Source organism: Lepidochelys kempii, chromosome 3 (assembly GCF_965140285.1).
Source record: "Lepidochelys kempii isolate rLepKem1 chromosome 3, rLepKem1.hap1, whole genome shotgun sequence".
NCBI lineage: Eukaryota > Metazoa > Chordata > Testudines > Cheloniidae > Lepidochelys > Lepidochelys kempii.
This window is the reverse complement of record NC_136382.1, coordinates 134,909,673-134,981,761: the sequence shown is the minus strand read 5'-3', so window position 1 is coordinate 134,981,761 and position 72,089 is coordinate 134,909,673. Positions and strand designations below refer to the sequence as shown.

Sequence of the window (72,089 nt, the reverse complement as noted above, 5' to 3'; positions counted from 1 at the left end):
GCTGCTATTTTCAATGCACTAGCTTGAGCAGAGCTAGCTTGAGTCTGGCTACTGGGAGGCTCACTCCCAGCTGCAGCACCCTACTCACTAGACCAGTGGTCTCCAACCTTTTTACACCCAATATCACTTTTTTAATCTAAAGGCAACCAGGATCTACCCCACCCCTTCCCCGAGGCCCTTCCACAAAGCCCCGCCCTGCTCACTCCACCCCACCCTCTCCCTTGCTTGCTCTTCCCCGACCCTCACTCACTTTCACCGGGCAGGGGGTTGGGGTTCAGGAGGGGGTGCAGGCTCTGGGCTGGAGCTGAGGGGTTCGCAGTGTGGGAGGGAGCTCTGGGCTGAGCCTGGGGCAGAGGGTTGGGGTGCAAGAGGGGGTACAGGGTGCAGAAGGAGGTATGGGGTGCTGGCTCTGGGAGGGGGCTCAGGGATGGGAGTTGGGGGTGTAGCCTCCCACTGGGCAGCACTTATCTCCGGTGGATCCTGGTCAGCAGAGGGCACAGCAAGGCTAGGGCAGGCTCCCTGCCTACCCTGGCCCCACATCACTCCTGGAACTGGCCAACACACCCCTGCAGCCACTGGAGGGAAAGGTGGGGAGCACGTGCTGCCCCTCTATGAAAGCACTACCCCCGCAGCTCTCCCGGCCAATGGGAGCTGTGGGGGCGGGGCTTGCAGGCAGGAGCAGTGTGCGGAGGGAGACCCCTGCTCCCCGGCTCTCCGGGGCTGCAGGGCTGTGCTGTTTGCTTCTGGGTGCGGCATGGGGCTGGGATAGGCAGGGAGTCTGCCTTAGTGGCAGCCACTCTGCGCTGTCAGAGATCGCGATCGACTGGGAGAACCTGTAGGATTGACCAGTCGATTGCGATCGACCAGTTGGTGACCACTGCACTCGACTCTGTTGCCCCTCTGCTTTTATTAATATTCCATCTACTAGTTCTACTTTCTCTAGGAATGGAAAACATGTCTCGACTGAGCTACGAGGCTACTCCATGCCACATATTTGCGATTGCTTTCAAACGCTGGGTCTCTAGTTCTCTCTACCGTAGTTCTCTCCCAGCTGTCTTACAAATTCAGGCAGTGTTCCAAACCCTTGGAAAATACTTTAAAGGGTATTTTTTCTAGCTGTAGTGATGCAAATAGTGTATTCCCTGACACACTTTGTGTCTTTGATATATTATGCTCCTTGAACTAGCCCAAGAGTTTCACATGCTTGATTGCCTAAGAGAACCTCTTCCGTCTGGTGTTACAATGAACAGCAAAAAATGCTTTTTACCTTCTTTGGTCATGTTCAAACACCCTCTCTGCCACTTCAGTTGCTGGGGCATAATGGGTCTAAGTGCAACTTTCTTGTTTGTATAATTTGGCCTATACTTCAGGCTTCATGGTTATCAAAATTGTTTTTATGCCACTGCTTAATTTCAAGATGGCCTGTTACTGCAACATGCATCTGGGCTCAGCTGCAGAAATAGCTACTGAATGGCCTCACTAAGCAAGCAGTGGGGAACATTTTAGAACAGAAATAAGGATAAGCTAGAGATGTTGCCAAGCTAGTACTGAATCTAAATCCTTCCTGCACCATCGCACATCACTTAAGGTCTGAACGAGGCTCTGCCATCCCTGGCTGTCATGCTGCTTGCCAGAATGGCTCCCTTCTTGTGGTTCTAGAACTTGACGTTTTTTTACTAGTATAGGTTGCTGGCCTATTGCTGAACCCCCAACCCAAAGGGCCAGTGGGCTGCTATTTATCTGCTCCCTTTGACTTATCTGGCTTGAGTAGTCCTACCAGGAGCTATATTCCTGCCAGCAGAGCTCTCAGGGTCATTGGAACACACATATCACCATGTCAAGGTGCTGTCCTCAGGGAAGGTAATATTAAGTAAATAATCTCTATAAATGAATAGGTCCCAGTGTGTCCTCTGGCTGGCTCCAGATTCATTGTTAAACTTATTCCTGTGCTGAATGCCTCCCCCACTCCAACTGGTTAACTGGAGCACTCAGCACCTTTTTTTGTGGTTGGCTCACTTTCTGTTTCCTTTATACCTCATCTTTAAAGGATATGATTGATCCATTAATTAACCTCTGGTGGGGCTACCCAGTGGTCAAAGATTGCCATGCAAATACCATCACAGGAATGGCTCTGTGCAGTTTCAAGTGCTTCTTCAAAAAGAACAGTTTCAATATAAGTTGCCTCACAGATGTCTATCCTAGTTACAGTGTGCAAATGTCTATGCCTTTTAGCAGAGGTGGATTAAAGTCAACTGAAGCTCATTTCCACATACACTTCCTCCTCACTAACAGACTCTCCTTCTCTTCCTCCCCCCACCTCCTAGGGCTGGTCAGGCAAGAAGATGAAGCCTAGCCAACATTTTTTATGTCCCACAAAAATCCACAATAACTCCCCTCAGTTTACCATACTACAAGGTGCATGTGCATAATATACCCTCTCTCTCTCTCTCTCTCTCTCTCTCTCTCTCTCTGTATACAGAGATATATAAACACAGTTTTTGAGGGCCACTCAAATACAGTATTTTCAAAATTAAAAAATTGGGACAAAATAAATAGTTTTGTGGCAACATTTTTTTTTAGAGACATGAAATACTCATAAGAAACCTTTAATTTTTTTTCTCAGTGTGTGCTAGCATCACTACTGTCAGCTAGCCCACCCAAGCTAGCTTCAATCCAGCTAGCATGGGTAATAATAGCACTCAAGACAGTGCAGTCTTCAGAGTGGGCTCATGAGCTAAGTACGTACAAAGGGTCTGTGTCGGACTGCTGAAACCTGTGCTGCATTGTCTTCATGGCTATTGTTATCAGCACGAGCTGGATTCAAGCTAGCTCTGTTAGGCCATGCACAGCTTTTGTTGTGTAGACGTACACTGAGTCAAAAGCAATGACAGCATATTTCTTGAAGAGGAGGATTTCTCCAGTAATTTAGCATCCTGAATAAGTTTATCGTGAACCACTGAACAAGTATTATTAACATTTAGTTTGAGCACAAGAAGAGCTTTGATATTATCTACGCTCTTCTGGCTTTTCTCTTCACTCCAAACACTGTTCAGAACCTGGAACACCCCTTCCACTGGGCTGTTCGCTGCGGGTAAACAAAGAGAAATTGTTCTCAGTGCACCAATGTATCTTCAACAAACATTTTGTGGTTATTAAAAATAGTTTTGATTGGTGCAATGAAACACCCCCGGGACATTTCAGGTGTCCTGAAAGAAGTTCTTGGGACACCACATGAAAAACTGGGACTGTCGTGGTAAAGCCAGAGAGATAAGATGGATGAGGTAATATCTTTTATTTGACTAACTTCTGTTGGTGAGAGAGACAAACTTTCAAGCCACACACAGCTCTTTCTCTCTCTCACCAACAGAAGGTGGTCCAACAAAAGCCATTACGTCACCTACCTTGTCATCCTGGGACCGACATGGCTACAACTACACTGCCCACAACACTGGTAAAGCCAGGTCACTTAATGCTCCAATGATATTGCCTTTCTCTGTGTGTGTCCCAGAATGTACAAACTCTTCAGATACTCTCACATAGTTTATAGTTTATACAAGACTTTGCACAGAATCAAACATTTGTGTCTTTTTATTTTTGGTATTTGTAGCATTAAACTTTTTTAAATGTTAAAAAGACAATTAAATAAACTGGCTGCAATATGTCCCCTCCTGCAGCTTGTGTTCTCTTTATCACTTCCCTCCAATTTTTCTTCATTCTGTATATTGTATATTTTTTTATCCATACTCATCTTCACTATTGTTTAATTATATTGCAGTTGTACCTAGACACCTTTATCAAAGACCAAAAGGGCCCCATTATGCTATGCACTGTATGCACACATAAAATAAACCTGGTCCCTACCCCAAAGAGATTACAATCTAAGGAATGCTTTTTCAGTGTCTCTTTTCCCTTCCTCCCTTTTCCTGTGTAATCATCTTTCTCCATCCCTCAGGTCCTCTTATTCTCCTATTTCCTCTTCCACACACATCTTCCCAAGCCCTTCAACATTTTGCTCCTTCATTTCATCTCCAACTCCTCAGTCTTCCCTTTTTGCCTCCATTTCCTTCTTTCCACTTTCTGTCTCCCTACTGACCCTTAAACCCATCTCTCACCCCTTGGCTTCTGCCTCTACCATCAACATTCACACTCAATTCACTGTCTGCCACTGCTGTGCCTTCTCCCCACTGAAGCATGGTTGTGGGAGAAGGATTGAGTAGTTATTTCATCTCCCTCATTCCCATTGAAGAGAGAGGATGCATTTTCCCTTCTGCTTCCAAATCAAGGGAGGCACTTGTAGGGTTTCCTGTTTCCACTTGCCTGAAGAAGGAGGGGGAGTGGGAATTCTTCTCTCCTCTTCCCATAGGACTGCTGGGGTTTCTTCTCTCTTTGATAGAGGTGAGAATGAGGAACTCAGGGGGCAGAGTTATTTAAGGTATCTCTTTCTTCACCATTTTCCCATCACTTGAGGGCACAGAGAGTCAGGAGATTCAGTCCTGGAAGGGTTTCAACCTAGCAACAAGTAATCCGAATGGCCGACTGAGCTGATCTGGGCCTTGGCTCAGTTGCTGTCAGGTGTTAGATTCCAGACCAGTTGGATAAGAAGAGCGAGGTGAGCCCTGATTAATTCACTCAGTTGCTCTCTGCCCTTTCCCAGCAGCAACCACCACCAGCAAATCTGAATGGTTTCTTCCCCTGACTATGGGCGGATGGGGACCCAACACAGTGTGAAAGGGGACCTCAGTGGGAGTTCTCAAGGCATAAGGCTTCCTATAAGCTGCTCCTTCCCCCAGTGTGGCTGAGCTGTCCCCTGCCAGATCAGCTGTAAGGGCAGATACACAAACAGCTATATTGTGATTCTCCGCCCTGTTTTGCCCCTGAGCGCTAGCCACTTCCTATGCCAAGTCAGTGGGCAAAGATCCAACATTTGTCCTTAGGAGCCTTTCCAGCCTGGATTCATGGATTCTGCCTTAATCCATGCCTGTCTTTTAGTTTTGCCCTTGGTAAAGCATACTTTAGCAAAATGATTATTTTCATTGCAGCTGGCACACAGTTTTCCAAACACTGGGTACTGTTTGGGTTTATGCTTCAAACCACACTACTTACAGTCAACTGTCATTCTGCTTTGTGTAATTGTCTTTTGTTATGGTTTTATTTCCTTGGGCTGATACTCCTTTGTCATTATTTCCACAGTGGCACTTCCACCAACTGTTGCCGCAATGCCTGTCCTGGCACTGAAGGATTTCATATACATACTGTTCCATTTTGCTGACTGTAACTAGGATCTGACACACAGGAGAGCTGGCAAGGAGCAGAACCATTATTTCTTGACCCCAGTCACGTGACATAGGTCAGATTCCAAAGGTTTCTTCTCCTACTGTTAGTTATTGTCAGGGGCAGGGTGGGTGCTTGTTACTTCTGTCTGCACTGGAGAGCAGTCTTCAAGAAAGAGAGCCAGGGTTCTGCATAGATATCTTCAGTTTCTCCTGCAGGACTAGTCCTTTAGTGGCTCTAACATACAACCTTGGGGCAGATAGTATAGCTATTGCTTTGGCAGGTTGCCAGCCACTTTTTTTTTAAAATGTAACTTTCTGTCGCCCTTGCAATGGGGAGAACTGTTTGGCACTTTGTCCTAGCATTTCTTGTGTTCTAGTTTCCTGACTTCTGAATTGCAGGCATTAGCTGTTATTAACTCATCTAGGATTTTGAAAGCAATTGTGTGTGTGATGCCTTTATGGGATCCAATCCTGAAGATATACATTAAAAACAACATTTAATTGGCATCACTGTAGTCAAAATCTCTTGCAGACAATTACATTCCATGCATGGTTTTAGATGCCGAATTAAAGATGAACAATAGATACTGGTACAAATACATAGCCCAGTCATGCTCCCCTTGAAGTCCATGGAAGTTTTGTCATTGCCTTCAATGAGTGCAAAGTTGGTTACGACTGGTGGGAAATGTGCCCCTTTCTGGTATAGTACCCAAGTCTCCCAGAAGGAAACACTGGGCGGGCTTTCTGATTTTATGGAACTTTTCAGAGTACTGGAAAAAGCTGTTTGAACATCCACCTCATAGAGTCTCGTAGACTTTAAGGTCAGAAGGGACCATTATGATCATCTAGTCTGCCCTCCTACACATTGCAGGACACAGAATTTCACCCACCCACTCCTATACCTGTAGTGTTCTTGTGCTAATTAGTGTAATCTTTAACTAGCTGTCATTTATGCTGGCTGCCCAGCCATTTCCCTGCTTTGTCATTTACATCATAATATTTACAGAATTAGGCATTGTGTATTTTCCTTGCAAGGTCATAAAGGGCAGTTCTGGTCTGAAGTATTTATATTAAATTCAATTATTTTTCTGTAACTTTCCCGAAACATTTTATGGTTTTTATTGGCTCCTCTTTTTGTTTTATATGTCTGGGGGAGCTGGAAGGGAAGGTGAAAGATCAGATGGTTTCTAAGTGTCTGTCCCAAGTCATATGTGGATGGGAAGATTTTCTACTTTCTTTTCTGAAAAGGATTCATATGCTACTGAGGTGCAACAAGGTGGGGGGTGTCAAAGGGGCATAGGTATGGGGACAGGGAGACACCCCTCCTGCACCCCTTTCTGGAGACCCTGGTGCCAGTAGCCCATGAGGGTAGCTGGTCCTGGGCCAAGTGGCCCCTTTTCCTCCCTGGCTGCAGAGCATCCTCCAAGCTGGCAGGTGCCAGTGTCAGGCCTGGGCAGGGGGTGTTTGGCAGGGGGGTCAGTGTGGTGGGAGCTGGAATGTCGCAGCCAGGATCAGGCAGAGGAGTGGGGAGGCTGGAGCCATGAGGAGAGTGAGCCAGAGCTAGATAAATATTTCTCTCGCGTGTGTGCACGTGCGCACACACACACAGAGCTGGAACTAGATCCCTAATCTTTATCTCCAAAACCACAAGCTTCTTTCACTTGAGCATAAAGAGGACTCTCGTAGCTGCCCGTACTGGTGGACTTTTTATCCCCTCTGTGGAGCAGCCTCTAGGCCAGTGTTTCCCAAACTTGGGATGCTGCTTGTTCAGGGAAAGCCCCTGGCACGCTGGGCCAGTTTGTTTACCTGCCGCGTCCGCAGGTTCGGCCAATCATGGCTCCCACTGGCCTCAGTTCGCTGCTGCAGGCCAATGGGGGCTGCGGGAAGTGGCGCAGGCCAAGGGACGTACCAGCCGCTGTTTCCCGCAGCCCCCATTGGCCAGGCACAGTGAACTGCGGCCAGTGGGAGCCGCGATCGGCCGAACCTGCGGACGCGGCAGGTAAACAAACTGGCCCAGCCCACCAGGGGCTTTCCCTGCACAAGCAGCATCCCAAGTTTGGGAAACACTGCTCTAGGCCATGACACTGGTTCCATGCACTGTTCACAAACAGATCAAATTTACCAGTGACATAAGCAAGCACAGCTCCAGTAAGTCAGTGAAATACCTGCTTGTGTTAGCAACAAATATGTTGCTAAATCTCCATCATTCCCTTTACACTCATCCTGAACAACCATAGCTCCCAGGGAATTTGGATAGGAAGGAAATATTGTGAATCCTTATAACAATGACGTGACTAGATAGCGGTCTAAATATCCAACTTATATAAATACATCAAATAGCTATAAGTAATCTAGTGACACAACAGTACACGCATCAAACAAAAAATAGACAAATGTAAAGCAAACCATATAAAAGCACTGAAGCCTACACTTCTCATACAGTATGTAATCAACAGCTACATCAAGGATGTGAGTATCGGGGGATGAACACTGAAGCACTTGGTTAAGAATACAATTTACTTTATTTTTGATAGCACCTTTTATATCTGTTGCAAACCTAAACGCTTTCTTGGTCTTAGACAATTTTTAGATTTTTAAGGCCAGAAGGGACTATTATGATGATTTAGTCTGACCTATAAGTACAGAGCTAAATCATTCAAAAAATATGAGGAGAGAGAAAGTAAGTAGTACAAGCAAGGGAGAAAATATATGTCTTCAGAGCATAGCCAGAGTCAGTCTCTGTCCCAAAGAGATTACAGTCTAAATCAGAGAGTCCATGAGGTGAGCTACAGGAAGGTTCTAGAATTGATATCTCCTGTGAAGGGACAGGGAGGAGACCAATGCTAGATGAGAAAAGGGAGCAGGGAGGGGATTAGCAAAAGAAAAGAGCCCTGAGCCTGTGTAAATCAAGTGCATGAAGGCTTTTAAAAATGAAGACCATTTTGAACTGGATCTTTATCTGAGAGAAAAGCCAGTGGAGTTTGGGGAGAATAGGGCCAAGGGATGATTTAGTTGTAGTTCTTTGTACCTGTGAAAAGGCAGGACATGGGGCACATTCAGGAGTCTGGATATCTAAGATTTGTGAGGGGACTTTGGGGCACCGATGAGGATTTCCCCAAAGGGCAGTTGATGCAGCAGTGAACACAAGCAGCATTTCATAAGAGAAGTAAAGCAGATTTGCAGAGACACTCCAAGAGATGTGGGAGGAGGTGAGCCGGTCTGGGTCAAGGTAGGAGATAAAGATGACAGAGTTGAGTTTTAGGACACTTCTTGTGATGTAGGGAGCTTTAAGAACCATGGTGACACTCTGTACAATCTGGAACAAAAAGTCCTATCACTTAGAAATCAGTTGGTTGGAGACTGACTACATGAATGGAGAAGACTGGACGCAAATTATAAAAAACACCCCTCATAACGTGCTGACTCAATTCAGATTGTTTTTATTTCTTGTTGTTTTGTTAAATTAAAGTTCTTTAGTTAACTGAAGACATGATTAGTCTACCATGTGGTCAGGAGACTTAACACTCGTCTTCTCTGAGAGAAGCTCTTCAGTCTTTGAGACATGTAAAGGTCGGCAGTTGAGAAAAATCCACAAGTTTATTTGGTAGGAACAGGGAGGTTAGAGAGGAGTTTGATAATGATTGTGTTATTCAATTCAATGAGAAATGTAACTGCACAAAAAAGTAATAGAATGCAGCAAAACAGATAACCCTCTGTCTAGTTAGTATTTCACTCATGTCTGGAAAATTAGTACCAGGTTTCATGCTTATCTGCACCTATCTGTGAACATGTCATGAAACTGAACTTAGCACAGAAGCCATTACTCTTCTGCACTTTAAAGAACATTATTGGTTTCATTACTTTATCACTTTTTCTGCAGTATATTAAATCTTTGTATTAAGGTGAAGAACTAGCAGCTTTATTTATTTAGTGTGGTTTGATAGGCTAGAACCAATTAAAACTCCCAAAATGTCCCCTGATTCTTGTCCAAAACTTGGGATGGATTCTGTGGGTGTTGTGAACTTTGCTCCATCTCAGTCCGGCACCCAGGAGGGCTTATTCTAAGCACATTACAGCCACATGTGCAATTTAAACATGCCCATATATTTGATCCCTATAAATATGCAATTGCTACAGTAGCACAAAAGGAAAGCAGGCCCCAAACTGCCCCAGAACAGAAAAGCTATTATGGAAGATTCCCAATTAGCTTCAGATGCTGGAGCAAATCTGACTACGTCTTCATTTTATCTAGCAACTGTTGGGTCTACCACATCCTCTGCTGCTCTCTCTGCCTTGGAATCCTGGGAGGCTCCAGGACAAGTGCAGTGGTTACTGAACCTCAAGAGGAGGAAACTACATAGAAACAGAAAATTGGGTAACCAAAACCACCAAATACAGCATATGTTAACAAACTGGGTCTCTGAAGCGTGGTTCCTCACAAAAACAAATATGTGAGGAGAACAGGTTCCTATTTTGCCCATATTCTCTTTGGGTTTGATCCAAAGTCCATTGAAGTCCATTGAAAAGCCCCCCTCCGCCCTCCCAATGATTCAGGGGGCTTTGTATAAGACCCTTACAATACCGTGAGAGATGTGAAATGCTGTATTTTACTAGTTGAGGGCTTGTCTACACAGGATGTTACTGGGCAGCAAGCCAGGGTATGACTCTACAGTGCACTAGCTTGCCACACAGTAAGGTCCCATGTGCACACTGCTCCAGTGTACTAAAAGTTCTGTAGTGCACTTTGATGTACTCCCATTACAAATATACTAGCAATAGTTGGCAATAAGAAAACACTCCCTAAAATTACAGCTGCCTCCTCCTGTAATATAACATAGACATGCATGGGTAACATCGCCAACGCACCACTTGAGCATTACTAAAACCGAAATACCCATTAGATAAACCCATCTAAGGTAAAAGCATGAGAGAATGGATTGACTTTGCACTGCGCCCTGGAGGTTAACAAGCTCAGATCTGTTGGACCAAAGGGGGAAGCAATTTTCAGAGATGAGGACCCTCCTCCACTGGGAACACTTGGCCCCCAAAGCCTTCATCCAGCACACACTGAAGTCAATAGTAAAGTTTGCATTGACTTTCAGTGAGTAGAATCAGGCATCAAATCCCAGCCTCTGGAGGTTCAAAACCTATTAACATTTGCACAGAGCCAGCTGGAAAGGCTGTTTAGCCCTTAATTTTTAACAAGTGGCTCAGCAAAGTGAAGCTGGAATGTACATTTGCAAGGAAAGCCACAGATGAGACGAGAATGCTAACATGCTTCACTTGAACACAGCTGGTGTTCTTAGACTTCACTGAATCCATAGTAATCTTATCCTCATGAACGGAGGTGATGCTTATCCAAACAAATTCCTCTTTGTCACTTCCTACAAACCCTTCTTCCTCATCTTGTTTACGTTTTTGTATATGTAGTTAAGTTTTGATTTACTTGTTTATGGCTATATTATTAAAGGTGGTCAACTTTTTTTTTTTAACGAAAAATGGCTTTTTGACCAAACAAAAATTTGCGTTTTGGTCAAATGTTTCTGTTTTTTGGAAGAAAACCTAATATTTTTCAGTAAAAATTTTGTTTTCTTTATCAAAAAAGTGAAAAATTTTCACAGGATACTCCCCTTTCCTCAAAAATTCTTTAAAGAAAGAAGAGAGATTTCTTGATCTGTTCTCTGTATTATACAGTTGTCTCAATACATGCTTTGCCCACTCTATCACAATACAAGCAATGTCAATTTAAAAAAACAAAACTATGAGATCTTTAGAAAATAAATAAGAGATGCACAGGACAACTCAGATGGGAGAGACAAGCAAAGACAAATCAAGAAAATTACGGAGAAACTACCATGTGGTAAGACAATTTCAGGTAGGCCATGATATACACTTGACTTTATTCCACTTAACAAATGGAGCGAGGACAATTTTACTCTAGCTGAGGATCTGCCCCCTAATTCCTCTTCTACCCCCTTTTGGTTCAAATTGCTTCTTTAGTCAGAAAGGGATTTTTTTTTTTAAAGACAAGGTCTTGTCTACCCTGGAAGACTTTTTAGCAACTGGAACTAGAACAAGTAGAACTAGCGAAGTTATGATATTGTAAGAGATTGAAAGTTGAGTAACTGAGAAAGGTAAGTAACTGAGTAACTAACTGTGAGAGATTTTTTTTGTCAGTTTATTTAACTCCAATGCACAAGAAATATATGGGAAAAAGGATGTCTTTGTTAAAAGAGAGGACACTGCCATCTCTTCAATTAAGAGCAAGACCTCATGATACACATCTGAGACCTACCTGTCCCCCAGCAAAGCTAAAAAGGATAGATTTGACATTCCTGACTTTTCTTAAGATATTAAATAAGCAGGGGAAAACAAACTAAATATCCACCATAGAGGCCTTCTTCATACATCATAAAAATGCAAAAGGGGGTACAAATCCAACTTTTTAACAATCCTTTGCAGGTCACCTTTAATATGGAAGATGCAGGGTGCATACTGGGATCTGTAGCCTCCGTGGACTGTTATAATTAATTATATTGTCTACTTAGTGCCCAGAACAATCTCCAGCACTATAGCATTTTTTTTATTAATGATATGTCCTGCAGCAGTAGGAGTTGAAGCCATAGGAGGCGATGGCTCTAAGTAATGGTAGCAACCCCTTAAATTTAAGGAAACTGCTTACGTTACTTTGAAATGTACAGATGTGTTAGTGTGAACTAACAAACACTCAAACGTTTTCCCTGCATAATTTTAATCACACAATGAAATTGGTCATTGATACTCTTGTCAAACACTTGTTTTATTGGAAACTTCAATCTATCAGTTGCAGCTCAAAAGCCAACTCTTCACTCAGTTCCACAGACGGAGTCAGAGCTCAACAGAATTCTGTTATTGCCTTAAAGGTACAGTTACCCGACACATGTCCCTTATCTAAATAGCGGTCAGGATCTAAAACAAGAAGCTGTTGCCTATGTGTGTGTCCGAGTCTCATCCTGAGGCTGACTGACCACAACAGAAAAAATTTTAAAAGTTTTCCATTGCTGTGAAGGACGGTTTCTTAGCCCTGGTCTACAATACAAAGTTTTGTCGGTATAACTACATTGCTGAGGGGTGTGGAAAATCCATGCAAAAACCTTAGTTCTATACCGACCTAACAGTCTAGACAGCACCATGTCAATGGAAGGGCTTCTCCCATAGACATAGCTACTGCCTCTCAGGAACGTGGAGTACCTATGCTGATAGGAGAAGCTCTTCTGTTGGTGTAGGTAGTGTCTTCACTAAGTACCGCTGCAGCACTGTAAGTGTGGACAAGCCCTTAGTTTCTATTATAGCATCTGCAAAGTCATAGCTTAACTGTTCTGGGTGGTGAAAAACCTGGTTGATCCCTTTTTATTTGCACTCAGTGGATAAGCTGAGTATTTCTCACTTGTGAGGCATTTTAGACTGTGCTGCAGATAAGCTTACTCACAGATAAAGACAGAGCTGTCTGCCTCCAGCATAGTGGAGCTGTGTCTGGAGGGCATAAATGCAAAGTTTGCTCTGCTTGAGTTTCAGCTGATGTCACCAGGGCCGGCCCACAACATTTTGGCACCTGAGGCAGGGAGCTCAAATGACACCCCCATACCCCCTCGCTTGGACCAAAACTTTGAAAGGTCTCAATTCTGCCTTCTTCCTGTTCTACTCCTCTCATGGTACTGCTCTGCTACCTACCCCAATAAAGGAGAACTAACCACTTAAATTGCCTTGTTCAAAAATTTTAAGTAACACTTAACTTTCAAACGCCTGAACCGCAAATGTACCTTTTCTTGTCTGCATAGTAAACACTGGCATTTTTATCAGTTTGAATAATCAAAGTGGTCCTTTCCGTGCCTTCTTGGTTGCAAAGATTTGAACTGCTTCCTGAAGGTCCACAGTCTGGGCCAGCTCATGCTCTATTGAGATGGTTGCAAGGTTGACCAGCCTCTCCTGTGTCATTGTGGAGCGTAGATGTGTTTTTATTAACTTCAGCTTGGAGAAGCTGTGTTCTCCACTGGCAACTGTTACAGGAAGTGTTGAAGTATGCGCAGAGCAACAAAAGCATTTGGAAAGAGGGTGGTCATCTTATTTGTTCACATATATTCCAGAACAGCCTTTGGAGTTGATCCTGCTGAAATGTATCTTAAAAGGGCTTTCAGTTCATCACCTAAATCACTTGCATCAATATCACGCAGGTCATCATGTGTCAACCCTGTCTCTAGTGCCCTGCATTGCTGGTGTAGGTTTCAGGTATAGTGAGGAGTTTTGGAATATCATACAACATCCCAAATATACTGCTGTGTTCCTTGAACTGCATAAAACGTTCTTCAACTGATTGTATTGAACAATCTAAGCACCTGGTTAAAGAATTCAACTTTGAATTGTTGTTTGGGGTCTCTTATGGGATTATCCCGTGCCTTGTAATCAAAATGTCTTCTTCTTCTTTGGTGACTCTTGTATTCTTGAAGGGTGCAAAAATAGCTTCAGTGTGAAGTTTCTCTGCCAACTTCTGTGCACTCTTCAGAACGTTTTGAAATCCCTCATCTGACTGGTAAGACTGTAGGTATGACTTCGTGTTGTCCAGTTGTTCCATTGCTCCAGATATATCAAGGTCAAAACCTCGGATTCTCTTGCTTACAACATTTATTTCAAACAGTATGTCATGCCACAACACTACGCCACACAGAAATTTGAAGTTATGTATGCTTCTGGTGATTCCATTTCCCTCTGCCACTGTTCTCCCACAAACAGTTCTTGTCCTAGCATTATCCTCCTTAATGGCAACTGTGGCATCATCTATCTTCCCAATTTGGTGTTTGATAGGCTTTATCGCCTCCACTCAACTTTCCCATTGTGTGGCACTCAGTGGTTTCAGCGTCAGAGAGAATGTTCCCAGATGTTGTTTCAAAATTTGCCATCGATGAGTTGATGCAGAGAAAAATACATAGATGCTTTGAATTACATTAAAAAATTCAGCAGCCTCACTAGAAACTGATGCTGCATCACTGACCACCAAGTTCAATGAATGAGAACTGCATGGAACAAAAAAAGCTCGAGGGTTTAACTTTCGGATCCGTGTCTGCACTCCTCTGTTCTTTCCTCTCATGTTAGCATAATTATCGTAGCCCTGACCTCTCATGTCAGCTATTGCAATTCCCATATCTTCCAGCTTTTTAAGAAGCACATTTGTCATACCAGGTCCTGTAATATCATCAATGTCAATAAATTCTAGAAAATGCTCTCCGACAGTCACCATTGCAGGGACATTTTCACTAGGTTCTACTGTTGTTACAAAACGCACCATTAAAGTCATTTGTTCCGTATGGCTGATGTCAGGTGTGCAGTCCAGAATAACAGAGTAATATCTTGCTGACTTCAGATCTGCCACAATCTTCTGTTTGACATTTGTTGCCAGTAACTGTATGATCTCGTTTTGAATTGTTTTTCCAAGGTCGTGGTATGTGTACATTTCTTGGGTGGTAACTCTTCTTAGATGCTCCTAGAGTACAGCATCAAACTCAGCCATCAGCTCCACAATTTTAAGGAAGTTTCCATTGGTGACACATACAGCTGATCTGAAGTGCCACACAGTGCTAGGTTTTGGGTAGCAAGCATTCTCACAATGGCAATGAGCCTTTTCGGAATATTTTGCCAGTAAAGAGACTATGATGCAGTCTTCTCTTGATGCTGATCATCTATGGTGGCCTTTAACCTTAGTCTCATCTCAAGCTCTTTCCACCTATGGAATGCTCTCTGGTGATTTGCTGCCTTCTCATGGCATGCCAGATTTGTAGCCAGATGTTTTCCAGTCCTTTGTTCCTGTAGAACCCAATGTGGCTGGAATATTAGACTGGAAGAGTTTGCAACAAAAACAGTATGCAGCATTCTGGGTTTCTGAGTACATAAGCCATGGCCTCTCCACTTTGTCACCATTGGGGATTTCACGCCAGTAATGTGTTGGATGGAAATTTCTATTTTCATTGTCTTTGGGGAACATGAAGTTTTTCACTTGCTGTGGCCCATGCAGTACAAGGAAGTCCCTTAGGCTACTGATCAAGTGGGTCCACAGTCCTGGGCCATTGAGACTTAAGGAACTAAACTCAGCAGCAGCTGTTTCTTGCGCCTTCACCACACTCTTCTCTGATCTACACTTTTCTTCAGGAATGTGCATGGTTACATCCATTTGAGATGGAGATATGGATGGTGCAGTAGCTGCCAGCTCACCTGCAGTCTGACTAACTGGAAGATCAGGCATCTCCTCACCACTCACATCCTCACTGGGGCCGGAAGGCTCACCGTGAACATGTGTGTCTATGTATCTCAGGAGAGCTCCTTCCTGCTTAGATAGAAAACCTTCCTTTGCTTTCTTTCTTTTTCTGAATGCTGCCCCAGAGGGGCGTTTTCTTCTTTCACTCATGACTGCTGTTCTGTGCCAGCTATAGTGGCTCTCAACACTCAATTGAAGGGGACAAATAAGCAGGCTGGTAGCAGGGCCTGAGTGAGGGAAGATATCGGCGTCTTAAGGGCCTAACTGGCTCCTACTACTTTGGTTGACTGCCTGTTCTCCTTAAGTGGGTTCAGGGAAGCAGCAGGAAACAGGAAGCTCCCTGAGAAGCTGGTGTTAATCAGTCCAGGCTCCTGGGGGTACTAGAGAGGTACCTAAGAGGCTCCTCCTCCTCTCTCTCCCTGCGGCTCCTGCTGCTTTCTGTTATTCCCTCTCACCTTTTCTCCTGCCTGCCTGTTATGTCTCTTGTGCCCTCCTCCCTCCGGCACAGCACTCCACCATCTCTGTGCATCTAGAGCAGAGAGAATACATATGCACCAGCAGGAGACACAATTTTCTACACTCTGGGTCCTAGTGGCGCCCCCCCACAGTCTGGCACCTGAGGTGGCCGCCTCAGTTCGCCTTATGGTAAGGCCAGCCCTGGATGTCACCCACTGATGTTCTGAGGCATGTGTGGACCACAGTTCCATCTTACTCCCCGCTGTTGAAAGCCAGTGAGAAAGTGGTGGGGCCATTATTGGGTTTGATCTTCAAGGGCTCCTTAAGAGAAAAGATGCCAGCTTTTCTTTAAAAACCAACTGTTAGCTACTTGTTCAAGAAACCATCTCCTAATGCTCACATTCTCTCCACTTCTTTCTTTACAGAAAACTATCAGGAAGGTTGTGGCAAGACAATTCCAGCAGCATCTGCAGTGCTAGGGGCGTTTTATCCCAATCAGTTTGGTTTTAGTCCTGGATGCAGACTGGAGACTGTGCAGGCTGATGATCTTCTCCAGGCGTCTGTGTTGATTCTTTCAGATTTCTCAGTTGCTTTTGGAAACTCGTGGCCAGAAGGTAGCACTAACACTCCTTCAGGCCAAGAATGGATGAATGGAGTCCACTCTTTTCTTTCTGAGAGATCCCAGGGGATAGTATTGGGCAACAGTTTTCTTGCTTCGAGGTTGCTCTTGTGTGGGGTTTGGCAGAGTTCCTTTTTGTTCCACCTTCCTGTTCAATATGTATAAAGGGCCATTGGGAGAGTTAATGATGAGGTATCTGGATTATCGTACCGTCATTATCCATGACACTAATCTGTATCTCATCCAACCAGACCAGTAGAGTGGAGTGACTTACTTAGTGTCTGGTAGAGATCGAGGCATATATACAAATTATTTGTCTGAGATAAAGAGGAAGATAACCTTTATCAGGGTAAGTGAAATAGTTGGACAAATAGCAGAGATTATAACAGTGGTCCTTTTTGAGGCCCATGATTACTATTTTAAATTTAGATTCATAGCCTGAGAGGTTTTATTGTCTCCCCAGCAGCTCTTGGATGTCTAGTTGATAGTGATTGCTTTTTACAATTCTACAGGTCAGAAAGCTGTGACTTTTTTTGCTTTTGGAGGTGGCTTTCCCATGGCTAACTATGCCTTAGTCAGCTCCACACTGGAATGCTGCAGTGTGCTTTACTTGGGATTACATCAATCCCATCTGGAAATAGCAGGTAGTGCAGAATGCAGCAGCCCTCTTGTTAAGTGATACTTCTCCTACATGACTGTCTCCACACAACTTGACTCCAGGAGACTGCCAGCAGGTTTTAACCATGATTTCTGAACCAGTGTTGGGCACAGTCTGTCCTGGTGTGCATTGATCATTCAACTGTGTTGAGTGCCGATTCATCTGTACCCACTGCTGACACACCTTGTAGATGAGGTTGTTGAGACACCATTGTGGTATGGTTGCCATAAGATTTTATCACCATGTGTTTGGGAAGCCCTATGTCAGAAGGACATTGCCAGATATTTGAAAATTGCCATTAGCTGTAACTTACCCTTATCAGTTGGCAAATCACATCTTCTTCCATACTGATTTTTTTTTCCATTTGTCAACCATTGATTTATTTTCCCATGTGTTTTGAGGAGAACTGAAATTAGCATTGCCCTTCTTGTCTAAGAATAACTTCAATTTACTGTACATGGTGCCTTTTTATGCCAAAACATCTTTGGGCACTAGTAACATCAATCGATGTCAACACGACTCTTGAATAATTAAGCAGTGCAGTCAAACCTCGTTTATCCAATAGCATAGTGGACTTAGAAGTAATGTGGATAAACAGGGTTTTGGATAATTAGGAGACATTTCAATGTACTTAATGTATCGATGTCTTTGATACCTGTTAGGAGATAGAAAAGGAGTACTTGTGGCACCTTAGAGACTAACCAATTTATTTGAGCATGAGCTTTTGTGAGCTACAGCGATGAAGTGAGCTGTAGCTCACGAAAGCTCATGCTCAAATAAATTGGTTAGTCTCTAAGGTGCCACAAGTACTCCTTTTCTTTTTGCAAAGACAGACTAACACGGCTGTTACTCTGAAACCTGTTAGGAGATACAACTCATTTCCGATCAGCAACTGTTGAAATAAACAAGGTTTGGCTTGACCTTGTGCAGGGCATTTCCCTAGTCTAGGAAGCTTTTCGGGACAGAGACTGTCATTTTCTCGCTATTCGTGCAATGCCTAGTGCAATGGGGCCCTGAGCTGGTTGGCCTGTAGACACTACCACAATACAAATGTTAAATTGTAATGATGATAAATGACAAGACTGGGTTTGAAGGCCTGATGCTGTGTAAAAGTGAGGAGGAAATTATAGCGGTATAGGGCTAAATTTTGCCCACTGCTCTATTTGTGCAACCTCACTGAAGCCAGCAGGCAAGTCTGAGTGAACATTTGCCCCCGAGATTCTTTAAATTTTGTTTTTAATAGATGATGCTTGGTATAGAGAGAGAACTTCTAGAAAATAAGGACCTGATCCTATGCCACTGAAATTACTGGGAGTTTTGCCATTGACTTTCATGGGACTAGGATCAGGAACTTAATGCTCTTTATATGAGCCAGTCAGATTACCTGAATCACCTCTCAGCATTTCATTTGGTTTATACTATTGTTTTAGAGTCACTGCACAACCAGCAAAGCAAGCATAAAAACACTGCATCTGATTCTCAGGTCTGTTAGGGCAGCTTTGTGCCTGTTTACTGGCGCAAGACTGCTCTAGAGTTGGCAGCTACAGTGACTGGAAGATTCCCTTATGTAGGGGAATCCTCTTCCATGGTGTAGACCTCCCAAAGTGGCTCATACATACTTCTCCCGATAAGTCCCTGGCATAGGGGGCATGGCTAGGGGAAAATGGGTGTGGATGGGCTATTCTTATGCCCCACAGATTCCCATCTCCCAGATACCACTCATTGACAGTTGGTGTAGTTTAGTGTAACCCTGAGGCTGTTCTAGACTATACTGAGAGCCAAACTGACACAGAATGGTCCCCACAGACAGGAGGCATAAACAGCTACTTTTCAATCCTTTCCCCTGCTGCAAAATAGTGGCTGTTATTTTTTTAAATTTCATCAGTATAGTTGGAGAATTAAAACATAATAGACATTTAGAAACTTTCTCACTTTCCCCAACTATCTGCAACAGTTTCAAGATAAGTAATTATTTTTAAAATCACGTTGAACAGAAGACTACTTTTAAAAGACATATGCTTGTATCATAGCACAGATACTCTCTCTATATCTACTTTGTATCGTTAGTTATGCAAAGGCAAAGAAACTACACTTACACGGTAATTTTGTTTGGCAAGGTAAACCACAAAAGATATGCTGTGTCATGCCTTTTTATGAGTACGCAAGAATTGCCAAAGAAGTCTAAATGAGATGATCGTTGTTAGGAAAAGAGGAAATAGCCCTGGTCAGTTATACAACACTGAGACTTGTAACCACTTGTGGTGGATAGTTTCAGGACCGGTTTAAGTCTAATTTAAAATTATTTTCTTAGTAGCTGACAGCAGCTTCCAAAGTGATCTTTATGTTACTCCATCACCACCTAAATTTTGTTGATTTGCTTTACATTCCCCACTAAACTGTGGCCTGGTAGTTACAGTAGTTGCCACATGAACAGGAATTGTTTGATTCTCTTGACCTATACTGTAAGGCAGTTGTGAATTTAGGGAGGTGACAAGGGGGAAGACACTTCTAGCAGAAAAAAATGATCCTTGAAATTTACTGTGGACACGCTTGCTATAGTGACAGCTATTTTCAACTAAGTGTAGAGCAGCCGGTCACATGCTAGTTTGTCCATATGCAAAGAACAAAACCCACATTTCTCAGTCGAGATGACTTTGTTTCAGATTATGGAATGACAGCCCAAAAAAGAACAAATAATGGGTGAAACCAGGCTCCACAAAAGTCAATGGCAAAACTCCCATTGACTTCAGTGGGGTCAGGATTACTGCCATTGTCTCCAAAGGGGAAGCCCTTGAGGAATTCCACCATGATTTCAACAATTTCCATCCCACCATCAACCTCAGCCTGGACCAGTCCACACAGGAGATCCACTTCCTGGACTCTACAGTGCTAATAAGCGATGGCCACATGAACACCACCCTATACCGGAAACCTACTGCCACTATACTTACCTACATGCCTCCAGTTTTCATCCAGACCACACCATACGATCCATTGTCTACAGCCAAGCTCTAAGATACAACTGCTCCAACCCCTCAGACAGAGACAAACACCTACAAGATCTCTATTAAGCGTTCTTACAACTGCAATACCCACCTGCTGAAGTGAAGAAACAGACTGACAGAGCCAGAAGAGTACCCAGAAGTCACCTACTACAGGACAGGCTCAACTAAGAAAGTAACAGAATGCCACTAGCCGTCACCTTCAGCCCCCAACTAAAACCTCTCCAGCACATCATAAAGGATCTACAACCTATAGAATCATAGAATCATAGAATATCAGGGTTGGAAGGGACCCCAAAAGGTCATCTAGTCCAACCCCCTGCTCAAAGCATGACCAATTCCCAGTTAAATCATCCCAGCCAGGGCTTTGTCAAGCCTGACCTTAAAAACCTCTAAGGAAGGAGATTCTACCACCTCCCTAGGTAACGCATTCCAGTGTTTCACCACCCTCTTAGTGAAAAAGTTTTTCCTAATATCCAATCTAAACCTCCCCCACTGCAACTTGAGACCATTACTCCTCGTTCTGTCATCTGCTACCATTGAGAACAGTCTAGAGCCATCCTCTTTGGAACCCCCTTTCAGGTAGTTGAAAGCAGCTATCAAATCCCCCCTCATTCTTCTCTTCTGCAGGCTAAACAATCCCAGCTCCCTCAGCCTCTCCTCATAAGTCATGTGTTCTAGACCCCTAATCATTTTTGTTGCCCTTCGCTGGACTCTCTCCAATTTATCCACATCCTTCTTGTAGTGTGGGGCCCAAAACTGGACACAGTACTCCAGATGAGGCCTCACCAATGTCGAATAGAGGGGAACGATCATGTCCCTCGATCTGCTCGCTATGCCCCTACTTATACATCCCAAAATGCCATTGGCCTTCTTGGCAACAAGGGCACACTGCTGACTCATATCCAGCTTCTCGTCCACTGTCACCCCTAGGTCCTTTTCCGCAGAACTGCTGCCTAGCCATTCGGTCCCTAGTCTGTAGCGGTGCATTGGATTCTTCCATCCTAAGTGCAGGACCCTGCACTTATCCTTATTGAACCTCATCAGATTTCTTTTGGCCCAATCCTCCAATTTGTCTAGGTCCTTCTGTATCCTATCCCTGCCCTCCAGCGTATCTACCACTCCTCCCAGTTTAGTATCATCCGCAAATCATCCGCAAACCTATCCTGAAGGACAATCCCTCACTCTCACAGATCTTGGAAGATAGGCCAGTCCTTGCTTGCAGACAGCCCCCCAACCTGAAGCAAATATTCTCCAGCAACCACACATCACACAACAAAAATGCTAACCCAGGAACCTATCCTTGCAACAAAGCCCGTTGCCAACTGTGTCCACGAATCTATTCAGGGGACACCATCATAGGGCCTAATCACATCAGCCACACTATCAGTGGCTCATTCACCTGCACATCCACCAATGTGATGATATATGCCATCATGTGCCAGCAATGCCCCTCTGTCATGTACATTGGCCAAACCGGACAGTCTCTACATAAAAGAATGGACACAAATCAGACGTCAAGAATTATAACATTCAAAAACCATCCAGAGAACACTTCAGTCTCTCTGGTCACTCGATTACAGACCTAAAAGTCGCAATATTACAACAAAAAAACTTCAAAAATAGACTCCAAGGAGAGACTGCTAAACTGGAATTAATTTGCAAACTGGACACCATTAAATTAGGCTTGAATAAAGACTGGGAGTGGATGGGTCATTGCACAAAGTAAAACTATTTCCCCATGCTTATTCCCCCTCCCCCCCCCCCATTACTCTCACCTTCTTGTCAGCTGTTGGAAATGGACCATCCTGATTATCACTACAAAAGGTTTTTTTTCTCCTGCTGATAATAGCTCACCTTAATCGATCACTCTCATTATAGTGTGTATGGCAACATACATTTTTTCATGTTCTCTGTGTATATACACCTCTACCCAGATATAACGCGACCCGATATAACGCGGGTTTGCACACAATGTGGTAAAGCTCTGACATGCTGCTCTGAGCAGCGTGTTAAGGGTGCCATGCCATGCTGGGTTGGGGCTGAGGGGTTGGATAAGGGGCAGAGGGTCTCGGGGGTGGTCGGAGTTCTCCCCGTTAGGGTCTGGGAGGCAGGAGCTGTGGAGGGGTACTTTTGAGGGTCCCGCAGTCCCAGAGTGGCCCGGGGGATTAGCAGGGGACCGGGAGCAGCCTGCTCCGCTTCCCTCGCCCCAACCCCAGCCATGTCGCTCAGGGGAAGGGGCTTGAGAGAAGGGATTCCCCACTGCACTCACCGGCAGCGACGAAAGTGAAGCAGCCCGGCCCCCGCCTGCTCCACTCCTCCAGCTCCCAGCCGTGGTGCTAGCTTCCCGCCGCAGGTGAGTGTGGGATCTTTCCCCAACCCCCCTGCCCCCTCCCCAGCAACATGGCTGGGGCCGGGGCAAGGAAAACAGAGCAGGCTGGGACCCCGTCACTCCACTTCCCGCCGCAGGTGAGTGCGGGGGCGTCCTTTCCCCAACCTCCCAGCACTCACCGGTGGCAGGAAGCGGAGCACCGCGGCTGGGAGGTGGCAGAGTGGAGTGGGCTGAGGCCAAGTTGCTCCGCTTCCCGCCGCTGCCAGTGAGTGCCTGTCAGGGGGCAAGGGGTGTGGATGGGGTCGGAGCAGTCAGGGGACAGGGAGCAGGGGGGTTGGGTAGGGGGTGGGGTCCTGGGGGTGATTAGGGATGGGGGGTCTCTGGAGGGGGCGGTCAGGGAACAAGGAACGGGGGGGCCAAAACAAGTTCAATATAACACAGTCTCACCTATAACACGGTGAGATTTTTTGTCTCCCAAGAACCATGTTATATTGGGGTAGAGGTGTATATATCTTCCTACTGTATTTTCCACTGCATGCATCCGATGAAGTGGGTTTTAGCTCACGAAAGCTTATGCTCAAAAAAATTTGTTAGTCTCTAAGGTGCCACAAGTACTCCTCATTCTCAGCACTGTGAGTTCCTCAGTCAGTAACATTCTGCATTTGACCTGAAAGACCGCAAGTGGCAGCTACCTCAAAGCTACTCCTGCAACTGGCTGGTACAGACTCCTCTATATTTAAAGGTTCAGCACACAGGAAAAAGAATGACACCATCTCCTTTCAGTTACATAGCTCCACATACCACCCCATGCACTCCATTCTGACAACAAGCCAGTGGCAAACCTCAAAGGATGGAGTTCTATAAATATACCTTGGGCTAACTTCTTCTCTACTGATTGATTTCCATGGGATTACACAAGGAATGATTTTGGTTCCTCGAGAAGTTGGAGATGTGAACATGAAAATTGTTATTCAGTTTGTAAAAGTGCAACTCATTACAAAATCCTCTGGTTGTTTGTGCAACTTCTTAAAACCAACACACTCCACATCCCAATTTTAAAGGAAAAAAAATAGACTCCATCCACAAATTAAAAACCTGGTAGAACCTGTGTCCCTTGTTCTCACTGTTCAGAAATACACTTGAGAAAACACGCCATTCTCTGTTCCCTGAAGGTCTGCCTTTTCAAGGGGAAGCTAATACCAGACTCAAGGACTTTCTACTGATAAGTGTTTCCATCCTCCCACCAGCCTCTGGACGTTAATAGCTAGGGACTGTAGGTCAAATGTACTGGCTAATCTCAGTTGTCATGGCAGAACATAGGAAGATAGGTGGCCCTCCATGTAGCTCTGTCTCAAGCTATATAGGACATTAGGCCCTGATCCAGCAAAGCACAAAGTGCGTGCTTAAAATCCTACTGACTTCAGTGGGACATAAGCATATATTTAAGTATCTTGCTGAATGAGGTCCTTAAAGAGGTAAGACTTGATCTACAGCAAACACCTTGAACTGAACCCAGAAATGAGCCGGAACTGAGTATAGTCTTTGAAGCATTGGTGTAATGTGCTTTCTGTGGCCAGCAATGGTGGCAGGTGAACCACCACATTCTGGGCAGCGTACATTCAGTGGGGTGATAGTGAATGAGGAAGGGTTACATGGCAGTGGGAACTATCTGGATCCCTTTATTAGTCAGTTCCACATTTGCTAACTTTTGTGAGGGATTCTTTTAATGGTGCAAAATATATGTATAGAAAGTTGTGTTTTGGGGTGTTAAGGCTGAAAGTGTGTTTCATTGGATTTCAGCTACCTCTTGTTTAACAAAGTTTTCTGTATGGAAATAGAAAGGACCTGCTCCTGTTCCCATTAACAGATCAATGGCAAAACTCCCACTGGCTTCAATGGAAACAAGACTGAACCCTAAATAAGGCCTAAGATAAAGGGTCATCAACGGAAAGATGGTAACAGTGATACATTTCTAAGGGTTATTATTCATCTATGATCAAATGTTATCTTAGACACAAAGAGGGAATTTTTATGAGCTGGGAAAACACTGAAAAGGAACTTGAAATAGTTTTCTCTCATGTCAATTCAATCCACAGGACAAGTAACATTTTCATATCTCGCCGTTCTAAGGGAATGCACTTCCTGGGTGTAAGAATTCAAAGAATTGATAACCAGCTTCATACAAATGCTGATGGAAAGGAGACCAGACAAGAAGACCTTTAAAAAACACAATATCGGGTTTCATCACATACCCCGAAGGACAGCCTCCCATGTAGACACATTCTGAGGAGTCAAAGTCTTGTTGAAGATAATGATATTTGTAAAAGTAGAAATGCAGAAAGTGATGGAGTGGTTTATAAGTAGGGGCTGTGACAGCAAGAGCATTACAGCATCAATACATTAGGAATAAAAGAGAGTTTTTTTTCAAAGACACAAGCGAAACCTCTGTCCCATTTAGCACTGCTTTCAACCCAGCTCATAGACAGCTATCTAAAGTGATGCAGTGACACTAACCATGTCCTTTCAAGTGATGAAATATGGAAAGAGACTTTTTAACTATCTCCTCTTATAACTCGGAAGAGGTAAAAATCTACGCTAAGTGGGTCTTCTCACCCATTCTCATTTGCCTGAAGAGAGAAAAGCAGACTTGCTATTACTAGCTCCAAAGGGTAACTTTGTGGGAACTGTACCATTGTATTAAATATACAACAAAAAGGGGGATGGTTTCCATCAGCCACATTCTGGCAAAAAAAGAGACAAGAAAAAGAAATCAGAGACTTTGTGCTCTGCGGAATCGAATGCCCTTGTGGTTTATTGTATATTAGAGAAAGAACCTGAACTATAAAAACCCATTTCCAGTTTGAAATTCTTCTGCACTGAAAAGGTACGAGGACCAAAATGAGAAAGAGACAGACACACAACTTTCAAAACAAAGAACCCCTTTGTAGATTTTTAGACTATAGCTGCTTCCAGAGGCAGGAGCAGGTAAAGTTCATCAGCACATTCACCACCCCTGAATAAAGCTTTGCCCTAAGAGCCAGGGTTTAGTCATCCGACCCAGGTTCCCTAGCAGAATCCCCAAAGAGCTGGTTGTCTGCTTCTTCCACTATAGCACACAACCAGTTCACTTAAGGTGAATTAACTTGCATGTTTTTCAGATAAAAGTTTCTCTTGCTTCAGTACCGATCAATGATGTTATGTAAGAGAAGCCACATCTCTCCTTCCCCCTCGCTCCCCCTTACTTCCCTACACCATTCTAAGCAGCATGGATCTGTGGGGAGGAAAGAAATCCGCTGTGGAATGACAGCAGCATTACGCCACAGCTTCTAGGAGCACCTGCTGCTGTATCCTCTCCATGGCAAGCAATGGCTGCTGGAACTCCTTAGTGACTGGTCATCTAGCTCTGCCTGTTCTCTTCCAGACTGTCCCCCAGGGGTGCTGAAACAATTTGTATAGTGGGGGTGCTGAGAGCCATTGAACCAAACTGTAAACCCTGGATATGATGGAAACCACTTCAAGCCAGGGGGCGCAGCAGCTCCCCCAGCACCCTTAGTTCCAGCACCTATGCTGCCTCCTGCGCCACCCAAATACCAGCTGTGCAGGAATCCTGCCTCCCCCAGCAGTGGAGCCATACTAGTTCTGCTCTGACGGGCACCCTATGGGGCATGTAGGAGGAGACAAAATTTTCCTCCAATCTGTTGTTCTCCTCACACCCAAGCAACATGCCCCCAGCACAGACGTGCCATTAAACACAATGGGCCAGACCTCCCTGCTGCTGTACAAAAGTGCAAGGAGGGCAAAGTGCATGAAGCCTCCTTCCCTTGCTTGTCTCTGAGCAAAACGATTGCCTCTGACTCTGATGATATTGCCCACCTCAAAAGTGGGCAGGGAGGAAGCAGGGGCCCCCCTTTTATGGCTGTAGCAGCAGGTCCATTCCCCCTGCATGCTGATTTGCTCCAGGAGGCATTGTTGGTACTGTTGGTACATACAGAACAAGAATCAGTGTAAACCTTGACGCTGTCCTGTTAGCTGGGCTCTACCCTCTTTAGATACTTACTGGCAAGGTCTTTGGTAACAGCAGCCACTGCACTAGAGCAATACAGTCCTATCTAGCCACAGGCTTAAATTCCATTCCCTGGCACATATGAGGATTCAGTCCTTTGGGGAATCTCAGCCCTTCTTGTCGAAAATAAACCAATAATGTGGAAACATTAAGTGGGGCGGCTCTATCCCAGTTAAGCCAAGCAGGCCCATTTAAATGATCTGAGGCCCTGGAAGGTACATGTTAGCTCCAGAAATCATGTTTGTGGCAGTATCTGTAGTTAAAACGTTACTGGAACACAAGTTCAGTCCCAGTGCTATGACTGCTCCAGAATCACTAAACGTATTAAAACTCTGGGAAAATATTGGTAACTATGACATGCCTGCTATTATATTATACTCTTACCTTTATGAAGGCAACAGCAGTAAGCCCAGAGAAACTGAATTCCTCCTGGGAAACTGAGTTGGAGAGCACTTTAATTGTATCCCAGTCAGTGACAGATTTAACAGTCAGCAAAGGCTGACCGGGCCTTGCCTGGTCCATGCCACTCTCTTTCTCTCTCCCATCTGCCAAGGGCAGAGGGACAAAAAGATGGTTCCAGGTGCAGGTTTTTATTCTTTCTTTCTTTCAGGATTACCCCTATAACTGAAGGAAAAATGAAACAGCACAAAAATACACTTTATTTAGGCCTATATACTTCCAGTTTAGTTATTCTCATATGGCAAGATGTTTGAAAATGAAAACCCTAAGTACAAATACAAGTCTGATTTTACAAAAGAAAAAGGAGATTTTGTCATTACAAACTGCCTCCAAAGATCCTAAGGAGCAGAAACTGTCATTTTGTAAACTTCCTGATCAACTCCTGCAGTCTGAAGTAGAAAGTCAAGAACTGCCTCTCAATTCATCAAGCATGAATCTAGGGTGACCAGACAGCAAATGTGAAAAATCGGGATGGGTGTGGCGGGTAATAGGAGCCTATGTAAGAAAAACACCCAAAAATAGGGACTGCCCCTATAAAATTGGGACATCTGGTCACCCTACATGAATCTGTCATTGTGTCAAGGTTTAATCAGGAAAACAATTTGTGCAGTACCACTGAAGTTGCACCTCTAGTCATGGCTGATGATATTTCCAGAGAAAGTTTGCTTGAAACCAGCACAAATGAAGATCATGTAGATGAGCTACAAACCAACCATAGGTGATCTTAAAACCAAAAAAACCCACCCCAATTTGAAAGGAGCAAAACAAAAAGCCCTGTAGATAAGCAGGTCTACAATGAAATGGATAGCTCAGTAGTTTGAGCATTGGCCTGCTAAACCTGGGGTTGTGAGTTCAATCCTTGAGGGGACCAATTAGGGATTTGAGGCCAAAAAAAATGGGGATTGGTCCTGCTTTGAGCAGGGGGTTGGACTAGATGACCTCCTGAGGTCCCTTCCAACCCTGATATTCTATGAGTGTTCCTGATGAACTAGGTGTGAAGTGCCCAGCTAATAAAAGTTGCTTTCAAGATTCCATTTAATCAGCTGAGCAATTAAGTATGCTTGTATAGATTGGTCCTTTCCAGCCCACTGAAAGTGATATGCGAAAACGATAGTTTCCTTTTTTACCTACAAGCCATCATTTTTCATCTTCATTTTACAGAATGACAATAGCACTGCATGAAGATTTGCATGTCAAGTGGCTAGCAAACTCATATCTTTTAAATTTCACATATGGTCACATTTATTGGTTGTTTGGAAATAAAGAAACTTGAAAACCAACATGGTTAACTGGGATTGGAAGAATATGCTCAAGTCAATGTCTGTTCATGGGAGGAGCAAACAACATGTAGTCATGTGGCAATTCTACAGTTTGAAAGGTCATAGTATCAATGCTTGTTTTAATAAAGAAGCATCTGAAAATATTAAAAAATGTAAGTACTAAAAATATTGCTTGACACAGTGAAAACTTTAGCTAGTTTAGGTCTCCTCTTCCATGGTCACTGTGAAGTGCTGGAGAGAAACAATTGTGGTATTTACTTGAGCATCATTAAGCTACTTGCCAGACATAATATAACTTTTTCCCATCATATTAGTGATACCAAGATAATCAAATACTTGAGCAAGACAATTATTGATGATTATCATCAGAAACCAAGAGGCACATACCTAATAGCTGCAAAGAAGCTACGGTTTTATTGTCATTGCAGATGCAACCACAGATATTAGCTATACTGATCAAATAGTCATTTTGCTTCTCTTTGTTAATATTGATCATATCAAAGGACAAGTAGATATAAGAGAGAATTTTGTAAGTTTTGTGGCAGAATGAGGTAGATGCTACGTCCTTGTGTGCATAGGCGCTGACTCCATGGGTGCTCCGGGGCTGGAGCACCCACGGGAAAAAAATGGTAGGTGCTTAGCACCCACTGGCAGCACCCCTATAGAGCCTCCCTCTCCCCGCAGTGCCTCCTGCCCACCAGTGGGCCCTGCTGATCAGCGCCTCCCTCTCTCTCCCACCGCCTACCACCTGCCATGGATCAGCTGTTTCACAGCATCAGTAGCCACTGGGGGGCAGGAGGGAGGAGCGAGGCGCAGTGCGCTCAGGGGAGGGGTGTAACTGGGTGGGGAAGGGGCGGGGTGGGAAGAGGCAGGGGCAGGAAGAGGTGGGGCTGGGTGGGGCCTTGGGTGGAGTGGGGGCGGGGCCTTGGCAGAGCCAGGGGGAGCACCCCCTGGCAGATTAGACACTCGGCACCTATGCTTATGTGACCAGTAAACTGATGTTTTATTCTGCAAGTATAGACTAGACCCCAAATATATGTCTGGACAGGTATATGAACGGGGCCAGTGTTATGGCTGCAATTTGTGGAGGACTGCGAGCAAAAAATGACAGAATATCTTTCAGGCAAAAGAGGCAAAATGTATGCACATTACATCTATTGCTTAGCTCATCAAATTAATCTAGTTCTGTTCCATGCTGCTGAAGATAAGACCAGTCCAGAACTGAAAGTTTTCTTCTCAGTTTTGTAGGAAATATATAGATATTTCACAGACTAACCATAGATGAAAAAAACTAATTATTAAGTATAAAAATAATCTTCAAACTCTGGCTCAAAAGAATACAGTTTTGCAAATGGGAGAGGAATTGGAGATGCACTTCAGGCCCCTGAAGACATTGACAGGATTGAGGCTGCAGATGAAATTGAACATATTTCTGAAGAACGAAGGAGACCTTTACATTTAAAGGCATTCTGCAAGACTAGATAGGAAGCTCAAATGAAAGCCACTGAGGCAATGATAGTAAATTTTCAGCGTATAATTGAATGCCTAGAAGATGAAACTGTCACTGAACACAGGAGTAGTGAGAACATACGATAAGCAAAAAGCAACCTGTCTCTGATGGATTGGATGTTCTACCTAAATCTGTTATGGTGGCATAGGATCTTAGTTATCATGGCTGCAGCCTCTGGAATACTCCCATCAAATAATATTGACCTGTTCCAAGTCCTCCAAACATTTGACAGCAAAGTGAACAAGATCAGCAAGCTCAGATCTGAAGAAAAGTATGAGGAAATTGTAGAAGAATCTCAGAACAGGTGGGAAACAATGGGTTTTGAAAATGCAAACGATCCAAGCCACAGGAAGAGATATGTATGCCACATGGATGATGAATTTGTCCACGATTCTGTGTTAGGTGCAAAGGATAACCATCAAAGGAAATATTTTGAGGTCTTAGGCAATATGGTAGGGGAACTAAAATCTTGGTATGAGGGATTTCAAGAGGTAGCTACTCTATTTGGTTTCCTCCATCCCAGCAGACTTCAAAATATAATGCTAGAAGAGTGAAAGGAAGAAGTTCTTAAACTCATGGAAAATACTCATATTTTTCTTTGGACTTGGTTCATGAGATCATGTCTTTCAAGATGTGTTATTTTACCAAGGACACAGAGGTGTTCATTTTGTCAAGTGGAGTCCAGAGGTACCTGAATTTCATAATGTCAAGTTCTCTTGATAATGTTTTACCAGAAATGGAAATGTGTCGACTCTCTCTCACCATACCAATTGGAGTGGCTAGTGCTGAATGTGCAATGAGCACATTAACACATGCCAAAAAACTACACGCATTCAACGCTAGTTCAGACATGGCTGGGTGACCTTACTTTCCTTTTAGAGTAGCAGCCGTGTTAGTCTGTATTCGCAAAAAGAAAAGGAGTACTAGTGGCACCTTAGAGACTAACCAATTTATTTGAACATAAGCTTTCGTGAGCTACAGCTCACTGCATCCGATGAAGTGAGCTGTAGTTCACGAAAGCTTATGCTCAAATAAATTGGTTAGTCTCTAAGGTGCCACTAGTACTCCTTTTCTTCTTACTTTCCTTGCAATTGAGAAAGATGAGATAGTAAGGCTGGAGCTCAATGGCGTCACAGAACAAATTGCCAAGGACAAATGTTGCTGTGGTGCAAGGGTCCAATTATTGGAATTCACAAACCAACATGATTTGGCTGAGATTCCACTTCTGTTGAGGCCTGTACTTTTAATTTTTTTAAAAAGCTGTTTATGTTTTAAAAATCCTAAGGTGATAGAGAGACAAGGCGGGTGAGGTGATATCTTTTATTGGACTAACTTCTGTTGGTGAGAGAGACAAGCTTTCGAGCTCACACATAGATCTTCTACAGGTCTAAGGTGATGTGACCATTAGGCCCTACGCTGCATGTTTGCTGACCATGCTCTCATGACCCTTAAATCTCCCCCTTATCCTAATGGAATATCAGCCATAATATTTAAAAAATCCATACCTGATCTACAGTTTCAGTTCACTCAACATAAGATTCTCCTAAAGATACACTCGCATAAAAGAGGAATATTAAATGTTGGTGGCATAGGAAAGCTCCGGGTTCATTGATGTTCATGCTCGGGTCTGTGCTAAGGTGAAGGGTGTTTGGAGAGATGTGTGGGACAGAATACATTTTAATTGTGGATATTCCTTTAACACTTGGAACTTTCAAACTAACTCGGATGCAGGTGGAATTAGGCTGTACAAATTCTCAGGGACTCTGTTTCCTTTTGAGCTGCCCTTGTAACCAAAGAGCTTATCTTGCACAGATGGAAATCTTGTTATTCTCCCAAGATCAGAGACTGGTCAAATACGTTATCAGAAATGACAGCTCTTGAATATTCTGTTCTTACACAGAACTCTTCTTCAGGTCTGCTTCTTCAAACCTGAAGAAGAACTGGGTGTGAGCTTGAAAGCTTGTCTTTCTTACCGACAGAAGTTGGTCCAATAAAAGATATTACCTTCCCCACCTTGTCACTCTTATTTTGATTTAAATCAGGCTTATTTGAATCAAAATAAAGAAGCTAAAGTAACACTGGTTTAAACCAACATAAGAGTGTCCACTCGTTTAACTAAATCTGTTTAAAACCACACATAAGTTAAATCAGTGCAACTTTTTCATGTGGACATGCTGTCTGTTACAGACTAATCATTACCTTTCTTGGTTTAACACTGTACAATTGCGTTTTACATACAAGCAAAGCTGCTGAATGATATTCCTAATGGGTCAGATTTTTCTAACATCTATCTCTTTGTTCTTTTTAGATTTCAGAGTTCTTTTTGTCTTTCATCTTTTTACTTCCGTGCTGAATTCTTTACAGAGGATTCCTCTCCTCTCTTCTCCCGAAACTTTTATTTTTCTCTTCTAGCTCTTACTCATTCTATCCATCTTTCTTCCTACAGTAGAGGCACATCAATGACTATTTGTTAATAACGACATTTTAATGATTGGCGTGTTTGCATTTACTTCCTATCTACGTTTATTTGTGGGAAAAATATTTAAAATGAATCAAGATTTGGTTAAAAGAAGAACAGGAAAAAAGAACACCCCCCACCCACCCACACATACTCTGCAGACATGCTTGTTTAAGCCATCACTGTCTTACCCTCACCCCATCTTGAAACTCCGGTATTCAATGTAAGGGTCATGCTGAGTCACTGACAAAGGTTAATAAGCACAATGTTGCAACAGCAAACACCCATTAGAGGAACAAAAGAGCTGTTGACAGTTAACAGTGCATAGCTAATTCTGATTAAAGGCTAGAATGTGTCTTTAAGGAACCATATGTAGTGATGGGAGGTTCAGAAAGGGTTGTGTAACAAGGAGAATTCTGGGGTTCTGGGGAAGTATATTCTGCAGCAGAAACTCTCTCACCCTTTTGCAGGATGCAGAATGCGATCCTCTCCACATAGCGACATGGACAACCTCTCTTTTGCATTTACATTAGCTCCACATTGGTTACCATTCTGAAACCTGTCAATTTGCTCCTCCAACCTTCAGCAGATCCACAGGACTCAGACATGGAGTTATTGATGATCCGCTCTATGCCAGTTTTTGGGTTGGCCTGTCTGTCCACAAGATCAGTGAGGCTGGTGGAGAGTTCCTTATTGTGTACCCCTCAGAATGGTGTACTTAACAGCTATAATGACAGGTGTCAGAGTAGCAGCCCTGTTAGTCTGTATTCGCAAAAAGAAAAGGAGGACTTGTGGCACCTTAGAGACTAACAAATTTATTTGAGCATAAGCTTTCGTGAGCTACAGCTCATGAATGCATCCAATGAAGTGAGCTGTAGCTCATGAAAGCTTATGCTCAAATAAATGTGTTAGTCCCTAAGGTGCCACAAGTACTCCTTTTCTTTTAACAGCTATAAAACACTTACACTTTAATAACAATGTACTAATACTTTCAAGAGAAATGCAATAAGCATGACTATTTACATTTCTTTCCAAGGAACGTGATTCCAGATTCCCTGCCACTTGATGCTGGGATGACTTGGGGTTGTCAGACACCCTGTTTTGGAGAAAGAAAATTTAGAAGCAAGACCAACATTTCTTTTCTTCCTCAGTAGTGCAACATTACTAGCAATTAGTTCAGAAAAAGGGAGGGAAAGCATTACGGTCCCTCAGGCTAACATTTTTTCAAATCACTGCTTGGAAAACTCGCCTATCAAAGCCTGTGTTCCCTGAGGGTGACAAGTCTAGTGTTTGGTGAATATACGCCCATGTGGCTGCTTTATAAATCTCCTCATTTGGGGAATGTGCAAAATGTAGCACAATGCTGTTGACCCGGTCCTGTGGGCTCTAACCAGGCAGGGGTCGTATCTGAGAAGAAAGAGGCAGTAACTCTTTCAAGCTCTACTCACAAATACATTCCACCCACATTGAGGCATGGCTCACAGTCCATTGCGCAGATATTCAAAACAGATTTGTACGTGGTCTTTGTGCTCCTTGGGCTTGTGTCTCTCTCAGTGGAGTCCAAATACACTCCACTCTGCTGGACTTCTTGTGCTTTTCTTCCCCTCATTGAAGCTCATGGACCCCCACTGAGCTTCTTGGCTGTCCCTCAAGGAACCTCAGATGCCCCATTGGGCTCGTAGGCTTCTTGGGTTTGCCCTCTCCTTTTTCCCAACTCCCAGTAGATTGTGCAGGCCTTCATAGTGTAATCCTGCGGCAAGTGCTTTGAGCAGTGAAATAGTTAATAGTTTAAATGTCAACCTTATTATCTGACTTGGCATCCATGGAAATGTATGGGACAATTTACACCTCTCAGAGCTATTGTTTCAGGTTCAGCTAATGCAGGCATCTGTTACACTTGATTCACCTTTTTTGAGGCTGTTTCCTCAACCATAATACCTAGAAACTTGCTTTAAAAAAGGGCATGGCTTCAGGAGAATAAGGCAGCAAGAAAGAGGTTCTGGTACACTGTTCTGCCACATAACAGCTTATTCTGAGTCCTGGGTTTAATTCACGTTGGTGTGTCCATGTCCTGCTGCTTGTAATAAAATATGTTCTTAATCATTCTCTTCTCTAGATTAGGCCCTAATGAACAAGAGGGAGCCTACTGACAAATTGGAAAATTGAGGCACAAAGAAGTGGGAAACTGAGGCAGCACTGGAGAGGTCATCATTCTATGGTTCCTCCTAACATGCACACTTCTATAGAAAAGCAATCAGTTACATTTGGGATTTATCCCAAAGAATCATTGGATTAATCCTCACCAGAACTGTCAGGCTGGTCTTGTACAGCAGTGTGATCATGAAAGACAGGATTGGGTCATGTTTGGGTGGAGGCAGTGAAAAGCTGTTTTGTAGGCCCACCAAAAATGCTAATACCAATTCGCCAAAACCAAACCAAATGGCAGTAAATTAAACAGCTGGCATTGAGATGATTTGGAGTGAAGGAGTGTTTCAGCATTGTGGATAGCTCTTTTGCTGTCTTGAATTTTATTAGGTTCTTTTGAGTTTCTCTGGGATTTAAGGAAGAAAAGGCAGAGGAAGGGCGTTGCACAAACTTTGTGTCCATTTTTGTGCTATGGATGCTCTCATATACACATTTTTACAGATAGATTACCTGGCAATTGCAATTACCTGCACATTTCATTTTCTGTTAAGATAAATATTTCTATAACATGCCTCCTAACATACAATTAGGAGCAGTGACTCTGCTGCATAGGGCTTTCACCTTCACATGGAACACACACATGACAAAAATATGGGTAATTTTCAAACGTCATCAGAGCTTTCACATATTATTTCCTTTGTGTTTCTTTCGGTTTAGAAGACATAAAAGTGCCTGTACACAGGGTCTGAGTGCCCTGCCAATTGCTACAAATTATACAAACAAAATGATACAATACAATCTATTATTGTTATAATGCCATTATAACACACCATTTGGTCTGAAGATGGTGGGGGGGGGGAGCCACAAAATGACACTTTGCATAAATTATAAGAATTTCTGCAAAGCTTTCCACTGTTCAAACAAGAACAATAGCATTCTCTACACGGGAAAAACATCTGTAAGAGCCATGAGTTTGTTTCTTTTCGGCAGGAGGGCCTTGGCCATTTCAATCTATGGATGCCCTGAAAGTCATGGGTAAATGTCATGGCTCTAAAGAGAAGATGGGATTCTTTATGCAGATGGGGTTAACATTAATTTAGGCCTTGTCTACATGGCAGGCATGTCTGCAGCAAGGGAGATTTAGGTTGAATAATAGGAAAAACATTTCTAACAATAAGGATAATTAAGTACTGGAATAGGCATCCATGGAAGGTTGTAGAAACCGCATCACTGGAGGTTTTTAAGAACTGATTAGACAAACACCTGTCAGGGATGGTCTAGGTCGGGGTTCCCAAACTTGATTCACGGCTCGTTCAGGGTAAGCCCTGTGCCACTTCCCGCAGCTCCCATTGGCTGGGAATGGCGAACCGTGGCCACTGGGAGCTGCGAGCGGCCATACCTGCGGACGCACAGGTAAATAAAGTGTCTCATGGCCTTTCAGGGGCTTACCCTGAACAAGCCAATAACCAGGTTTGGGAACCCCTAGGTATACTTGATCCTGCCTCAGCACAGGGGGCTGGACTAGATGACCTCTTGAGGTCTTTTCCAACCCTACATTTCTGTGATTCTACAATTCTATTTGAAAGGTTTTTCAGTATGTTTTTCTGCTATACCTAGACCAAAATAACGTGTTGGCTTAAACTATTCCCATGTGAATCATTGAGCCCCACACAAGTCTATGGGGTTTTGTTTGGTTGGTTGGTTGGTTTGTTGTTTTTTTTTCTAAATAACTGCACAGCATTTTGTGCAAATATCCCATGGTGCAATGTATTGGTGCTAAACTCTATGCATTCTGAGATTTTTCTTGCAGAGCATTGTGGGATACCTACTGGAGCCTGCTGCAATTCTGGGAGTGGGGTCAAATTAACAAACTCCCATGATTGCTTTCCTGGTATCCCATAATTCTTCTGTTTTTATTGATCCACAGCCATTTTCAAACTGCTGTCAGGCAGCATGAAGGAAACACTGTTGAGCCTTAAGATCTCGGCAGTCATTAGTAGGAACAGAGTGCTCCAGATGTATTAGCAGTCACAGAGCTGGATGGCTTTGGATGAGCTGGGATGCAGCCTCCGAGATGCCATGCAGATACTGCTAGAGGAGGAGGAGAACGATAAAACTGAGCAGTTACTTCTGCATCATATTTCCATGGAGTGGATTCACTTGGTGGCGTGCCACTTCTGTGCTCATCCCACCAGCATGACAGGTGGGCTAGGGCTGTGATGCAGAGCTGTGATGACCACCTGTGGCAGCAGAACTTCAGGAAGCAGAAGTATTTCTGGAGATCTTTGCAAAGCTCACTCCGGACTGCAGCAGCAGAACACCAACAGGTGAGTTCCATCCGGGGTTGAGAAGAATGTGACCACAGCCCTCTGGAAGCTCTCCATCCTTGCTCGCAAATTCTCCACAGCTTTGAGAGGGTGAGTACAGCAGAATTAAGCCACGCTCCAGGCCTGTCCCAGACCTACTGACTTCTACTCCATGGAATTCCTACCTTGTGTTGTATCCCCAAAGGGATTCCATAAACTCAAGGAAAAAGAAAGTGCGGCATATCACAAAGCTCTGCCTTTGATTCCACTTGAACATACTGTGAGGTCCCTACGATAGCATGAGGGGAGAAAATGATCAGGCCCCAAGTGATCTATTTACTCTAGGGCCTACCTCTGATCTGGGCAAAGGTGTCAATATTATAGAACTGCCTGGCAACAATGTCAGTAAACTCTTCCTTTCTTGATTTTTCTCACAATGTTTTTAGTTAAATGCCAATCTGATAATCTCTCAGAAGTATCCCATCAAATATACCAGTGATTAAATGTGGGGAACAGCTGACCAAGATGAAAACAATAAGAAAAATTAGCACTGAAGGACAGGCCCAATGGTTTGGAAATCACTTACATAATGTTTTCTAGTATTCACTCACACAAGAAAGTGTCACAATTCAACACAGCTGATGTAACTAGCAGTAAGAAAAAGTCTATCTAAGCCAAGTCTGAGTGATGCTGAGGGTCTGCCCAGAAATATTCTTCAGTGTTGAAATCCTCACTCCAACATGACCACATGTGAAAGCAGCAACAGTGAAATCAGGCCTTTGCCTTGAGAAGCATCATTACCAGTAAAGAAATATGGCTTGCATAAGAAGGATCCAGTCCCACAACCCTTGTTTGTGTGAGTAGTCCTGTCTCACCCAAGCAGTCCCATTGAAATCAATGGGACTGCTTGGGTGAGTAAGACTACTCTGATAAGAGCAGCTGGATCAGACCCTAAGGTGCTCAATTTCCATAATCAACTGGAAGCTGAGGATACTCCACACCTTGCAGCTCACAATCCTGACTGGGAAAAAATACAACCAAGAACTAGAAGAATGGAACTACTCTCTGACTTACTAAAAAAAACAAGAAGGCCTCCTGATTTTCTAGTGTTTGTCCACCAGATATTACCTGATTTGATCTTATCCAAAAGACAGAAGAGTCCAGTTAGGCTCTCTCTTTATATTAAATTATTCTGACTGGAATAATAACTAGACACAAAACATCCCAGTGAATGTATGCATTGTTATAAGATACTTTTCCTCACAGATTTTAGTTCTGCTTACTTAATCATTCATGCTTTGTCCATGAATATGAAAATACCTTGATCACTATGCAGTAAGAGTCATCTTGGCACCATCTGTTTATATTTGGGATCTGAACCTTGTAAATAATAAAATGTACTTTGCTCACAAACTCATAGTTCCTAGCAAGAGAGTAGTTATAATTGATTAAAAGTACAGTATTGAAGGTATTACTGGCAGCAAAATTTTGGTCTCTGTCCACTGAAAGGATTGCTTCCTTCCCATTGTCTACCTTGTAGGAGACTAATATATAAAGTCACAGGATCATTATCTGTATATTACTCTATTTGTACTGATAATGTGCTTGGCACTGTACAATAATCAAAATAAAGATAGGCCCTACCCTGAAGAGCAGTTCACAGCCTACTTTTAAGCCTCTTCACCTTCCCTGAAGACCCCAGAACGAATGAGTGAGCTTGTTTACAGGTCTATAGCTCTAAAAGTAATGCAGCTGGCTTTCCTTATACCTCTAAAATAGGCATCATAGCTCTAAAAGAAGGCAAGGAGCACCTAAGGCATCCGTCTTTCATAACCACAGAGCACACAAACTGGAAAGAGTTAGGTCTCCTGTATCAGGCTCCCTGGGTACACACAATTGGATGAAAATATAGCCGTGGTATAGCGGTTAAAAAAAGAAGTGAGTAAACTAACCTAAACTAAACTCCATGTTACCCAAATGAGAAGTGAGTAAGCTCACTTTACCCTTGACTACACTACTAGGGACAGTTGTGGATGTTTTAATAGAATGATCGTGTTTGATGGATCAGGATTATGTGATCTGGCCCAGGCTAATTCAGGCCTCAAGAGGGGATGGGAGACAAGACTTTTTGCAGGGTTGGGGTGGGATTTTGTATGGAAGTCACAGCTTTTGAGCAACAACAGGATCTACCAAGAAGGAAGAGTCTTCCTCATCAAGAGGGACCTGAACATAGGATTTATACCCTACCCTCCTAAATGGGACTGGCCCAAAGGGAAAAGCACACTCTTATGAGTTGGGTGAAACATTATGGATTGAGTTTGAACCAATCCAAATTGTGTGACTGAGTCCCCCATTTAAGACAGTTGTAAAAGATAGTTAAGGAGCCACACCTAAAACAAAACCTAATAGAATCTGCCCAGAAACTAGCACCAGGTGAGTGGAGGGTTCGCCTGGGTCTTGTGACAAACTTGGGGAAATGTTCGGGTGGAGAGGAACACACAGAAAACTGAAATGATGGTTTGGAAGACACCTAGAGAGAGGTTTTTGGGATCAGAGTGCATGCTGAAAAGAGCACTCTCGGTCCTCTGAGCAAAAGAAACTATTTCCTGGTACTTGATTCCTTCTGTGTTTAGAGATATAGGACTTTGCACATTCTTTGTAAATAAACAAACCAGAAACTTTGACTAGCCAAGTAGGTTAGAAAAGGGGCAACAATAGGTTGATCATTTTAAGTGCTTTAATTCTCATAGCCAATTTTAAAATGAGGAATTAGTTGCCAAAGGAGGGAAATTTTACAGGAGGCAAAGCTGAATATGATTATTCATATCAGTGAAGTTTAGACAAGTGTATTACAAAATATCTATACAACGGAGGGGTCGAATGGAGATCTGAACATGCTATTGGCCACCCTACACCGCATTAAAAATACCTTACATCTCTTAGGCTACCCATTAAATAACAGATAGTATGTCCTGTTAATTGTTAGTGTGTTCTGACCTTAGACTTTGACCAGGTATTTAATAACACCATCTGCTGTCTGCGTCTGCAATACTGTTATTTTTACATATGGATTACTCTTCTGTCTTCAAAAACAAGGCTGTAATAACAGTGCTAAATGGTAGCAGAACCAAATGAGATTTAAATTACACCGTCCAAGTAAAACATGAAGGGAGAACAGAACACCAAAAATACATCAAACTTATTTTACTGGCTTAAATCTAAAAATCCTAACTTGCTAGAAGGTTGATTAGCTGTAGCTCAAGTCTTGCTGTCCTTACTTGGGGAAAAGTCCTATTGTTTTGCCTGAGAGAGGACTGTGGGTGAAATTTACCCCTGTGCAGGCTGCCTGCACACACCCTGCATTACTTGAGTCCTCAAAATAGGCTGACCCTTTGGACAGAGGTGAAGTTCACCCTGGAGGATGAGCTCTTTACTCTTTATTTGCATGCCCTTTCCTCCCCACCCCCCCCAAATCAACCCAGCAAATAATATTTTAAAGAGACACTGTTGAGTATTTTAGGCCACAAATAATTAATCACTTGAAATTCAAATATTCCTCCTAATTATATCTATAATGGTATTTGGTTTTTAAAAATACATGTATTTAGCTCTGAATGACCAACTTTATAAGAGCCCACATATGCAAAGGCCCCAGTCCAGCTCTCATTGAAACTGATGGGACTTTTGTCATTGCTTCCAGTCGGGGGCAGGATCAGGTGCAAAAAGAATTGTGCATTTATCTATTGCTTCAGGGTCTTATATGTAGCGTTGCCAACTCTCAATTTGATTGCATATCTCACAATATTTGGGATTTTCCTTAAAACCCAGCTCCTTGAGTGAAACACTGACCCTACTGAAGTCAATAGCAAAACTTCCCTTGACTTCAGTGGGTCAGACTTTCACTCCAAAATTGTGTGATTTTTGTGAGCGTCCTTTTTTGTTTTGCTTTAATAAAAGCTGAAAGTGCCTAGCCCTTATACTTGTGGAGAAAACCTTGAAAACCTTAAAGGCTTAAAAAACAGAAGGCAAATTAAAAAAAAAAATCCCAAGGTGATTTATTTTTTAAAGTCAATTTCATGATGTTTAGGGAACCTGAATGTTTTGTCATTGGCAATACTGCTAATCACTATAGTATCTCAGTGTGTATGCACTGTAATAATGAATCATGCATCCTCTCTAGCTTTATTTGTGCGTGAGACCTACCAAAAGTGCTTTGCCTTTTTTCCTACTGAAATGGAGAGGTTAACTTTTAAAACCAAACATATGAATCTAATCCGGAGGGTATGTAAAATATGGGGGCTGAACTATTTGACAGCATTTGAAAGACGCATGTCTTGACATGTTTTCTATTAGAAAGGATTTTAAGCATTACAATCTGTCAAATGAGGTATCTGGTTACATCTGAAAAGGGGTTCTTACCTTTTCCTCCCACTATATTCAGGAGGAAGGCATCTAGAAGTCTGATTCTGAAGCCCTAATGAACAGACACACTGACTTATTTTATAAATATGTGAAATGATGTATGTCTGTCTTTTTTCCCCTGTAGTTACTAGTTTTGGAAGAAGAGTTGAAAAAAACCTAAGCAGATTCTTTACATATTTACTCTGCATCAAATTCTGAATCATAGAAATGTGTAAGTATATTTATGTATGTTATCTAACCTCAATTCAAATACACTAGTGGAGCATGTTATGTTGGGTTTGGCATTTATAAACAGCCTAGCTATAATTTCCATAACTGTTGTAAAATAAAATTTGTATAAATTACAAGCAATATATAAAATCTAGGCAGAATTTATTTCTAAAAATATCTGTCACTTTGTGTACCCTGCATACAATTTACCTCTTGTGCATGTTCTTTTAAATCTGTTCATGGGGAGTATTACACTACCTGTGAGCAACTAGGAACTTGTACAAAGATGCAAAAAGTCTTGGACCAAGTTTCCAAACCCTGCTGACCTATTCAGCAAAAAGTCTGCCAATGCATGGAACTCTTTTAGTTCTTGTAAGCAAGCTCTCTCATCAACATGCTTCTTTCCAGCTTGTGTTGGCCTTTCCAGTATGGTCCGTTCCAAAGGAAGAGGGGCTTGAGCACATTATGTGATTCACTATAATGTATATGATATATTTTTCAAAGTTACTTAACAAAAGGTTGGACTCCTGGTGACATAGTTCTCCTTAAGCATGTACACACACTACAGACAGTAGTTTAGACATGCTGGACTGGGATTCCAGCTCTAGCCAAGCAAGCATGATGTTCTCAAATGCTGTGGTGATCTGTTAGCTACATAACCTTTTGACCTTGTGTTGAATGGCATTGTTTCTGATCTCACTGGGCCAATTTCACCCCGGTGTAAGTCCAATAGTTTCAGTAGAGTAACGCTATGGAGGAATGTTGACCAATGTGTTTCAGGGTTGGAGCACCCACCGGGAAAAAAAATTGGTGAGTATTAAGCACCCACCAGGAAGCCTCCTTATCAGCGCCTCCTCCACCCCCCAGTGCCTCCTGCCCACCATGGCTCTGTTGTTCTGTGGCGTGCAGGAAGTGCTGGGGGGAAGGGGAGGAGCAAAGATGGGGCACGCTTAGGGGAAGAGGCAGAACTGGGCAGGAAGCTGTGGGGGAGGGGGTGGAACTGGGTGGGAAGAGGCGGGGCAGGGTGAGGTGGGGTGGGGCCTTGGGGGAAGAGGTGAAGTGGAGGCAGGGCCTGGGGCACAGCTGGGGGGAGCATCCCCTGGCACATTAGAAAGTCAGTGTCTATGCCAGCACACTAAAATGGTGAGGACCCTTGCCACTGGGATATTCTGATGTGGGTCTCTCTGTCTCTCCTGTTGAACCTGTTCCACTTTGGATAAACATTGAGTGTTGCAACACCTAAGTTCCTTTGTGGATCCGGGCCAGGGTGTATCGCGAATGAGGTGGAGGATTCCAGGAAGAGAAAAGAGTCTCATGGTGAAGACAACTGAATGCTGCCCTGGAGAACTGAATTCTATCACTGCTCCTGCCACAGTTACTATGTGATGCTGGGCAAACTACTTAAAAAAAGCTTTTCACAGGTAATCACTAATTTTGTGTTCCTTATTTTCTGGGTATCCAACTTGGGACTCAAAGGTCTGCTTTGCAGAAGTGCTGAGCACTCACAGCTGCTGCTGAAGTGAATGGGAGTTGTCTTTTGAACATATGAAATGTATATGATGTTAAGTACTCAGAAAAATCAGGTACTAATTATCTCAAATTGGGCACCCAAATTTAATCTCTCTGCATCAGAACCCTCTCTGTAAAATGGGGACACCACCACCCAGGGGTGCCAGAATAGGGGAGGCCAATCGGGCCATGGCCCACCCACTTTTTACCCGCCATAAGGGCAAGCGACTAAGCAGAGGGGGCAGAGAGGAGCAAGCGGGGAGCAGGGTCTTGGGAGGAAGAGGTGGCATGGGAGCAGGGCCTCAGGGGAAGGGGTGGTGTGAGGGAAGGGCCTCGGGGAAGGGGTGGGGCCTCGGAGGAAGGGGTGCCGCAGGAAGGATGGGGCCATGGTTTGGGCACCTGTGGTCCCCTCACCTTTAGGGATCTTCTGCCGCTCCTGACTCCCCTTCCTCACTTCACGGGGGTTTAATGTTTGTGAGGTAGTGAGATACTATAGTAGTGAGCACCATACAAAAGCCCATGACAAAGTTAATAATTCTGTGTTCAGAGCAGGATTTGAATAGTCTGCTGTAAATAAATCCTAGGGCCACATATTGAACAATTAGCAGAAAACAAATATTGAATAGCTGTTCATTAAGTGAACGCCCTCCATTCTATGCACTGAATAAAGCTGGGGTCCCAGGAACAGAATAGTATGTGATCATATAATTAAAGACTGAATCATAATCCATACACACAAGGAGCCAAATTAAGGTTGCACAGGCAACTTGAATTCTGGCATTTCCTATCTTTTGAATGCTTGACTTCGCAGCCTTAATAATGTTCCTTTAACAGGTGTGTGTGCGGCATACTATATAATATGGGCTAAATCCCGCCCTAACTACTAATATAATATATAATATGGATAATATGGGCTAAATCCTGCTCTAGCTAGTGCAGGTGAGAGCAGAGATGCACACACTCTTTGCTCTCACCCGGAATCCTGGAGTCAGGATTCTTCTTGGCCAGTTGGGGCCTTGTGCTGTGGCGTGCACTTCATTGGGGAGAGTTTGTTGGAAAGGTAATCCAGCTGGAGGCCACAGGACTGGTGTTGGGATCGATGTGTATCACTCCCACACTTCTCATAGCCAGCTCATTTCAAAGTCCCTTTTGCCATACTGATCCCTGGATCAAGAAAGGGAGGATGTGTTACCATGGAATTGGCTGAATCCCTCTTCTTCGGGTGTGTCCCCCTCCAGAGATGGTTCCTCGGGATACTAATATTATGTAATTACACACAAAAATTTTAACTGAAGGCTGAGTCAGGCAGCAGCTATTACAGAGATGTTTCTGAGAAGCTCCAAACATTTTTTTATTTGGTCTGAATTTTTTTTCTTAATTATAATGTGTGCGGTGTTACATTTAGCAATACTAGTAACTGGTGGAAGGGAAGTAGATGACTCAGGGGATTGGTAATGAGATACACAGCCTTTCACCGTGGGTCAGCAATTCAAATCCAGCTCAGGTCATTAATGTTGAGATGTTATTGCCTTCTAAAGTTGTTTGATGCCCTGTGTGGAACGAGTTTGGTGGCATTAATCCACTTCCTCAGGTACAAAAATCCCCACCATAAAAAATGTCTCTACTCTGGCCTCCACTACAGTTTGCTACTCTTGATAGCAGTCTCTGAGGAAAAGCTAATGAATGAAAAGGCATAGACACTGCACTACTCTCTCACCCTTACTGATCTTGGTAAATCACTGTGGAAATATGTGTCCACCATGTAGTTGTGTTACTGATACAGGGGTTCAGTCCTAAGGCTGTCAGCCTAGCGCTTTTCACCAGCACTTCTTTCTGCACCAGTCAAATGGCACGTTAAGCCCACTGAATAAAAGTGAATCCTGGAGCCTACCCTGCACACCTAATTCAATCCTCCACACAGTAAATATGAAGATGCTTTTGACGTACAGGTACTGAGGCTGCACAGACACTAATGCAAGGACAATCTGCGCACAGTCCTCCAGGCAAACCCAATATAGGGGGAAACAAGTGATGTGGAGAGTCCATCCTTGGTGACATAATCTTATAGCTAAAGCCCAGAACTGGGAGATCTGAGGGTTGTTTTTTTTACCAGTTCTGCCAAATACTCTGTGTTACCTTGAGTAAGTCATTTAATTTGCCTGTGCTTCCATTTCCTCATCTGTAAAATGAGACTAACACCTACATACCTGACAGGCTATTATGCAGCTAAGTTAACTGCATTATCTTTATTATTATGATATACTGGTAATGTGCAAAATATCATTAGTTATCATTATTAATTTTGCATGTATTAATTATAATTCCTATCAGTGGCCTCCTTACAGTGGTCAAAGTGAGCAAGAGTGCTTACTGTGGTGGTTTTTTTAAACTGGAAAAAGCATGATGGAAACAATGAAGTAGTAGCTGTTTTCAGAAGTTAGAAATATATCATGAAATGCCTTAACAGCTGAATATTTTTACCTATCATAGTTGCACACATTATGTAATATTACTGAAGGAGAACAGGGATAACAATTCTGTCTTTTAAATTTGTTTATTTTGTCTATTTGACAGCACTTCAAGTAAAATTTTTAAGAGTATCTAATTGATTTAGAAGTCTAAGCCTCACTTTAAAAAGTGAGTTGGGCACTTAGGCCCAAATCCTCTACGTATGTAAGCAGTGCTTAATGTGTAATGAAAGAGGTACTGGGGCTCAAGCAATTTTTTTACATTCATAATTAATGCAGCAAGCCCAGAGGTGCCAGGACTATGAACTGCCAAGCCTAGATGTGCCATGGCTCAGCCTGGCAAGCCCTGGCAAAACTTAAGCACTGTATGTAAGTGTCTAACTCCCATTGATTTCAATGGGTAGAGAGAGACCAACATTTAAACAAATAGAAAAATGTGATTGTAAAACCACAAAAAAATTGGCAGGGAGAAACAAGGCCAAGGGTAGTACCTGAAACTATCCTTAACTTTTCTTTTAATTGGACTAGATTTCAAGCTGATGGTGGTCCCTTTAAAGGTTTAAATTGCTGTACTCTGTGCAGTGTTTGAGTCTGCCCATATACAGAGGCCAATGGGGAGGAACATGTTCATTCTAGCTGGTCTGGTGTGGAGCTGACAACCAGCTCAACTTCACTGCTTCAGGGGGACATTTTGGAAATACTGGAACCTCCACACTGCAAACAGCGTTAATGGTTCTGGCACAAGCCTTGAGAGGGTTTTGGCCTTGGCTCAGATATTCAAGTTGCAGTGGAGGAGGTTCAGATTGGATATTAGGAAAAACTTTTTCACTAAGAGGGTGGTGAAACACTGGAATGCGTTACCTAGGGAGGTGGTAGAATCTCCTTCCTTAGAGGTTTTTAAGGTCAGGCTTGACAAAGCCCTGGCTGGGATGATTTAACTGGGAATTGGTCCTGCTTTGAGCAGGGGGTTGGACTAGATGACCTTCTGGGGTCCCTTCCAACCCTGATATTCTATGATTCTATGATTTTAGACTTTTATTATATGTGAGGGTCTCTGTTCAAAAAGGATCCACATGGACAAAGTGTTGCAAAGCCTGAAATCTCCACAACACTTTAGGAACGTACTGGCATAAACTGCTCCTGGATATTGTATTTGTGTTGGTCGAGCATAATCAGCTTTTATATTTGTCCCTGACTGCCATTAAATGGATTCTGTCTTTTCCTTTCAATAATTTCATGTCCTACATAGTATTTTGACAAAGGATAGGTTGTAGGCTTGGGACAAAGATTAATTGTTTGTTAGTTGTATTCAGGCCAAACTAGGAGTTCTTAACAAAAAAAAAATTGCGCCTGCCAAATGATAATCTTACTTCTGTGTTTTGGTCTCAGTTTGTAACAGGCTTCCTGTGAAATTCTTGTCCTTTTTCCATTTTCTGTGGGGCATTTAGTAGCCTATTGAACTAATGTGGGTATAAAGTAATGAACACAGCTACAGCTATGTCATAGAGGGGTCACAGATTCCATGACTTCCTGTTTATTTTTAAAAGGGGTCACTGGGGTCACCGTTGTCCCTCCACCCCTCACATCAGGAAATCCAAAGCCAGGGTACACTCCATCCGCTTTCAGATCTCAACAAATCCTATTTGTTGATTGCATTTTTGGATGCAGAGGAGCAAGGCGAAGTGTAAGGATAAGAGAATGTGACATTCCCTATTTATCAATCTGAGAAAAACTGTTAGGAGCTTGACTTATCAACTGTCCTCATTTCTGGCACCTGGAAACATTGCTTATAAGTCTCTATTTTTAATTGGATTGTAGTAACCTCTGAACTTCTCTAGTATTTTCATAATCCTGTCCCTTCCTGGCAAGACACATTGTAAATATCTGTTGCAGCTGACTCTCTAACACAGAAGAATAAGGTCATTTTGCTAGATTTTTCAACTGTGCTACTTGAAAATGAAAAAAGTCAGCTGCTGGATTAAAAACAAAATTAATTAAAAGGTTTAACATTTTCCATTCTCTCCAACAAACGCATTTTGCTCTTACAAATTTTGCTGCAGACTACCTCAGCAGGCGCACAGTAGTCTGCTATACATTGCAGGATTGGGCATTTAGTTTTTTTACATTGTATCTCCCTGAAAATTAGCATACTCATATATATGCATGAATACTTTTTTAAAGGAAAAATCATAAAAAAATTAATAAACCATAAAAAAATCATAACAAAATAAGGAAAGACTTAGCATCTCCATATTTCAGGCCTTATCTGTGGACAAGTGGCGTATCAAGGCCTTCCTGATGTTTCCTTTTCATAAATGTCTTGCAAACATGGTATCCTATATCCACTAAGAAATTATTCCAAAAAAGTCCCTCATAGCAAGCTTCAAAGAGTCAATACCAGGGTTCCATATAAAGTAAAAAGCTGACATCAAACTTCTGTTTGGATTTTTTTCTGATTCTCTGACACATTTTCTTCCAAACTGAGCTAGTGTGATGACCTTAATCTCGCCTTTTGGCATTTTATTTTGTATCCAGCGTCTCCTTTAACTTCTGCTACCATCAGTTAGCTTCCATTATGAACAATAGCTGTACAATACATAGAAACATCCAACATAGTGATGATTATTAACAGCTTTTTAAAATATAAGCCTGATCCTGTAAACACACACACGTGCTTAATTTTAAGCACAAATAGTTCCATGGGAATCAATGGTAGTGTTCATGTTTGAAGATCAGCACATGTGTTTAGGCCCTGATCCTGCAAACAGTTAAGATCACATGTGGCTTTAAATTCACTAAAAGAAAAGGAGTACTTGTGGCACCTTAGAGACTAACCAATTTATTTGAGCATGAGCTTAAGTGAGCTGTAGCTCACGAAAGCTCATGCTCAAATAAATTGGTTAGTCTCTAAGGTGCCACAAGTACTCCTTTTCTTTTTGCGAATACAGACTAACACGGCTGTTCCTCTGAAACCTTTAAATTCACTGGGACTACTCACATGCATAAAGTTACAAGCGCACATAAATGTTTGCAGGATGAAGGTCTCACTATGGGCCTATTCTAAAGCTCATTGAAGTAAATGGCAAGATTCCCACAAAGTGAGCTGTAGCTCACAAAAGCTTATGCTCAAATAAATTGGTTAGTCTCTAAGGTGCCACAGGTACTCCTTTTCTTTTTGCGAATACAGACTAACACGGCTGCTACTCTGAAACCACTGACTACAGCGGGCTTTGAATCAGGCCCTATGTCCTTGCTATGCTATTAGAAAAGGACATAATAAGATAAGACTTACTCTTGTCAGTACTTCCACTGAAGTCAGTGACTAAAGCTGGCAGGATGTGACCTAGATTTTACTTTCTAAAAATTTATTTTAAAAATCTCACAGGCATTTTGTGACACAGAGCAGCAAATCCAGTGTGGCTATTTTAAGCTGCATCTTTGAATGTAGTACTTTTCATTTTAACCTTGGCTGTGCTGTTATTTTACCAAATTCAACTTCCCTCACAATGAGGCCCCTTCAGGACCGTTTGGCATTTGTCTCCGCAGTGGATGTTTCTTTTTCACTAGAAAAGTTTGCTGAAATGTTTCCTTAGGGATTAGTTTCAATTGAATGAACAGCATGTAACATTTGCTGCCTCACTACTGCTGCAGCGTGAATTGTATATTTCAAAATTTGTAAATAGAAATGTTTGGGGGGGTTTTTTTGTTTTTTTTTTACAGAAGAACATGGTATTTTAAATGAAAAACAAAACTTCTAAGGTTTCTAAAATGGCCATCACAGCCTCTCTCCTAAGCAGAGTGAGTGGCCATCTATAGGCAAGTCCCTGTGGTTGCTTTAGCTTCTGAATCATTTGGCACATATCTTGCAGTACTTCAATAAGTAAATCACTTTTAAAGTCAGCTTACATTTACCTTTTTCTAATCCTTTCAAGCAACCTAGCACGTTCAAGAACAATAACAAGGCAGAAATGTCAGTAAGTCAATGGGAGTTTTGGCTGCAAAGGTTGCCAACTTTCTAACTGTACAAAACCAAACACCCTTTCCCCGCCCCTTCTCCAAGGCTCTGCCCTGCTCAGTCCATCCCCCCTCCCTCTGTCACTTGCTCTCCCCCACCCACCCTCACTCGCTCCCTCATTTTCACCAGGCTGGGGAGGGTCCCTTTTCGACTGAGTGTTCTGGTTGAAAACCGGACACCTGGCAACCCTCGGGAATGGGCCTTAAGTTTTAAACTGAAGTACCTAGTTCTCACAAATGCAAAATAACTGCGTACCCAAAAATGTGCATAAATTAAGGCTGTACTTTAATGTCAGGTTTTAGTTGGCCCAACTTGCGAGGCTCTACACTCAACTTGGTGGCATTTCTGTTTATTTGGGTAGTACATGAAAACTTTTGAACACAGCATTGGATCAATTACAAAATTTCAGAGAATATTTTAGTTCTCAATGGAGAGAACCCTATGGATTTTTAAATTCTGTATAGCTCAACAATTGATGGCACCATTAACACCTTCCAGCATAACTATCACCCTCCCCATCACAGCTCTGCCCATCCTCCCAATACCACTTACCATGTTGACACTCTGCATTACATATCTCCCAGACAAATAGAAAAGAAATAATAATGGGGGGGAGAAGTTTGGAGCATGGAGGGAATGGGGGGCACACACAGTGCCTGACATGGAGGAGAGAATAGTAAACCCAGGTAGGGGGTGAAGGCGAAATGGGGGCAAACAAAGCCCCTGGCATGGGGGACAAAGGAGGAAGTGGGGGAAAAGAGGGAGGATGGTGCTTGACCTACAGTTATGAAGTGTGCACCCCCTAGTGGTGCAAACGAATAATTCAATAACGTCAGCAGAAACCACTGATGAAATAACAGTCTCACTATGCACAATTGAGGGTATATTGTTTTATAATGGGCGATATCCTGCTCACCATGCACCCACAGGCAGTCCTACTGAAATCAATTAAACTGTGAGTAAAGCAAGCCCTCAACAGTTCTCTGCAGGCAACATGGCATTACCACAAACCACCAGTAGGTGTCCACTAGCAGTAACGCTATTCTTCTATATAGTATTACAATAACATAACAATGGGTACTTTAGATAGATTAAGCCCAATGGGCTAGATTCTGTAAAAAAGAAAGAAAGAAAAAGAACTGAACATATCTCCTTTGTTTGACTTCCATACTAGTAAGGCCATGAAATGATCAGGTTTGGGGAGCTTATAGGACGTGATATAAAACCCACATTTTCTATTTAATCTAGACACTGTTTGAGGAAAATCGTGTTCAGCTTTTTCACGAGTGCTGTAATGTTTCTCTCCCATTTTTCCAGAGTTAACTGGAAGCGATAAAATGATAGTTAAAAACTTAAAATTGCTCATCTTGATTTTCCCAACAAGCTCTGGTTCTTATGGGGGGGGGGGGAAGTAATCGCAATTTTGCCCTCCAGTTTAAAGCCTGCCACAGCTGAAAGATTTGCTCCCCCCCCGCCTTTACTAACACCGCACACTGCTCATGATCGTAAATGCACAAACACTCGTTCTTGGCTCCCAACCAACATATATAAATACATGCAATTTTTCCTTCAAAGAACCTAGAGGCTAAGCAAGAGGGCAAAGGAGTACGTGACTAAAACATCCTAACTTCCTCTTTCATAAGTCATCACATGATGAAGTACAATTACAATTCCTGCCTTGTCTCTGCGAATCGCAGACGCATTGCCTCACCCTAGAAACCCTGCGCTCCGCTGCGAGTGTGTCGGCAGCAATTTCTGCAGCCGGGTTGGCAGGAATCCAATTTCAGTCTGGAGAGAAAGGGCAGTGGGTGGAAGGCAAAAACAAGGATCTGTTTACTTAGTATACATTGATAAAGCTTCTTTAGAAGGAAAAAAAAAAGTACCTTTAAAAGAATTTGACACAATATGAACGGGGAGCTGTTGTGAAGCAGAAAACAAGACGTGTTAACCCTTTTAGCCCCGGGGGGAAAAATCAGGACAGGAGTGTAGTCCAAAAATTAGCCATTTCATTGACAAGCTAACCTCAGGAAAGTCACTAGGGCTGGGCTCCTATACCCATGAAGTTGAAAATATTAACAGATGATTAATGAGAAACTAAAAGAAACTCTCTCCTTTTATGTGTGGGAGAGAGAGGGAGAGAGAGATCCTACAACTAGACCATGTTTTTGAATTTCGTTTATAGCTGACGGGGCAGCCCCAAAAGGGCAAGGTTTGGTTCGAGTGAATGTGCAAGGCGGTGTTTACATTACTCTTGCTTCACTCGGGAAGGATTTACGGGCGGGGAACGGCTTAACCCTTGAAGGGACAGATTGCATTACCTCGGGGGCAAGTGGCGTGTGTGAGGATCTGCGTTATCACCGGCTGCAACTGGTTCGGGAAGTATTACCCCTAGTTCCACGGTGTGTTCGGGGATGAGCGGCGTTGCATCAAAATCCTCGGTGCACTTGCACTGATGTGGGTGGGGGGAAGCGGGTTTTGCATCAACACCGGTTGCACGGCGCGCGCGCGCTGTAGGGGGGAATGACACTGTCGGAAGACGCATTAGCGAGCGGCACCGTTTCTGGAAATCCCCCAGAGCAGAATCATGCGGCGTTTGCATGAAAAAACGCTTCAGTTTTGGGATTAAATATCCTCTGTGTAATTTCAGAACAGGGTTTTTCATGTGACATAAGATCAACACAATTGTTTCTCCGAGGGTGGTTTATTTCCCCCCCTCCCCGCGCGCTTTAAAAAAAAAACCTTTCAAGGCACCTGGCATTTTCAACAGCAGCACGGTAGAAACCTTAGCAAGATTCCACCCCCCTGGCCAAGCCAGTAGGGGAGATCATATAATTTACACTCGCCTCGTCTAACAGAGCCAGCTCATTCCAGTCCAAAGAAGAAAGGTTGGGGGTGGGGTGTGTTGAGAGACAGCGGCCTACGGCGTTTGATTCTCGAAAAAGAAAAGAAAGAAAGTGGAGCTCGAAAACTTGACAGATAAGCTGAGCTTGACGATGGGGCGGGGGTGGGGGTCATTTCCCAAGCTTAACTCTGCAGTTGGATGAAAGCATTCGCTTGCAAATAGGGCAAGGACATGATATCTATTTACTTGTTCGCTTTGATGACATCGCACTAATTAGCTCCATGAAAATATCTTGTGTCCACGCTACGTATCGTGTATGTGGGCTGCAAAGGACAAAACATCAAAAAGCCCAGCTGGGACTGTAATTACAAGTCAACCCCATGCCCTCCGCCAGTCGGTTCTGCAGTAACAAATCTCCCAACAGCAACATAGTCTGCAGTGGGAAATCAGCCTCATGCCAGCCTGTCTCAGTTACTGACCAGCGGTACGCCCGAGTAACAAAAGCTTCAGCTGGTTGTCAGTGCAAAGGGAGAGAGTACTACAGTATAGATTGCGGCTCATACACCCATTCCTGTGTACTGTACACGCTGCTCTTCTTGCTACGTTAAGTAAAAGTTAAGCCTGGCAGTGGGAGGGAGCTTTTAGAGCCCAGAAATAGCAGCAAGGGAGGCGGTACTTAGTGCTGTGACGGGGCATCGGCGGTGCTGGCTGTAGATTCTCTCTCTGAGTCTGTCCCTGGAATGTGCGTTTCGTTTAATAAGGTTTCAAGTGCCAATTGCATAGAGTCACGTCCCTCACCGAGTCTGCGCAAAGGGCGCAGCTGCAGCCCTGAAACAAAATGCGGACGTCAGAGGCTAGAGCTCAGCTTCCTCCATCCCTCCCTTTGTAACCTACATAACTCAGCAGCAGCACTGTGGGAATGGTAACCCAAAAGCAAGAGTTTGAGAGAACAGCTTCCACTTTGTTTACTCTGCACAATCACACACACAGCTCTCTCTATATATTTGGACTACTTCTGGGTTGAATGATGACTTCATGTGCAAATGACAAATGAACAGAACAACATCCCTTTCTCTTTTTGACTGGCTGCAATTGTCAGACGAGCTGTTTGGAATTCTCAGTGCGGAAGAAGGAAGGGAAAAAAATGTCCGCAGGTTGGGGAGGAGAGAGATTGTGTTTCTTTGCTAATCTGCACTAGAAAATGGAAGGGTTGTGGCTGCAAATGACAAGGAAACCTAGAATGTCCCATTTCCGAACCAAATGAAACAATTATTTACAAATCCAGAAGAGCTAAATAGCAATTGTATTTATAATGGTCTTCTACCTTGGCTAAGGCAATGAAAAAACAATCCTTATACATGTACAAGGAAATTACATTACTTAGCGCTTTCTTTCTTCCAGGCGCTGTACACATAACTAACTCTCGCAACCCCCTGGCTGTTGGGTATTATTAACCCCTTTTAACAGAGGGGGGAAATTGGGAAAGTTGTGAAGTCAAAGGGATTGGGCCCGGAGTGATTTCCTCAAGGCCAGGAAGCGAGTTAGCGTCAGAGGCAGGATTAGAACAAAGGTTAGATTAAATTCCAGCCAAAAATCAACCATCACAAAATTCATCCTATAAAATATTTTTTTAAATCAAGTAAGGTGGCATTGTTTTTAAAAACACTTTTGCTCAATAAAAAGATTTTTTTCAACCCTGCCTGACATAATTAGCACTTCTCTCCTCAGAGCACTTCACAAACACTTCCTAGGCTGCAAAGAAGATGGGGGAAGGAGCGAAAAGACCCCTATTTGCATCCCATTCACATGTGCAAGCCCTTGCCGCTCCCCCACCCTCGGCTGACTAGGAGGGAGCTGGCTATTCTTGCAGCTCTTGTTGTCTTGGGACTCTTGGCAGAAGTTCAAGGAGCAGCACCAGCAGCAGGCGGCCAAAGGAGAGGGCGCCCAGCGCGCAGGCGCTTCGAGGCACTGTCGAAGAATCGAGTCACTGGAGCAGAGCGCACAGGCGGCGGCTGCTGCTGCTGCTGCCGGAGTCCCCGCCCCAGAGCGAGCGCCCGGGCTGCAGTAGTGAGCGAGCGAGCGGGACAGGCGGAGTGAGCCGCGCGCTGGAGTAGGCAGCCGAGGGTGCAGCGACGGGGCTATGCGCTTTCCCGCGTCCCAGTGACTCCAGCCGGGAGGCGTCCGCGCCCAGGAGCCCGCTTGTTTGCAGGGGGCGGGCAATCGGCTGAAGATCCTGCGGCAGCTGCAAAGCCGGAGCCTGCCCGTTTGGTCTCCGGTTGCTGGAGGAGGAGGAGAAGGAGGAGGAGGACGCGCGGGGGGCGCTCGCTGCCCCTGGGCTGGGACATGTCGTCCGCGGCGGTGGCGGCTGCTTCCCGCAGGCAGTCGTGCTACCTGTGCGACCTGCCCCGCATGCCCTGGGCCATGATCTGGGACTTCACCGAGCCCGTCTGCCGGGGCTGCGTCAACTACGAGGGGGCCGACCGGGTGGAGTTCGTCATCGACACGGCGCGGCAGCTGAAGCGGGCTCACAGCTTCCAAGAGGGCCGGGCCCCGCCGCCGCCCCACGCCAAGCAGCCGCCGCTCAGCGCTAAGGAGATCCTGGTGCAGCAGCAGCAGCAGCTGAACCACACGGCCGTGGCGGGCGACGCGGTGCCCCGGCCCCAGCCGCAGCCCCTGGAGCGCTACCCGCTGGCGGCCGCCGCCGCCGCCTCCGAGCGGCAGCCGCCCCGCCTGGGAGCCGAGTACGGCGGCAGCCGGCAGGTGAACGGGATCCTGGTGCCCAACGGGTTCCCCAAGCCCGAGGAGCCGCCCGAGCTGAACCGGCAGAGCCCGAACCCGCGGCGGACACACACGGTGCCGCCCACCCTGGTGCCGCTGATGAACGGAGCTTCCTTGTCCGCGCCCATCAGCATCAGCAGCCGGGCCGCCGCCGCCGCCTCGCTGGCCGCCATCTCAGGGGCGCCCGCCCCCATGCAGGTCTCCGTCTCCCAGCAGCAGCCGCCGCCGGCGGCGCCCGGGGAGCTGGGGCACAAGCGGCCCGGCTCGGTGTCCTCCAGCAGCAGCGGCGGCGGCGGCGCGGGCGAGCACGAGAGCAAGGAGAAGCAGCCGCGGGGCTCGGCGGAGGAGCTGGGGGTCGAGGGCAAGGGCCGCGGGGGAGCGGAGCAGGAGTGGCTGGGCAAGCCCAAGACGGTGCGGGACACGCTGCTGGCGCTGCACCAGCACGGGGGCCACGCGGTGCCCTTTGAGAGCAAGTTCAAGAAGGAGCCCGGCATGGCTGGGAGCAGGCTGCTGGGGTACGAGAGCAACGGGGCCGTGGCCAAAGCAGGTGAGGGGGAAAGAGGGTGTCGGCCCCCCCACCCCCCCATAGCCAACTCCGACCTCCTAACTCCACTTCCTGGTGCCTAGCGCGGCACCGTTGCTTAGGCGGCAACGTGTTCATGTGCTGAAGCAGCACAACAGAGAGCTATGAGTCAGGGCTGGCGGGTAGACACTGACAGGGAGAGGGCTTTCCCTCCCTGCGCCGTCCTCGCCATAGGAGCTGCAGTGAAGGCACCAGTAACCTTTTCGCCTACTAGCTGCGCTGTAGGGGTGTGCTTCTGCAGGTTGCATGCCTGCAAGTGGTGGGTGAGTGCGCACATGCACAAGTTGTATAGACCACACACACATACTTTGGCTGTGTGCCATGTTGTGTGTATGCATTTGCATACGTCATACTGTATAATTGGTATTTGTGTGCAATGCCCTGGCTGTGTATTCATTTAAAATGGAAGCCTTTTCAAGCTTGATGTGTGTAGCTGTAACTCCTTTATAGCTGCATTCATCTGATTGCTTATTATTATTATTTTTTTTTCCTTACACATTTCTCCTCCCCATTCCTTTGTATTGCTAGGGGCTCGGGCAGCGAGGAAGAGGAAGCCTTCCCCAGAACCAGAAGGTGAAGCTGGACCGCCTAAGATCAATGGAGAGTCACAACCCTGGTTGCCAGCCTCATCAGAAGGGATGAAAATGTCCATGACTGCTACGTCTTTCATGTCCCCACCACCACCAACTGCCTCGCCTCATTCCAACCGGACCACACCGCCTGAAGCAGCCCAGAATGGCCAGTCTCCTATGGCTGCGCTCATTTTAGTAGCAGACAATGCAGGGGGCAACCACTCCTCCAAAGATGCCAACCAAGTTCACTCCACCACCAGGAGGAATAGCAACAGCCCGCCCTCTCCGTCCTCTATGAACCAAAGAAGGCTGGGTCCAAGCAGGGAGGTGCCAAGTCAGGGGACAAACACTGCTGGGGGATTGGAGCCGGTGCATCCTGCCAGCCTCCCGGACTCGTCTCTAGCAGCCAGTGTTCCCTTGTGCTGCACCCTGTGCCACGAGCGCCTGGAAGACACCCATTTTGTTCAGTGTCCCTCAGTCCCTTCCCACAAGTTCTGCTTCCCTTGCTCCAGACAAAGCATCAAACAGCAAGGAGCTAGTGGCGAGGTGTATTGTCCCAGTGGGGAGAAATGCCCTCTGGTGGGCTCCAATGTCCCTTGGGCTTTCATGCAGGGGGAGATTGCGACCATTCTTGCAGGAGATGTGAAAGTGAAAAAAGAGAGAGACTCGTGACTTTTTCCAGTTCACAACCCAACATTACCTGTAACTAAAACTGCTTGAATTGTGTATATATCTATAAATATATATATATATATATATATATATATATCTCCAAGACAAGGGAAATGTAGACTTCATAAAACATGGCTGTATAATTTTGATTTTTTTGAATACATTGTGTTTCTATATTTTTTTGAAGACAAAAGGTATGTACTTAAAGGCATTTCCTCTTTTTGTTATTAGCAACTATTTGTTGTGCTTCCTTGGTGACAGTTACTGTTCAATGTAGGCTGTGACTTGCGCTGCTTTTTTTAGAGAGCACTTGGCAAACCAGAAATGCTTCTAGCTGTATTTGTATGCACTTGTTTCTTTTTAAAATGCCAAATACATTTTCTGACATTGTAAAGATTGCCTTACTGTCTGTGATTCCTTATTTTTGGGCCTTGCTCAGAGTAAAGCTGGATGCGTGCAGATTTGATATAAAATGGTAGTGGGGAAAAAAGACTGATAGGGTGAAATGGGATGTCCCCATTACAGCTGAAAGGCAGGTGAATATTAGAAAGCACAAGTGGTTTCTTTCTGAAACATTGTTCTCTTGTTGCAAAAGCAAGTTTTTTAGACTGAGTCCAATTCCCCTCTGTTTCTAGAAGGAAGTTGCCTTCATAGTAGGATGTTGAGAGATGTTTGAGAGGCGCTGCTGAGTTAGGGATTTCTGGGTTGTTTGCCTTTTAGGAAAAAAAAGGCAAAGTTGACCACAGTTCACGTGATTGGTTGTAAGATTACAGAACTGCATTTATTCATTGATTACATAATGTTAATGCAGAATTTTGGTAATAAACTTAATTACTGTATTGGTGTATACACCAGTATAGCACTGCCATCTTTAAAGATCCATAGCTGTTTTAGTGCCACTCACATACTATTTATGCTTGGGGAAAACTAAAGTTGTGGGTTTTTTTGTTTTGTTTTTTTTTTAATTTGCACATAGTGCAGGTGGACTTTGAGTTTGCTTATGAGTTACTTATAGTACTGTTGGTATTGTTAACTATCTCTTACATCATATTTCCAGGTAGTGGCAGGTACAAGATGGTACAATGACAGAAGCAACTGAGGTGCTGCCAGGATTGCCTTCGGGCATTTCAGTGACAGCCCAAATGTGGGTGGAAGAAACCTGTAATCTCTGTTATGTGTGTTTTTTAAAACAAACCTAATACTACTTTTCTGAAAATGAAAAAATAAACTGGTGGAATGAAAGCAATTAGGGTTTCACAAAAGGGGCATGCCCCGCCTTTTTAAACTACTTTGGAGTACTCTTTGTAAAGTCATTTCTTTTGATCAAGCTTCTGCATCAATCAGCAAGCAGACTTTTTTTAAATCAATAAATCATTACTAGAAATGGCTAAGTCTTATAGTGATGTTTTTGTGCTGTTTAGTTCATTAGCAACACTGCAAAAACCCTGATGTTTAGGTGTGTTTAACTTGGTCATAAACAATTGTTCTGGGCAGAAACACGACTACAAGTTCTCATCCCTGGGGCAAATAATATAATTTTTCCAATTTTTTTAGGGAAAAAAAAATCTGTTCAACTAACTTTAACCGTTTGGGATGCTTTTTAATCTAGTGTTATGATCATATTCAGGCTGCTATTTAATGCAGAGTAGATCGTTTGGGGAAGATTTTTTTTAATGGTCATTATTAATATTTGAAACTCAGACTGCACATCCATAGTCATTTTTTTATTAAGTGTTTCAATGAGCACACCACTAACATGTTTCTTATTACAGGTCAATGTAATATTAAATACAGACTTGCATGGTAAACCAATTCATTAAGTCAATATTACGCTTTAAAATTATACCTATAGTTCAGATTGGTGTCTTATGTAAACATGCAGACAAGTTGGAAAAAAACGCACATATATACAACTGTAAAGGATACTTTGGAACACTATGGTCTCTGTAAATGTGTATTTAGCACTTTATTAAAAAATGGATTTCAAGCCGATAGATGGTAACAAGTTCTTCAGAGTTGTTTGGCATAGTAACTCATAGTATGGAGTGCGTATGTTTTTGATAAAATGATATCCCTACTAAAAACTGCATGAAATGATTGCTCTGCTGTGTTGGCCAACTGTTCACCTTTGAGCACCTTGACGTGAGGTGGGAAGGTAACTTTTCCCGCTACTCAAGCATATCCTGCTTCCTGGTCTGACTGACATTTTTGTGGCTCTCCAAGGAGACCTTTCACTTAATCTTTTATCTGGAGGAAGTGTGTCAGTATATTGTGGCCCAACAGCATCTTTGGACTTATTCTTTAAAGTAGTTCAAAGGGTGGGAATTCTCAGGCCTTGTTGTACTAGGTGATGGTACACAGACAACACAGGTGAAAAAGAAATGTCAAAAAGTTACTATACCTGTTCTGACATCTAGGCCCGATATCTCAATTGATTCTAATACACATGATGACATTTCGTTATTACAAAAGTGCTTGAAACCAGTATGCCTTTTTTATTTCTCAAATTTCAGTTGAACTAAGTTTGTCTTATTTTGTTGCTTGCTGAGTTATGACATCACAATGATCACGTTATTCACTAAACCAATTTAGTGTTTCCTTGGCTACAAAGCTTTTTTTAAAAAGTTCTTTAGCTACAATAGTGCTACTGTTAATCTTTTTAAACTTTTTTAAAGGTGATAGTTTGCGTAGTAATAAAGTGTTTTAATGAAGAATGTGTGATTCTCAAATCTCACTTTAATTACTCTTTTTAAAGTTTTTACTTTTTGCTGGAATATCACCTGCACTCCGCTTTTGTTGTTTATAACTGCTAAACTAACACATTACTATTTTTACCTATTTTTTATCTTTGGCATTAAATAAAATATTAGGAGCTTTATGCACTTCCTGTGAGTGGTTGTTTTTTTTTAATTAAAGAAAAAATTAAATTGGAAGTCTACAGCCACTGAAGTGCAATGATGTAGTGGCAAAATCAACAGGATTTTTTAAAAATACACCTTTTTGTCCTTAGTACCATATAGGGAAGCAAAAAGCAGGGATGAGAGAGCTGAAACATGGAAAGGGCAGAACGAATTGTCCATTGGGAAAATGAAATTCCTCCCTCCAAGAGGAGTAGAGGGCAAAAGGGTAAGAGCCCTCTCATTTTGTTCTTGATTTGTATATTATGGTGCAGTATCGTCCATCAGAGCCCCTAGTGGGTGGGGAAGTAACATGGCATAAGGGAGACTATGATGGCCTTTGTGGTGGCCTTAGAAAACTTGGTATGTTTTTGGAGCGGTCCTCTTTTTAAAGAGACATGCTGTAAACCAGGCAACCATGTGTTTTATGAACTAATACTTAAGAAAAGGGTATAAATACATTTGAATGTGCTCTCTAGTGGTTTATTATGTCATCAGTACCCCTGGATCCTTTCCTTCTGCACTTGGGCTAAATCCCACTTGCCCTGCTTACAGGGATAACAACAACAATGTTCCACTGATTTCAGTGGAACTTCACTTGCCAGGAAGGAGAGCAGGATTGTCTTTATTCTAGGTTGGCTGGAATCCTTTTTTTAAAAAAAGTCCAGACCATGGGGATGGCAAACACTATATTAATGATCACTTGGCATTTTAATCAGGCCATGGATTGCAGCAATCCATGGCCTGATTAAAATGCCAAGTGATAGTTAATATAGTGTTTGCCATCCCCATGGTCTGGACTTATGATGGCCTTTGTGGTGGCCTTAGAAAACTTGGTATGTTTTTGGAGCGGTCTTCTTTTTAAAGAGACATTCTGTAAACCAGGCCCTGGCAACCATGTATTTTATGAACTAATACTTATGAAAAGGGTATAAATAATAATAATAAAGTAAATCTTTTGATTGGTCAACTATTTACATTTAGGGTCCTAAATCCTGCACTTAAAGATAAAACTTGTTACTTCTGTCAAAGTTTAGCCAGAGTAAGGAGTGCTAAATGGAGTGCTGGGCATTCAGGATGAAGGGTTTATTTTAGAAGATGCAACTTGAAGGTTCCAAAGCAGTTTTTCTTATCCATTATCTGTGACTGCAGCTCTAAATAAAACTCTTCCTGATTACATTTTACTATTACAGTCATTCTAACCATAAATTAAAGCAGAGTTTGTTGGATTTGTTAAAAAAAGAAAGTCTAGACTGACATTAATAGAGAAGCCAAAGATGTTTTTTCACACTTCTTGTTTCATATTATCAATGTGGCAGTCCCCACAGAAAGTGCCTCAGGACCATTTATAGATTAGTTTTATTTGGTAATGTGTAAAAGGTTTCTCTTTCTGATTCCTAAGACTGGAAATGGGATCATTCAGAAAATGTTCAATCACATGGACGCTATAGAAGGCCTGAGTCATTTGCTTGCCTTTTGTTCAGTCGGAGAGATTGAGAAGACACGCCTTTCCTCTGTTACAGAGCAAGGTCAGGCTGTGCTAACAGATGAATGGAATACATATTTACCCATTTCATCATTCCAGGCTTTCTGGAGCTGGGGCGCCAGAATTAACTCATTCACTGCCTTTTCCAGACTATTAGGAGATGCGCTCTGTACAAGTTAACTGTTAATCATACATTTTTCACACAAATGAAGTTGAGCTGAAATTGTATGAAAATGTTTGCTTTTTAAAAGGAAGAGAAAGGGGGGAATGCAGCCCTAGTATTTTTAGAAGATCCTAAATACACTTCAGAAAATCATTTCTACAAAACATCCATAAACAGGCCTGCATAGCTGGAATGGGAACTTATAAAGTACAACATCCATTATTTCAATAACTGAGTTTAGATAGGTAACACACATCTAGACTATCTAAACTCCTTTCTCTGCAGTTGAAGAACAGTTTTTACTGAGTCAGCTTGGGAAGATTTATCCCCGTAGAACAGTCAAAGTCCCCTACGGAGAAGAATCATGATACCAGATGTGTTCATAGAAAAGTTGTAAGCTGTGTTCATATTATCACAATTTAACACTTGCAATCTTGCTTCTACCATTCACTATCTTTAAAAGTTTATTATCCTTAACACATAATAACATTGCAAAATAGTAAGAGATTAATAATTTGTACTTAAACACAACTTACTTTTAGTATAATGAGAAATAATGAAAATCCTAAAGAGAAATACAATATTACAGTGTCAGCTAGTTGGAACAGGGCTACAGTATCTTTTCTCAGAAATTTAATTTGTGTGTGTTACCAAACTGCTGTGGATAACATTGTACCCTGGTGAATGGCAATTGCCTTGGAGTTACATAATGGAAATAAATGGGGGGGAGAGGAGGACAGTGTGCAGTGCTGTTTACTTACCAGTGCTGAGTATTTTCATACATGTGCTGGAACAAAACAGGATCAAAGGCAAACAGAAAAAACTAGGGAGGATTTGCTGCACTGATATGGGAAAACGGGGCCCTAGAAGGAATCCCAGCTACTGGCTTCGATAACACACAATTCCTGTTTAAAATCCCAGGGTAGGTTCTGCTCTCATTTACAAACCAAAAATGCCATGGTCTTTAATAAGATTGCTGCAGTTACTTCAGCCAGCATTTGGCTCTTTGCTCTTTACATGGCTCATACCTCTCAAATTTACATCTTTTAGCACCAATATTATAGGACTTACATGGGGGGGGAGGTTCCCCAGTGCCTCAAAAGCAGGCCTCCTGTTGGTGGTTTCACTCTTTTCCCTGCATGATTTCCAGTAAAGCCAGTTTCTGCTGTGCACTGGAAGCGATTACTTTAGAGGCAGAGTGTGTGTGGATGGGAGTGGAGGGTGCATAGGCTTGGCATAGGAAGGCTGTGCCCTGGAGCCAGGTTGGAGCCTTTCTGTTTATTAAAAGAAAAGGAGTACTTGTGGCACCTTAGAGACTAACCAATTTATTTGAGCATAAGCTTTTGTGAGCTACAGCTCACTTCATCGAAAAGTGTAGAAGATCTTTTTATTCACACAAAGCATGAAAAAATACCTCCCCCCACCCCACTCTGCTACTGGTAATAGCTTATCTAAAGTGATCACTCTCCTTACAATGTGTATGATAATCAAGTTGTGCCATTTCCAGCACAAATCCAGGTTTTCTCTCCCCCCTCACACAAACCCACTCTCCTGTTGGTAATAGTTTATCTAAAGTGACCACTCTCCTTATAATGTGTATGATAATCAAGGTGGGCCATTTCCAGCACAAATCCAGGGTTTAACAAGAACGTCTGGGGCAGCAGGGTAGGAAAAAACAAGGGGGCAGCAGTAGGAGCCTCCAAAGGACCTGCAAGACAAAGGTAAGCTGCCTAGAGAGAAATCGGGAAAGAGGAAAGCAGCTGCCCTTTGATCATGGACCTACCGCTGGCGTTCTTCATCCACCCTGGATTTCCCCTGCATGCATCTCTGTAATTCTGTTAATTGTTCCTGATGCCTCTTTGACCCAGATTCATTGCACAATCCAAGGTACTAAAATGTAACCCTGCCTCGGCCTAACTTTCAGGTCTTGTTTGGGTGTCTGTTTGAAGGGGAAGGAAATAAGGGTGTAGTGGGAGGCTGTACCTTGTTTAATCATCGCACTGGTTACATCCTTCACTTTGGGTTTTTGTTTGTTTTTTTTTTTAATTACAGTAGCAGTCAGTGCCGTGGTTGTACAGTACCCACCGCAATCAGTGGCGTCTTATTAGTACTCTCGCAAGTGCAAACTTCATTAGCGGGGTTGCGTCGTGAGTAATTAACTTCCCAGGCAGCGCTTTTGAGCTGCAGTGTAGTCACGTGCTGGGCCAGCGAGCCAGGCTCGTTCAGGGCCCTGGTACAGGCAAGCTGAGTCCCGCCCAGTGCTTAGCAGTTACACAACCGCGTTCACCTTCCCCGCTGCGGCTCATCCCGTGATTCCCGTGGTTCTCTCTCAGCGCCAGAGGCTGAACCCTGACCCTTTTGCAGTCTGGGGGACACCTCCAGGGGACTTCCGTGGGGACCACGCTGGGATTTCGTTCTCCGCCGTTGCAATGGCAAAGCACTAGCTCCCCAGGCTGGGCATGCGGAGGAGGAGGAGAGGAGCAGGGAGGCGCCATTCACAGAGAGAGCGAGCGCGCGCGAGAGCCCGCAGAGCCTCCCCCCACCCCCGAGACACGGAAACGTGCCTGACCCATGAATCCAGGCGGAGGGAGTCCCCTTCTGAATGAGGCAGTTCGTACAGTCACTGTGCACACAGCCCTTGGCTGGTGCAATAACAATAGCAAAGCGCTGGCTCATCGTGCAGCCTTGCAGCCTGGGCATGGGGAGGAGCAGCCGCAGGCCCCGGAAGCTGCCTCTGCTCGCGGGGCTGAGAGCTCCCGTGCCCCCTCCCCGGCTGCCTCTCCCGCGCCGGCACCAAAGGGAACTGCACCAGCTGCGCTAGCTATAATTAGAGCGAGCAAGCGAGGAAGGTGCTAATCCCCCTCCCCCCTCGCACCCAGCAGCCCCTCGGTGCCTCCCTCAGCCGCACCAAGAAAGGAATTCGTGTGTGTTGACTACCGCTCTTTATCTGGATGGGTCACCTCGTGGTGAACCAAATATAGTAAACGACGGCTGCTGCTAGCGATGCCGCTTCTTCCAAGGGGGAGAATCCAGCATTGCACAACCCAAGAAAGATCAAACGCATGGCACTCGCGCAACTGCCCTGAACCTAGTGCGGGTCATCAGGCAAATCTCCCAGGGTGGGGTGGGAAGAGTCGCACAGGTAAACCCCCTTCAGAACCTATGTGTTCGGAGGAAATTTTGCTCGTGCTTGGATCGATTTTAAGGCCGTTTTAAAAGTCATCTCTGCAAAGCACGGTATGGTCTAATGACCTGGACACAGAACTGGGAGCCAGGAATTCCTAGCTTCTAATCCTGGCTCTGCCGCTGACTTGCGGTATGGCCTTCAGTAGGTCATTCACCTCATGGTGGGGTTGTGAGTAAGATGATATACTCGCCTGTATTTTAAGGGATGTCCTTTATTTTTTGCTTCATGGCTGTATTATGACCTGCACTTTAAGAATTACTAAGGACCAGCAAAATAGTATGTTTTCAAGTAGTATTCATACAAGGGATTATATGCTGTGATACACATTTATTTATTTATTGTTTTGCATAACCAATAAGTTATTGTGAAGTGGATTCCTTATAAAGGTGCTGCCCCATATTGATTATTCAGTTCTCTATTTCCTTGAAATGTAGGTAGTCAGCTCAGTTGAGGATTACTTGGGACTTGTTGATACAGGGAATTGTTCTTGAGTTAGGGGACAGTCAGGAACAGTTAATCAGGAACAACTCTAAGTGTAGACAAGCCGTTTTCATTGCTTGTCAACGCTTATGTAACGAGTGCTGTAAGTACAATGAATTATTTTATGACTACGGCTTTTGCTTTGTTTTAGTTATAATACTTTGCACTTCTATTCCATCTTTCATGAGAGAATCTTCCAGTGCTTTACAAACATTAACTAATCTTCCAACATCCAAGTGAGGCAGGTAAATATTATTCCCATTTTACAGAGGAGGAAATTGAGACACAGAGAGGCTAAGTGACTTGCCAGAGGTCACACAGCAAGTCCATGGCAGGACCCAGAATGGAAGATAGTGCTCCTGACTCCTATACCCCTGTTCTAACAACTATATTATTATGCTTCCTCTCTTAAATTTAAAGGTCCACATCCACAGAGGTACTTAGGCCCCTAGCCCTCCCAGTTTTAGACCCCACTGCAATTTGCAAAACTCTTGCTCAGCTGCTACCTGAACTCAGTTGATGTCTACATTTTTGCTGTATAAATTCATTAGACACCTATGTTTTTGCCTCTCAGCAGGTGCTTCACTAAGTGCCTAGATGCCTGTCTCCTACCTAAGCCTTAGAGTGATCCATGCACTCTAAGGGGGTGAATATAGGTGCTCTTCTGCAGATTTTGCCTGCAGAGCTTGATCTAGTAGGTGTGCTCAGAGGCTGCCTACTACATCGGGTCCCATTCAAAATCTGGCTGGCAGTGGCACTGCTAGTATCTACCTTATATTTCTATCCTAGTAATTAGCGCATTCATGGGGGAGAGCCAGGTTCAATTCTCCCATAGGAGCAGATAGGATTGGAACAGGGGTGCCCCACCTTTCAGGAGCATGCTCAGACCACTGAGCTATGCGATTGTCTGATGTAAGGTGCCCTCAATCTCTTTTATTGACACTATTCCACTCTGTGTAAGTAATTAAGGAGTCAATGGGCCCAGGAAAAGAGGGGGAATGACTCGGTAGTCTGGTAAGTAGGGCACCCACTTGGGTGACCCAGGTGCCAGTTCCCCCTGCTTCAATGGTCTCTGTAATTATTTATCCAGACTAGAGCAGCTTCAACAGAAGAGACTGAGGGAGGGGAGCTCCCCCTCCCTCAATTATCCCATAGCTCAGGAAGTAGAGCCATCCCCTGAGGGATGGGAGACCCCTGTTCAAATCCTTTGTACCCATCAGACAGGCTGGTGGGAGTAGAACCTGGGTCTCCCCCATCCCAGATGAGCGCTCTAATCACTGGGCTAGAAGTTTGGCATCACCACCCTCATCATTGTTGCGTGTGAAGTGAAGCAGGCACCTAATTCATTCTTGACAGAAAGAATTTAGGTGTCTAAGCTGCCTGACTCCAGGAGTGGGGTTCCCAGTTGTGGATCACAAGCAGAGACTGGTGTCTAACTCCGTCAGAAGGGAGAGGCTTGGTATATACCCCTCCCATTGGCTAGCTTTGGCAGCTCCTGCCTAGCATGCTGTCTTTTGTGGATTGCATTCATTCTTAGGTGCCTGTCTCTACCCAGGCATACCTTTTCAGATCTACTTCATGTAATAATGAAACAAGAACAGTGCTCTAATCCATCTTCCCCATTGTAGATCACCTTTTATGGATTTTCGTAACTTGACAGTCTCTCACTCCAATGTTGAAGTCCTTCACCAGATGGCTGTTTTGAACATTTAAAATGTTTACTTAAGTCATGCTTCTCTTGCTGTACTTTCTTTCCGGATGTGATTGCTTGCCCCATGATAATATAATCTACTGTAACATTTTTATAGTAATATATTTTAGTACATCAGCAGAGGAGGCAAAAGTCTCCTACTCATATAAAAAAAGTGGCATGGAATCTTTAATGTCCATGTAAAGTAGAAAGAACTTGATTTTTGGGGCCTCAGCCAAACGACCTCACACAGTAAATGGGGATGGATCTCAGTTTATCTGCCTCTGAAGGATGAAGAGTTGAGTGAAACCTGCTGGCATCTGAAGCTGTAGGCAGGGTAAGTAGTTCCAAATTTAAGCTTAGACATTTGAGCTGTTCTCCTGCCCCCTGCTTTTGAATAGGAGAAGAAAAAAGAGCATAAATGGTATGAAACAGACTGATTTTCCCCCATTGCTTTACAATATTAGACTTCCTTGTATGATTATATTGATGGAGCTTTTGTTTTTGTGTAGACCTTTTTCTTTTCCTGGAAGAGAAGAATAACATAATGTAACAATAATTGAACATATTCATTTTTTCCCATGACGTATTTACAGAATAGGAGGTAATTAAATAGCACCATCTTGGTTCAGTTATTATTTGGATTAACATAGCTTTAGAATTTTGGACACAATCAAAACTAGCTTCCATTGTTGTCAGACACATGGAAATAATAACCAGTCAGTGGGCAGTACTGACTTTGATCTTTTATTTTCTTCTTTTCGTTTTTGAAATCCATGTCGTAATAACAGCAAGACATTCCAGGCAGAGTATTTTCTGGGAATTATCACACTTGTTGAGTAGCTAATCACTTGGCCTCCTGCCACATCTCTCAGAGTACTAATAGTAATGGATTGGGGATTTCTGTGTGTGATTTTAGTGCTTATTAAAGATGCCAGATTGGCAGCCCTAGAAACTGAAGTTGTCTATTTATTATCTGTAAACAGGGAACCAGTGTGAGCTGCAGCAGTGTGTGTGTCTCCATTCTGTGCCACAGATATGCCCTGAAGAGGATAAACTGCTTTGGGGGTTGCTACCTTCTCTACTGAGCATGTCAATTTTGGAGGCTTGTTTTTCTGGAGAACTCCACAAGGAATTGGAGTGAGACCAACCAACTCATTTCATGAAGGCCATTGAAGAATCATCATCTGGTGACACTTTTCAGTCACTACCAACCTGCCCAGAACTTGACCTGGCGGATGAGAGACTCTGTATTTTATAGCTAATCCCCAGAGTTAAACAGTCCATAATTAACAGCAATATTATTAGTTCATGTGTTTTTCATTTTACACAGACAATGTCATTCTGTATGATATCATCTGAGGTGAATGCGCTGCCCACCATGTCTTCCTTATCTACCTCCCACTCCCAGTATCTTCTAGAACCCTTTTAAATAATAACCGTCAGATTCTATGTGCAGTGCAATTTCACTGACTTCAGTGAGGCTGTTCTGGTATCACTGAGTGACGACCATAATAGTATTCTATGGTCACATTAAATCTTCTCATTGGACTTGACCTAGGATTCATTTAGGTTTCTTTCCGATTAAAACACAAGGGAATATGGAGCATAATGTGATATGTGCCCATTTCATATTGGAATTATCCAAATAATGAGTTAGATACATAGACAAACATATTGACAATGCTGTATGTCTACAACCAGCCTACAATGGGGTGTATAGCTCCTCTCAAGAGACTGACAGGGAAGCAGTTGAGTAAGCGCTACAGTTGCCTTGCATCAGTACAGATATGCAATGCGTACTGTTTCTTTTGGTTAATGACTTCCTGTCACTTGCTAATAAATCGAGATATACTGCAATCCAAGTGGTTTTAAGACTGTTGTCTGGGAATTTCACATAGGCCATCCCAAGAGATGAAACAACATTCAACTAAAAAGAGATAGTGAAGAAAGGGTGTTAAACCAACTCCAGGAAGGGTTCTCATCAATAATAATGGCCTACATTAAGGAATATTCTCCCATAAATCGTGGTGTTGTCAGTTCTCCAGGCCTACAGATGCATGGGAAACATGTATGCATCAGAAACAAGAAATGCATTCAAAGGGATAAATGATGAATAAGGGACCTATGCTTGAGTATCTCATGCAAAATTCAATGCTGCAGCATTGTATTATGACATCAGAAAGGAAGATAAGACTGAGTCCAAGGGTGGGAATTCTGGGACAGAAGCAAGAATGTTGCCAATTGAGCCATAATGATGCTCTGAATAAAACCCTACGTTTATGACCCAATCTTACAGTCTTAACTTAGGCAAAACTCTATTTCAAGTCAATGAATAAAGGATTCAGGATCAATCCCTTACTTAATATTTTATCTTTTGGGGGGTGGGGGAAGGCATGTTTTCCAGTCAAGCATTTTGCCCTTTGCAATCAGCCATAAACTAATGTGGGTTCCACGCAGTAGTTTCCTTTTTATGCAGAATGGAAACAGACTTACTCCTGTTGCTCAGAACAGGAACAACATGTGGTACGCCCCTTTAGGTATACCTCTCTCATCACTGTTCAATAAATAAATGTCAGTCTTTTGGGCCAGGTCTACACTACACTACACTACACGCCTATATCAGTATACAGACCTTGTAGACAACCCTATGTCGATGGGAGAGCTTCTCCTGTTAACATAGCTACCGCCTCTCAGGAAGGTGGATTAACTATGCTGACAGCAGAAGCTCTCCTGTTGGCCTAGGAGCATCCTCACTTAAGTGCTACGGCAGCCCAGCTGAATCAGTGCAGCTGTGCCAATCAAGTGTTTTAAGTGTAGACCTGCTCTTGGTCATACTACCCATACATTTAGTAGATCGCAATCATTTCAAAACTACGCCAATAGCCCTAGTATAGAATAATCAAACAAGATTAGATAAAACAAATTAATAAGTCCTCTTTGGATGTAGTTAAATATAGTTTAAGATTAAATTTAAACAAAATAATGTAAAATAGAGAGAGGATTATTTGGGATTATTTTCTCTTTGAAACTGGGAAAATAATGCAAAAGTAAGGTTTTTTTTCAGGCAAAAAATGAAGCACAATGTTTTAGAATTAAATTGTTCTGCGCTTACTTGGGTCAAAGTTTATTATTGCAATAAGTTACTTTTAGGACTGACCCAAGTTGGGCCTCATCCTGCAAACATTTACACTTGCTGAGTTCAATGGGCTTATTCGCGTGTGTAAAATTACTCACATGCAATAGTGTTTGTAGGAGCAGGGCCTAGATGTGCACTATCAGTCACATTTCTAAAGCACAGTCTGCCCTGTTATAATTATTTATAAGAAATCCTGTTGTTATAAATATGTATTGTAGTTGAATGTATTACCAACAGTACATTATTATTTATTCATAAATAATTAAATTATAACAGATTTATACTTCATTATTATCATTGCTATATGATATAAATTATGTAGGGCCTTGTTTATGTTTCAGGAACTTGCAGATCTCTGTGTTGGAATGGCATTCATTTGTAACACATTTTTTGATCTGGGACAGCTTTTTAAAATTGGATAATTTTAAAATCCAATTATGCTGTTACTGTGTCCTTAGAGGTGTCCAGAAGGTATAGGGAAGTGTTGTTAGTATTGGATTGCAGAAGCAGACCATCTGGCAAAGGGAAATGGTTTGAATTTGTCAATTGGGGTGTATTTCATTATTATTCCCTTGGTGCACTTAGGCTGTGTCTACACTACCGTGGTAAGTCGACCTACGCTACGTGAATAAAGTAGCTGGAGTCGACGTACCTTAGGTCGAGTTACCACGGGGGGTTGACGGGAGAAACTCTCCTGTCGACTTACCTTACTCTTCTCGTTGGGGGTAGAGTATGGGGTCGACTGGAGAGTGATCTGCTGTCCACTTGGCGGGTCTTCACTAGACCTGCTGAATCGACCGTCGGTGGATTAATCTCAGAGCGTGGATCCCGGCTGTAGTGGAGATGTAGCCTTAGAAGCTGACAGAGAATGGAACCAGAGCGGACATAGGAGTCTGACATGGTGCTCCCTGACTGGCAAATGGCAGGTTTGATAAATGCTGGAGTTTTTTTTCAAATCAAATTTAGTTTGGTTTTTCTATCAGATTTATTTTAACAACCTGAAATGCACCAGATTTTCCTAGTGCTTGCATCTCTCTGCCATGCATGTGCATTGATACGATTGAAAAAGGCGTTGTCTCTTAAAACAAGCAGGCAATTTACAAAAATATCCCTTGGGATTTTGATATTGATGGTGCACTGTGTGTCCGTTGGAGATTGCTGTATCAGACTTGGGAGTATCACACTGCTTTCTTCAGTTACTGGCTTCCTGCACAGTTCTCAACTGTTTTCTTTTTCAGTTGGCCCTGTCCACTTCAAGCTTTGCTATTCTACTTACTAATGAAGAATTAAAAAACATTGGGCCCTACTGTGTCCTTCTATGGAAAAAACCCACATAAGAGTTACATTTACTTGGAAAACTGTGCTGGTTTTTGAGGTGATTTGCCATTGGGAGAATGGCAGGAGGAAGGAAGGGTGGCAAGCTTTGTGTGCATCCTCAGAGCTTCGAGATATTTATATAGAGAATCAACCCCTCCTTGCTACTACGCAAACCTCCTTGCCCCCTTGCCTGACAGCTGCCTCACAGATACGGGATATCAATCCCTTCCTTACCTGCTCCTGCATCAACCCCCAACCTCTTAAGGAACTTGATGGCACTATTGATTCAAATTGGTTGACTACATTCACACTTTATTCTTAAAAATGTTCAGAACACCGAACTTAGCCAAATGTGTTGTCTGAAGACAAAGCAGTACAATACGACAAGGAGATAGACATACCCTCCTTCCGGAAAGAACAGTCTCACAGCATGTTCAGCTTAAACAGAAAGTATGCTTCAAAAATCTGCTTTTCAGCTAGTAGTATTTATAGTCTGATTTTACAAGTTACAAAACTCTTTACATGGCACTAAAATCCAACCCACCAGTTCATAACCGTTCCTTAACTTGTTGGTGTACGGTGTCTTTCTTATCTCTCTTTTGCATACCTCATTCCAAAGCAGTTGAGTGGAGAGGTTTGTCCCAGCCTGTGCTAGGACACACCATTCATGCATCTTGGCTTTGACGGGCTTCCTATTTTCTAATGCCATAGCTGACTTCAGCTATGGCATTAGAATACAGCTGAATATTTGACATGGGTGAACAGAATTGTGGGGAGAGCATGATACATTCAGTTAACATAACTTCCCAAGATATA

The 72,089-nt window shown here is 43.5% G+C and overlaps 1 protein-coding gene across 2 annotated transcripts; it reads left to right on the top strand.

Annotated features, from left to right (window-relative positions):
* The first annotated feature begins 52,520 nt into the window (after window positions 1-52,520).
* IRF2BP2 (interferon regulatory factor 2 binding protein 2) lies at window positions 52,521-58,901 on the top strand. Of its 2 annotated transcripts, XR_012158156.2 has the most exons (3): window positions 52,521-55,634; window positions 56,199-57,108; window positions 57,972-58,901. XR_012158156.2 is itself a non-coding variant. In XM_073338131.2 (2 exons), the coding sequence occupies exons 1-2, from the start codon at window positions 54,653-54,655 to the stop codon at window positions 56,912-56,914; spliced, it is 1,698 nt and encodes a 565-aa protein (XP_073194232.2). In that variant the 5' UTR covers window positions 52,521-54,652; the 3' UTR covers window positions 56,915-58,901. The 2 variants fall into 2 exon arrangements, 1 of the variants encoding a protein (XP_073194232.2); XM_073338131.2 differs by having other exon boundaries at window positions 56,199-58,901.
* The last annotated feature ends 13,188 nt before the right edge of the window (window positions 58,902-72,089 follow it).

Coding starts and splice junctions, on each gene's coding strand:
- IRF2BP2 (XM_073338131.2), top strand. CDS start 54,653: ATGTCGTCCGCGGCGGTGGCGGCTGCTTCCCGCAGGCAGTCGTGCTAC. Junction 55,635..56,198: donor CGGGGCCGTGGCCAAAGCAG/GTGAGGGGGAAA, acceptor TTGTATTGCTAG/GGGCTCGGGCAGCGAGGAAG.